This window comes from Propithecus coquereli, unplaced genomic scaffold (assembly GCF_000956105.1).
Source record: "Propithecus coquereli isolate 6110/MARCELLA unplaced genomic scaffold, Pcoq_1.0 Scaffold344, whole genome shotgun sequence".
NCBI classification, from domain to species: domain Eukaryota; kingdom Metazoa; phylum Chordata; class Mammalia; order Primates; family Indriidae; genus Propithecus; species Propithecus coquereli.
In genome coordinates this window covers 2,347,551-2,419,639 of record NW_012149108.1, presented here as the reverse complement: position 1 = coordinate 2,419,639, position 72,089 = coordinate 2,347,551, and positions in this window count along the sequence as shown.

Here is a 72,089-nt window from a genome sequence, read left to right as displayed (position 1 = left end):
CAGCTGTCCTATAAACCATACCAAACCAGAGGTGTGTTCCAAGTTGGTTGAAAATTTATTTAGTGCTTTTTTCCTAATACAATAACTGACAGATGGCCATTTTTTCAATTTATGTAAATATATACAACTCATTTAATTATAAATTTAGTAATTAATTTTCAAATGCTGAAGAAAAAATTCTACTTTGGAAAAATGATGCAAATTTATCCTTCAGTTGAATAATATCAATTGAGCAGTCAATAATTATAACACACCATATACACTGACTCTGTCTGTGCTTTCCTTGCATTTTGCCATTAATCACCACGACAGGATCTGTGCTGTAGATTATGGTTCTACTGCAGAAGAAAGGTTAGAAAGGCTAAGGAACTTGCTCAAAGTTAGAAAGATACGTGGCAAAGCCACTTTTTCTGGTCTATGTGCATCTAGAACTCTTAATTGCCACGTAGAACAATGTCTCCTTCTGCTGCAATAATCCTAGATAAATTGCGTTAGGTCCTAAGACTCTAACTTCTAAAAAGACAGAATTCTTGTCCTCAAGGAGCTTATGATCTAGAATGGTGCTATTTAATCTAGTGGCATACTGAACAACAGAAATATTGCTAGGGCAAATTGAGATACGTGGTTATGTATAAAATGCATACTCAATTTCAAAGACTCAGTATAAAAAATGCAATATAGCTCACTAATAGTTTTTATATTGATTAAATGTCAAAATTACAGTAGTTTAGATGTATTTGTTAAATAAGATATATTACTAATATTAATTCTATTTCTTTTCTCCTTAATGTGAATATTGGAAAATTTTAAATTACAGATGTGGCTTGGGTTATCTTTGGATTTGACAGGGCTAGTCTAGGAGATAAGTAGATAGGCATTTTGATGCAGTTTGATTATAGTTTAAAAGTTATGAACACAGGGGAAGGCCTGAAGTATCATGAACATTTCCTGAGAGAAGTTAAAGCTAAAGACGAATAGTTACTAGAGATATTGAGAAAAAAGGAAAAGATATTTCAGGAAGAGAAAATAAAGTGTTTCACTCCAAAAGTGAGAAATAGCCAAGCACACTCAGAGAACATCAAGACATTCAGTAAAGTGCAAAGAGTGGGAAGATAGAAGTGGCAAATGCCTCTAGGATTATAAAAGAATTTTCATTATAAAAAACTGAGAGCTACTTAGTATGGAGGAAATCGAATAAAACAAATTCTACACTTATCTGCATAAAGGAACTTTATCCTTCCAGTATATATTGGCCCTTTAGTCGCAGCCAACCCTAAACTCAGTAAGGAATGTTAGAACAAAACTACTAGTGGTTACATAGATTGGAATTTTTGGCTTTGTAATTCCCATCCTCTGCCTTTTATCAAAGATACTTCTTGAATCTAGTTCTCTTAAAACTATCTTCAAGTCACCCAAGAAAAATTATCTTCTTAAATTAGGCAAAAACAAAAACAAAAATGAAAACTTTAAAATTGAAACAGGTATAGATGCTAGAGTAGATATTGTATATAACTCTGAATGATTCTCTCTTGACTTCCATTTCAGTACTCTAGTTCCAAATTACTCATGGTCTGAGCACACCTATTTTTTTCCAATGAGGAGGCATGCTAATGTTCTTCTAAACTTGAGATTGGACAGCACAAGCCCCTCCCCTTTTTTTTCTTTTTTTCCAAAAGAGAATCAGAAAACATTGTGCTCCTGGAGTGGCTTCCAGGAGGATAGGACTAATTGAAGAATGTGAAAGTTTTATAAAGAGGAGTCTCAATAGAAATAGAAAGGGCAAAGGGTCAGAGAAAACAGGATCTACACGGTATGTATTATACTTTCTAAAATCTCCTAAAAGACTAAGTCATTCCCCTCTGGGTGTCCCCAAAGTACTTTGTTCTTGATTCTACCTTATTCACTCTTGTTGTATAACAATTCCTTTATAAATTTATGTTTTATCCATCACTGGACTGTGGGTTTCTTGAAATCTAGGGTCTTGCTACAGCCTCTGTATCCTCACGATTAGCAGAACCCCTGGAACATCCTAAGCAGTCCACAGGTGTTTATATGAGCACAAGAAAACATGAATGAATGAATGAAATCAGTCAATCAACTAGTATTTTAAAATCTTATCTCTCTCAACTTTCTAAGTGTCCTTGGGCAAGTAACTTAATTTTTCTGGGCCTTTTTTTGTTTTCTCACATATTATATGGCCTCAAAATTTCCTTCTAGGCTCAATATTCTGTGGTCCCATGCATCAGAATATAAATGTGGAATATAACCATGTGGAATATAAACTGTCAAGAGTCTCTCTCCTCTCTTCTATAGCTGGATTATTACAACAACAACAACAACAACAAAAGCTAAAACAATAGTAGTAGCAGCAATATACCTGTATGTCAAACTTAAAATATATTTAATAATAAAAATGTACCAGGTATTTTTTTCTCATATTTTTTTCAGAAGTCCATTCTTTATGAACAAAGAAATAGCTCATTCCCTTTGTTTTCAGTTTGCAAAAATATGTTTTATATATACATCCTTGAAGATATTTAGATATTTAAAAAATATACAGACAATGGAACCATGAAGTCACTAAAAAATGATCAACTTTTTTTATCAACTTTTATTTCAGAGATTCTCAAGGATTTTCACAAACTATGTAGGTGTATAGGCCATCTCTCTTCGTGTTTCAAACAATGCCTGGAACAGGAACACTCAATGCAAACTTTCTGATAATATGTGAAATAAAACAGGTTCACTTGAAATTACAGAGGGAGATTTCCCTAGACTGCATGCTTTCTAAATTAGTGTATATTTGTGGAGTCCCTGAATGAGAGTATATTCTATTTTCATTTATCCTTCCCCAAAGTTCCTACGGATAACTCTAACTAGCATTTATTCAAAATCAATTTCAGAAGAAATACGTTACTTACTATAAGACACAGCCTTGTGAAAAATATCTTAAGTCTCTCTTTTTTATATTGGCTGCTTCCATATTCAAAGCTGAAGTTATTTTATAAACTGCAATTAACTGGAAATGGTGATATAGTGGTTTAATACCTTTTATGAAATTGCCATACTTCTGACATATCACATATTTTCATACTCTGAAAAACTCTAGCATAATAAATTACTCTGGGAAGCATACTGCACCTATTTTTTTGCACAGTGGAAGTTCATATCAAATATATTTATTTATTCTCTGTACATTGACTGATTAGAATGCATGTAGATGCTGTGAAACAAAGATGAATATCAGAGCTTTCACCCTCAAGATTTCACAGTCTCATCTTTTTACACACACACACAGACATATGTAGACACACAGACATATGTAAACATACACAGATATACACATATATGTGCATAAATACAGGCATACACAGAATATTAAAATATAGATTTCAGGAAAATTGATAGAAATTGGTAGAAGGATAGGACACTTCATTAGTTGGAGTCCTTAGAGAAGCAGGGCATCAAGACAGCCTTAGGCATGTAAAAAATTTATTAGAGGAGATCAAGAGAAGACTGGGATATGCCTTCAGATCACGATGCACCTATGGAAGGAAAGGGAAAGAAGGAAACTTGGGGTAGGGAGTATCTCAGACTGCATCATAATTCCAGAAAAGTTCAGCCAGGGCAATGGTGAATGACCAAAGTCGTTCATTGGAGGAGTACTGTTTCCCACCAGAATGGGCCTGCCTTAGTTTCCCCAATGTGCTCTGCCATTGGCTGGGAACAACCCGCACAGAGCATGACCTCAACAGGAATACACTGGGGAATCCAAAGTGGCAGGAGCTGGGGCCATCAGTTCATCAAGCTCCTCAGACCAGGAGATGGGAGTGGCTTATTTTCATGCTGCCCCAGGTACTGAATCCATTATAGGAGATCAGGAATGTCTGCCTAAAAGAGATGTGGTATCTGATCTAAGACTTAAGAGTCAGGTAAAGATATGGTCAGATGAAGGCTGATGGGGCAAGGTATGCCAGCGAAAAAATATAGTTTGAATTAAATCATAGAGAAGGGCAAGAGCTGGTTATGGAGTCAATTATTAGCAGTTTGATATTGGTGAAGCACCAAATGTAAATAAAGCAGAAAGTGGTGAAAGATAAGGCTGGTGAGGTTAGGCAGAGGCCAAATAACAATGGATTTATATGGCACTGTAATTATCCAGTGGGTAATGGGGAGCCATTGAAAGGATTTAATCAAGGGATGTCATAATTATATATGAATTTTACTAAATCACTGTGGTAGCTGCTGATAAGAATAGACAAGAATAGAGAAATCTAGGTCCATTTGGAAACTGCTTTAGTAAGATGAGGGCCTGCATTAGAACAATTGCCATAGGAATAAAGAAAAGGAAAGGCTACATGACGTATTTAGGATGTAAAGTAAGATGTGATTGTGGGATATGAAAGAATTAGAAGTATTCAAGGATGACCTTCAGTGGTCTGCCTTAGTTGTCTGGGTGCGGGAAACCTCAAACAGAAATAAAGAAGGGATATCAGTGGGTTTATACAATGTGAGAAGATCTGTTGACTGAATACAGAACTTTTGGGAGCACCAATTTTCTTAGGTGGAGAGAAAGAAAGAGGTCACAGAGATTAAAAAACACACCATTAGAAAGACAAGAGGGGGCTTCAGACAAAGTATTAATATAATCACAGGATGGATAGAAACATCAGGATTCAAGAAGAAGTTCATTAACAACCTGATGTAGGGGTGATGTGTTAGAACTGTTGCTACTCACTGAAACAGGATTCCTACTTTTCACCTCTCACAAAAATCAACTCAAATGATTCTTAAAATAATGGTTATTTCAAAGGTTCTAGTACCTACTTCCTGGAAATATCCAGTGAGCTGGACCTAAACATAGATTTGTCTGCCAAAACCATTTTAGGCTCTGAATTAACAAAACAAATGATTCTTAAAATAATGCTGAACTGTGCAGACTGAAACAGGATCCCTACTTCTCTCTGCAAGACTGAAACAGGATCCACACTTTTCACCTCTCACAACAATCCCCACTTCTCACCTCTCACAAAACTCAACTCAAACAAAGGATTCTTAATTAATGGTTATTTCAAAGGTTCTCGTCCCTGCTTCTTGGCAGTACGCAGTCAGCTGGGCCTAAACATAGATCTTCTATGATCATTTTCAGCTCTGAGCTGATGAAACAAATGATTCCTGAAACAATGGTGAAAAGTGCTACAGTTCTTAAAATAATGGTGAAATAATGGGGAACACGATGTTGTAATAATTATTAAGACTGAAACAGGATTCACACTTTTCACCTCTCACAAAAATCCACACTTCTCACCTCTCACAAAAATCAACTCAAACAAATGATTCTTAAAATATTGTCTAATTTTTAGAATTTTGTAAGCCAGTTGTTAAGGGAAACCATGATTAATAATTAAATGATATAAAGTTTTGATAAAATAAATCATTTTAAAAACAGAAGTAATAAATACTCAAAATTCATCACTTCTTCATTATTTTACTACATTTATTACTATCTGTAATCTTGAGGTTATTTACATCTCTTGGTCTGAATGGTGGAAATACTATGTAATAGTGGGTATATCTCTTTCCAATTGCATGCTTAATAACATATTGGTAGCTTGAAATCAATCTCGATGGGAGTATTTACAGCATGGGAATTGGTAAATGCTTTTTCCTTGGAGAGTCATCTATTAATGGGTTTCTGGATATGGATAACCTGGGAAGCACAATATCGATATAGATGTATAAAGCAAAATTAGTTCATTAGATACAATAGATACAATCAATGCCTTAGGACATTAACACCTTGACTTTCATATGAGTTGTATTTAACTCAAGCCCAGGGCCTTGTGAAGCAAAACCCTGTAGTTGGTTCATAAAAATCTTCCTTATTGGCCGGGCGCGGTGGCTCACGCCTGTAATCCTAGCACTCTGGGAGGCTGAGGTGGGCCGATTGTTTGAGCTCAGGAGTTCGAAACCAGCCTGAGCAAGAGCAAGACTCCGTCTCTACTAAAAATACAAAGAAATTAATCGGACAACTAAAAAAATACATAGAAAAAATTAGCCGGGCATGGTGGCGCATGTCTGTAATCCCAGCTACTCGGGAGGCTGAGGCAGAAGGATCGCTTGAGCACAGGAGTTTGAGGTTGCTGTGAGCTAGGCTGATGCTACGGCACTCTAGCCCAGGCAACACAGTGAGACTCTGTCTCAAAAAAAAAAAAAAAAAAAAAGTCTTCCTTGTGGATGTTCTTACTGTTACAATTAATCTTTACAACTTAATTCTATAAACATGGATTGTGTTGCATATAACTCATGCACAGAAAACAATAAAAATAACAAATTAGAAAGGATTGTTTTGTTTTAAGAAAACACCATGGTCCCAGGGATAATTTTTTCTAGTGGGGTAGTCAATGTGTTAAGCTTTATTCTCTCAGAAATGGATTTAGTCCAGCTATAAGAGACTTATGTTTTATTTTTAGGCTCAAGGAAGTAAATCAATAGGAAAGGAGAAGATAAAACTATCCTAGAGCTGAGGATACCTGAAATATTATGGTTCTCTCATGGTTAAGGGTTCAAGAGCAGGCCCAGGTGAATGGTCTATCCTTGAGTAGAAGAAGAATCACTTTCTCTCCAGGCTGAAAAAGATATCAGATAGTATGGATCTAGAGAGCGTGGTAGGAGTGAGGGGTTACCAGAAAATTGTGGTAAATGGAATGTGAGGTCCTCGGGTATCCCTTTTGAAGTAGGGGGCTCAATCATTTTCTGGGACTACGTTAAACTGGATTAAAATGGTATCAGGTGTTGGTAAGCACAAGGAAAATGACCAGTGGGTGTTGCAAAGGGCCCAGCTGAGACTATCGACCTTAAGTGTCCATTACTGCCAGTCTGAACACCTGGACCCAACTGCTGAGGTGGGTATGGAGAAAGCAGCATGCTCCATGACTGTGGTTTCATGAATGAAAAGCAGCAGGATGACAGCGACAGAAGAGTGTTGAAGATACTGAAGGGAAAGGAGTTTAAATGATCACTCACAGGACCCAGACCAGGGAGGGGATGAAGGAAGGCCAGGAGGAGATTAAAAATCCATCAGAAGGGAGATGGTATTTGACCAAAGATTTGCCAAGAGGCCCTGGAGGCCCTGGATGACCAGGGACATTTCCTGGTGTGCAGACTCCCAGGGAGGACTTCGTTGTCCAGAGCAGTCAGAGCTCTAGTTAGGATAAAGGCTGCTCCTTTTTATGTAGGGGGCCTTTTAGGACCCTGTTTCAGAATGGATTAAAATATAGACTGAAGTAGCTCTGGTGAGAGGAAGAGGAGGGAAGGCTCTCTTGAGATAGATCATCATGAAGCTGGATTTCTAAGAGATCAAATACTGGCTCAAGAATTGCAGGAAGAACTTAGGGATGATGGATAAATGGTCTTTGTACGCTAAACCTTGCAGTGACATATGACGTGGCCCGACTTCAGACCGAGGAATGAACACAGAGACATAAAGACGCAGACACATGGCTGCAGCCCGTACAAAAAGACACAGACACCACAAGACAGTATGAGGCTGCAGCGAAAAGCTTTCGCTGAAGCTGTTTATTTATAATACAGGTTGTTTGGCAACTGTCCCACTGCAAGTTCTTTGTTCCCACACTGTCCCGACTCAACACGTCCCAGTTCCTTGTTGTTTCGTCTCCAGCAAACAGATGTTTGCGTCTCAATTCCCTAGCCCCTCCTGTTTGCAGAGAGAGGACGCTCTGGACTTGCATGCAAGGTCACAGACATATTCTTGAGAGAAATAACAAGGAAACTTTCCCAGACAAAGGTGTTCTCTACAGACATATGACCAAAAGCAATAATCTTTAACCTGTAGATATGCTGTTTAAATGCCAAATTGCAAAATCAACTAAGTGAAAATATAGACATACATATACAGATACACAGTTTTTCCCCATAACATGGTGACTCAGCATCATTTCAGAATCTTGGACTATAGTGGTCTTCTATGAGTTACTTTGACTCAGATGCACATTCCTCCTGGACCTGGAATGGGTCCTGGAATTGGAGGAAACAACATCATCAACTCTTTTGAAGCTGGTTGCTCCTTTACTCTGAAACCCAGCAGGTAGCATAGAGAATTCAGATCTGTATACCAGGCCTGATTCATGAATTAGAGTTTAAGTAACTCTTTTTTCTTCTCTAGGACTGTTTCCCTTCTGAAGATAAGAGATTGGGCTGGTGTGACTGTTTTAGGCAGGAATCCCATGCGTAGACCCAATAGGAGGCGGCATAGCTGGACCTCATATCTTAAACCTCTGCATGTGTGTGTGTGTGTTTATCTGGGGCCATGTTGTCTCTCTTCTCTGCCACTTCTTGTCTCTGCTTAATTTGTACCTTTTCCCTGCGAACTGGTTTTCTCCACTTAGTTATCAGTCCTAGAAAATGTCTACCACCTCTGCATCTGCCCTGGCCTTATGGCACCAGTTCCCACAATCTTTTATTTACATTTTTGTATTTCGATTCTAGTATTGAGGATGAAAAGAATCTAATTGACTTAGCTTGGATCAGGTGCCTACAAATCTGTGGAATGGTGGCCAGAACTCACTGATGCAAACTTACCATGAATGGAACAAAGAAAGGAGGCCCTTCCCAAGAAGGAGGCATGGTCTGGGCGTGCTTCTTAAACATCTCATAAAATGCCTTTAAGGCTATTTCATTTTCTGAATATATGAGTTTCTTTGCCTCTTCAAGCCTCTCAATAGTTTTAGCTAAGTTTCCACTATACTTGTAAGTACTTCTTAATGTGTTATTTCATAAAGCTATTCACTGTTTTCTTTCCCTGTCATAAGCTCCTGTCTCACTAGCATGTGTATTTCCATGTTGATGTCCTGTGTTTAGTGCAGGCTTAGCCTGGCACAGAGTTTGTGTAATAGGAATGTTGATTACTGCTTTCATGAGTCCCTCCTTCCCATGCAGGTTTCTAGAGACCCCTGGGACCCAACATAGACTTTCCCTGCCACAAACACCTTGATTTCAAAATACTTGGTTGGGTAACTATATTCACTACAACCACAACTACAAACCCATATCAATTGTATGTGAAGACTGAATACATGTCAAGAGATAGCCAGAGGAAGCCACAGAAAAAAAGCACATGAGAGAGTTAGAGACTTTGACTTCTATTCCAACGTTTACCTCTAATCATATAGCACTTCTTTCTGTACCTTTCTCTTTTATCCCATTAGACTGGCCCCACACCAAAAAATGTACATGGAGCTATTATAAAAAGAATTAGAGGGTGATCTGAAAGTGCAGAAGGAGAAGGGCCCATAAACCAGCTTGAGGTGTACAGGGGTAAGGAAAAGTAACCCAGAGGAAGGAGCCAGAAATCTCTATTTATCATACCTTATAAAATGAGCCCTTGCCCCTGAAGCTGGAGATAGAACAATCACAGAAACTCAATATTATTTTAGACATGTTTTCCCTGTGCCCGATTTTATAGCACATGGAGTCACCCCCTCCCCATCTTCCCACCTCCTCTGCCCCCACTAGAATTCCCTCACCGCCTGCTGGCTGCTTACATCAAATCCTGCTAGATGAAGTGGGGCAATCTCCCAATTACTCGGACTCCCCATGGGCAACTGCAGTGCAAGTTCAAACTTGCTTCTTGCTCTTTCCTTGATAAATTCTGACAGCGTGTCTGTTCTGTCCTCCCTTCGATAGCCATCTAATATTGATGGGTGGACCAGGTGTGCTTCCTGTGGTGCAAATAAACTGATGGTCTGAACTCCAAGTCCCTTTCAAGAGCATAATTCCACTATTATCTGGCTGGAAATGTAGAGCTGTCTCTCTTACATCATATATGAAATGTTCTGGTGTGAGGGTGCTATACATGTGCTGGTTCTTGAAAGACCCCCTGGCAAACTAGCTGGAGGCAAAAATGGTACCAAAATCTTCCTTGAAGACCTCTGCAATGCATCTGCTGAAACAGGATTAGAAATGCTTCCTCTAGTGGGTGTCAGCCAGGACAAGGATTGCTGTCCAAGGCACTGCACGAAAGTATGTGAGGCACTTTGGGGTGTCTTGATGAGAAAAAGGGATTGCTACTGGCATTTGGTGCCTAGGAAAGCCAGGAATGTATAGCATAGTTTCTCACAGTGAAGAATCGCACTGGAGAAAATGCCAGTATGGCCTTTGATCAGGCCTGGTCTCCTGGGGCATGCACAGCAATGCCCAAGACTCCCTTTCTTCCACCCCAAATCACTTTTCCTCACCAATCATGCTGACTAGGTCTCTAAGCCCACCGTGAATCTATGGTGTAAATCAGTGCTCTTCAAACCATTTGGTTTGCATAGCCTATTGAAGAATGATGAAAAATAGCTATACAACCCCTCATACATTTTTTAGTTGACATCTACAATTTTTCATCTTAAGTGTAAATAGTTGCAGGGGATGTAATTTACAGCACATTGTAAAAACTAACATTTAAATGTAAAACCATTACATCACTCTTCTAAGTATATTAGATGGAGTCTAAATACAAGGGTGATTTTAATACTCACTGTCATCCATTTTAAAAATACATGAACAAGCTCTTCTTTAACAATAAGGATCCTTACTTGTTACTCTTTGTCTTTGAACTTGTATTTCCAATTTGCTTCCTACGCAGAATTTTATCCTAATGTAATTTATTTGTTATGCCTGAAAGTCTTTTATTGATCAATCTATCAAACTTCCCTGAAACAAAAATACATATGTAAATTAGATTTTTTACATTCCTGGAGCATAAAACTCTAGGTGTTAATTTTTTTTCTAAATTGAGTTATTGTTACAGTCATTATTCATATGTTAATTAAAACTATATACATATATTTTTAACTTTAGTAAATATTAAAGATTAAAGTAAAATTTTATTGTAAATGCATCTCAGATAATTTTTTTTTACTTCATGTATCCATGGATGACTATTACTTAGAATTAAACAAGATTCAATATCTATTTTTATTTTTCTATTTGTTGTCTAAATGTAAGCACTGAGAAAACATTCACATATATAAGTGAATGAGAATGGACAGATTTTTTTGATAGACACTTTTCTCATTTTTTATTTTCTTCTGAATAATATCCCAAAGATCATAGTGTGATCTTTCATCAAAAATTATTTGTAATGATTCATCAGTTGACAGTTTTATTAGGTCCTTCTTCAGTGTCTTTGAAAGCAAAGAATGGGCAACGCCATTGCCAAAGGATTTATTACCCAGACTCTAGCCCTTCAATTTTGCAACTCTTCACCAATCTTTTCAGTTGTCCTCTGTTTGGAGCCCGGGAAAGTCTTCCTGCTGGAGCAATACACCCTAGGGAAGCGAGGGTGGGTAAGAGGTCCCCATTTTTTATGTGTAAAATATATATTTTCTCAAGAAAAGATAGAAAAAGAGTACTTATTCCATGAGAACAAGAGGATGGCACCTCTATTTACATGAATGAAGCACATTGCCAAGCCCAGTTCTCACAATGCGCTGCTCGTTGCAGACTATCTTTAAAGGAAGTGGTTATCTCAAAGGGATAAGTCAAAAGACGCAAGTTCCTTTGACTATGCCAATATTTGCAGAGATGAGACATTCCTCTCCCTCATGGTTTTTACAATGAAAGATATAACCAATAACCCCAATATTGGGAGTTGATGATGGAGGTTGTGTGGAAAACTCCCTCAGTCTGGCTACTGACATCACAGAGAGCTTTTTCCAAAATTAAGAGATATTAATATTATTATACTGAGGAACTAGCCAAATTAGGGTTCATAACTTTGAACCCCTATAGGAAGGAACTCTGTGCTTTCAGAAAGCTGCTATGTTGCCTGCACTTTCTTCCCAGAGAATTTTGTTGTTGTCAAGGTAACTTGAGGTCAAGGTAATTATTAAATTTATCTTTGTTTCCCAACTCTTAGCACATAGAAGGAGGTAGTAGACAATACATATTTATTGCATTAAATCAAATTAAGTGTAAATCATCTAATGGTTATTTAATATGCAAGGGTTTAAAACATACATATCTCAGGAATAGTAACAAGTATGTATTAATTTATTTAAACAAAATATTTGGTCTTAAATATGCCTTAGATCCTAGCTCTGGACTGTGCTAAGCTGTGTTAGGATTTAGGCACACGATGATAAATGAGACCACTTCCTTACCCTGAGGATTTTATTTTAGTGAGAGAGACAGAGAAATATACAACTACCCGAGTCCAATACCTAGCAGCAGAGAAACACATGAAGCATGTGTTAAATAGTAGTATAATTTTTGGATTTAAGAGCTGTAATCTAGTATTATTATATTCCAAACAGCTAATGAATGATCAGCACAAAGCATGTGCACAATGAATGTTGGATGAACAGGGCTATGATTTTTTTCCCCTTCTTTTCAAAACGTCAATCATAGTTCTCTCTTATCAAAGGGTTCCAGAAAAAAGAACAGAGGGAAGTAGGGAGAGAAGGAAATTAGAATATTCTTTGATCACTTTATCTAACTATCCAGCAAACCCCTTCCTTTTGGTGTTTTCCATTGCAAAGTTTAACTAAAACTCATCCTAGCAACATGTCAAATATCTTCCACCAATATTATCCTTTGCAATCCTTTTTGGTTCTAATACATTTCTTGGAAAATTGAAAAAAGGTCTGTTTCAGGAGAACATTTTAGTAGAAACTCTACTTGTGAGGAGCTTAAACCAATCATCACTGTACCCAGCCTACTGTCTGGGAGATGTTCAGGCATTGGGGAGATTTTACTTTGTTATTTTAGGAACTCTGCACATAAGTGATTTGCATGCAACTTCATGTTTGCCTAGAAGACCACGTCCAGATATAGCAAACAAGGGAAATATAATATTTCGCTAAATTTCTCATTAAACACCAGGGGTTTTGTTTCCTACCATTATTAATTACCCTGATATTTGTGAGCAAACAAGAGTTTTGTCTCTCTTACTTAATTGAAATTTTATTATAACCAAACAGAAGTATTAGAAATGACCATATATGTATGCACATACACAGCTACAGGCTTTTATTAATAAGTCATTTATTTGTTTAAGAAAGAGTGATTGAATTATTTCTAGGCAGAATGCACCATGCTGAGGAAAGGAAGCCTAGACTAGCTCCAGTTTAAGTCCTACTATATTTTGTGCTCTTTGTATTCATACACTATTCTGTTACATCCTCAGAGTTATTAGTGGGGTTTAATTATTATCTCCATTTTAAAAGTGAGGAATCACTCAGAGAGGTTAAATAACTTACCCAAGGTTACATAGTAAGTGGTAGAGCTAGAATTTAAACTGTAAAGTTGATTTAAATCAACTGTGAAACACAATTTTTAGCATAGGACCTGGCTACCTACAAACAGTATGCAAAGCTAAGTAATGTTCCTTGTCCACTCGTAGCTTCCTGTTAGTCTAAATCAGTGGTTCTAAACCTGGGGCAATTGTGTCCTCCCAGTGGGCATTTGGCATTGTTACAACTGGATATTGCTACTGGCATCTAGTGAGTAGAGGCCAGCAATGCTGCTAAATCTCTTACAGCACACAAGACGGGCCCTCACGACAAAGAATGGTCCAAAATGTCAGTAGTGTCAAGGGAGAAACCCCGGTATAAATGAGGATAGAGAATATCATATTAGCTAAAGTTCTTCTCTTTGCTAGCAATAAAAACTGCCAATCACTACTTCAAAAAAGTTTTTAAAGTAATTTATTAGAAAGTATTGAAGTATGTTACATCATTAAAAGAAGAGTTAAACAATCCAAGACTCAGGAGTGGATAGCTGTTCAGCAGTCTCAATAACAGGAATTCCTGGACTTCCCCCTCTAGAACGCTGTTATAAACATGTTTCACTCAGCTTCTAGAGCATTATTTCTCCCTCTAGGAAAAGAAGAAGTCAGATTAACTCAGTTTGGGTCAGGTGACTATGCCTGGGTACCCTGGTAGAGTAAGACCAGAATATCATTTGCACTGGAGACCATTGCTAGAAATGGCAGCCCCCCAAGATGCGTCCACTACCAATCTGTATTTGTTTTTTCCTGACATGAGTCAATAAGCAATAGGTCACTCGAGTGTCTTCTTTAGCTTCTGTTAACCAACGACCACGAGATCTGCAGAGGAAAAAGGGAGAATTTTATCTTCTATAAAAAAAACACTCTGCAGAGTGGGGAGGCCCAGCCTTTAGTACAAGTGAAAATCTGTTTTCTGAAGAACAAAGGGAGGGTCTGGCTTAAATAGGAAGGGTTCTAGCCCAGGTTCTCAATCAGGTCTGTTTATACAAATGAAGGATTCAAATTTGTTCAGTTCTGATTGGTCAGAATGGTTGAGCTCTGATTGGGTGGTTTCCAAACCCCAAACCAGAAGTCTCTGTCAGGTGTTCCTTTCTAATGGCGTGTGTGTATGTGTGAGGGAGGGTAGGGGAGAGATTGCAGCTGTAGTTTATCTTAGCACTGACAGTAGGAACTAGTTTGGCTTGATTGTAGAAAGGGAGGTCCTGTGACACTTTGCCAACATCTTTTTGAGAACACAGAGTATGTGACCTCTCCTTCACCGAGGCATGGCCACCTCATTCTGTCTTAACTTTGAGCACCTCAGTGAGTCATGGGGAGTCCATTTTGTCTGTCCGCTGGGGGCATACTTTAATACTTCTCAGTGTCAAAGATAAAATATGTAACTGTTGTTATTTTTTAAACCCTAGTATTGTTTTAGCTTCCAACTAGATGATCACTCAAGGCTGTAGAGAAGTTGGGACTTGAGTAGATCTTTAGATATGAAGCCATAATTTAGCTGCTTATGAGCATAAATATATTTGACATAGCTCTTTAGAAAATTAGGCCTTTGCTCATGGCCCTCGGCTTGTCTGCAAAGCCATAAATCTAATTCTCTCATGCCAGTCCTTAAGGTGCTACCATTTTAATTCAGGTTTATATTCAGCAAATATGTACAGAGCATCCATTATGTTTCTAATCACTATGTTAAATTATTCTTATCTATTATTTCACAATGATCCATTCAGGAGAGTGAGAAGTAACTTGCCCAGTTTCACATAGGTATTGAGTAAAGAAGCCAAGACTTGAACACAGATTTGCTGATTACACGCTCCCACCACCTTTCTGCCCCTTCAATTTTCAGTCATGTGACTTAAAGGTTGTTCTCCTGACGTCTTCAGGGCTTCCTTGCCCTCTGGTAGGGTTTGGCCAGTGAGAGACAACAAGAGGAAACAGGATGGTAAAGGGAGAGAGAGATTGAAGTATTTCTGTCCCCTTCCTCCTGATTTTCAGTAACGGCTTCTCCCACTATGACTACGGATGCTGCTGGGTAAAACCTCTTCCCTGGCTCTGGCTCTCAAAGGTCCGAGGGACTGACCTCCCTCCCTTCGACTTTTCAGACCTAATTGTGGGAAAATTTTCTTATTGTTACTTGTCCCTCTCCAGGTGACTCAACATTTTTAATTCTTCTCTTTTACCTTAAATATTTTTATGAAAATTGTCTCTTCATTAAATTTTCTTGCCTTAAACCTTTCTGAGTGGAATTCTAGCTGCTGCATTCTGGTTCTTTTTCTGATATATTCTGGTCCCTCCACAGCTGTAGGCAAGCTGTTCCCCTGCACTGACCGCCTCCCACTGGTCCTCTGAATGGGACCCCCACTCAAGTATCTCATTTCAAGTTCTCAGTGCCTTAGGCTGGGACTACAGCTTGGGAAATATGACTGACTGTTGTTAAGTTCTAGAATACCAATTCTTGAATTTTATCTGAGTATTTTAGAAATATTAGTGATGACTTAAAGTATATATTTTCATAAACTTATAATTGTGTTTATGTTGGCTGCTAGGAAACTCAGCAAAATTAATTATCAATTACAGTAATTCTATTTATTTTTAGAGGATTTTTATTACTTTCTATTTATTTTTATTACCATTTTAGCATGTACTGCGTGTATGTGTGTGTGTGCATATATATATATATATATATACACACACATTTCATGTGCTTTATAAGGAAAGGTAACTTATATGTTATTTATAAGAGAAAGCTTGGTGCAAAGGGAAAATACTGGAATTGGATTAGGTACTCGGTGTCAAGATGAAATTGTAGAGCTTCTTTAAAGTTAAGTTTTCTCTCCTGTGAAATGGGATTAATTTCTGAATTAAGCTAATTTGGGCAAAATTACTAAAATTTGAAATGGAATCACAAGTGTATCTTTTTAAATTTTTTTATTACATTTTGAATGATGTCAATAAGAGTGACATTGTTGATAATATTCTTACTTCTATTTAGTTAGTGGACAAGGTATGTTTTTGGAGATAAAGGTTAAAACCTTGCACTACTTGTTGGGCTGAAGGCTTCCCAAACGAAGCAAGGTAGAGGGGGTACCCAGGAACATCCACTGGGCAAGAGGGTGGAAGTAGAATGCTATGGTACCAGTATAGTCCCATACAGTGTAGGTGCCACATACATGTGTATTGAATTAACAAATGACTAGATGAAAGATAGGCATTAGGAATTCTTCAAAAAAAGAGTGAAAGTCCTCTGCATTGACATCTGTGGAAGTGTGTGTTAATTACTACCATAATGCTCAGTTATTTTTATGCAGCCAGAACTCAGAATTCATGACCATTGATAGACTCTGGGATGGAAGGATCTAATGGTGCCTCCTGGATGGCTGGGTTGTGGGTAAGGAAGGGAAAGTGGTAGGAATAAAGCCCAGCCGTTAGCTTGGGATTCAAGTCCAGCATTCCTTCTGTACTTGTGGAGATTGGCAAGAATAATGGACATTAGCCAGAGCATCAAAATGTATACCCAGACAGGGGCGTGTATGTGTGTGTGTGTGTGTTCATTTATAAAGAACCACTTCTTACTGGTTTTTCCACTTACCAACCTATAACCTTTGGAAGTGATAAATCTTTCTAAGTGGCAGCTCTTGTTTTTGATTTGATTTCTAATCTGAAAACAGAAATAATGATGATATTTAAAGAATTCTTGTGAGGAATGCACATGAAAATCCCTGCAATGTATTTAGAAATCTAAAAGTTGCTGTACTTGTGGTTGTTCTTCATAATAAGAATACAGTTTTCCAGGCCAGAGTTGTATGAGATTTAAGTCTGACCTAACACTAATCCCTAGAGTTACCCCCGACTTAATGACTCCTAAAAAATGAACGAAGGGACAGAGTAGTTTGACAAGGACTGAGATAGCCATGAGTCAGTCAAGCCAGCTGGAACCTGAAGGAATGGCCACAAGATGGAGACTGACACTGAGGACGTTAGACAACATCCTAAATGATGAGAAGAGCCACACCCATAGTCACCAGAAGAAGCTATTGATGTTGTGTGAGTTTTCCACAGACATAACTGCTTCACAAAGAAGAGTGAGGAGCCAGGGCAGGGAGTTTTCCTGTGGAAGGAAAAGCAAGCAGATATTTCCTTGGTGTCTATTGAGAAAAGGTAATTTAAAACATTTTGTACCTTAAAATAGACATGGCTACATTGTAGAATCTAGTGCCAATTTTTGAATAAACATCTAACAATACTATAACTATAAAGACATTTTTAATTTGGAGTTTGCCTCTTGAGGCTGTGGCTACGGAACCTCAAGTATAGACATCTCTGCCCCTTCAACATGGGATCCTTTCGAGGAAATGTTGCAGAAGCTGTGGTTCAAGAGCATAGGTTCTCTTGAATTTGGAATCAAGTACATTTACAAAGTGGATTATCTTGAACACATCCCTTAATCGCTACAAACCTGTCTGTTCAATGGGAGTGACAATGTCAACACAAGAATTGTGAGATTAAAGAATATAACTTTGGAAAGTCCCATGTGTCCGCTCCACAGTAGGTGCCACCGTAACGTCGGTTCTTCCCCTCTCCTTCCCACTTCTTTGTACTTTGTTATAAAACCAAGTGGAAACCAGTGATACTCGCCCTGTGTTTCTTTCTCAGCAGCAAATCCTTGGTTCCACTGCACTGTGTTCCACAGCTCAGTAGGCGAGCAGTGGAAGCAACAAAAAATTATGAAATGCAATCTGTCTCTTTAATAAAAATAGGAAAATTACGAACATAAACTTCATTCATAAAATACAGAAATAATTAGTTCACTGTAGTCCTCACAATATCCTGCTTCTCAAGTGCCTTAAACCAGGATGTTCCACTGAAACTCATGACATTTATTGATCTAATTTATAATTTTTTGTTGTTTACCAGAACCATAGATTATCAAGACTAGACAATATTAGCCCAGGAAGTCAGGATTCATTTAAAAGAAATACAAATTCCATTTATTCTCCACACATTATAGTTAAGCACCCAGTTTCCTTTCAAGTTCAAATCAAGGTACTACAAGATATTTACAGGTTGAAATTAATAAATGTGTGAAGTAAATAGGTGGAGTGAATACTACCTTGTTAGTTCAAAAAGAGAATTCTAATTAGAGCTCAAAAGAAGTGAATTGAGTGAGGGTAGCTAAGTGAGTGTGCTGCTTCATCTAGCAGGTAATCAAGTCAAGGAGCTCGTTAATCCCCACGATGTTGGCAGTTAAAAAAATACAAAAAAGGAGAGACAGAGCAATATGCTGGAAAGAATCAGGCACACCAGGGTTTCAATCCCACCTCCACCATGTAACTTGAGTGTGCAATTCACAGTTTCCTCGTTTATGAAGATGGGCATAATAATGCTCACTTACAGGGTTGTTAATACAGAATGACAGATATGAGACAGAGTGACACACTGTGCAAAATACCAGGCACAGTGCTTACACGTGGAATGTGTTCCATAAAGGCTGCTTTCTTTTTTTTCTTTATGTGTTGTAATAAGGGAAAATATATTGTCATTTTCCAACTTCTTTAAGCTATGAGATTCTCCTCTTCCCCCATTTTTTTCCATATGAGATCCCATGCAGTAGCTTATTACATAAAGACTTTTTAACTGCTTGACAAAATCTTATATATGTTTTTGTATATATACACACACATTCACAAATATGTTTTTAAAGATTACTGAATGATGAGTGAGAATGAGGAAGCTGAAAATATTAGCAATGTAAATGAAAAATGAGAAAACTTTTTGAGATGGGGAAATGCAATGTAGCTTGCTACAGCAGCAGGGCTGGCTCAGGCCGCTCTGGGAGCAGAGTGGTGGGGCGCAGTCAGGTGGAGAACTGCTGGGCCGGGCTTGCGGGGGAGTGGGGAGTGCAAACTCTACACTCTCACTCAGGAGGCACATAACTGCTCTGGGCCTTAGCTAATCACCTGAGAACTAGGTATACTGATATTTCCATTTTCCTATGCTATTATGTAATAATTCATTAACTATCAAAGTCCCGTATTTGTAGCATGTAAAAGTCTTTCTCAAACTGCTTCTCCTACCTTTCTGTTCCTAGGCTAGTGAGATTTCTAAATAGGATCTTTCATTAAGGAGCTAATATAACATGCCAGTACCCAGTCCTTAATAAAATCATTGTCAAAGAAATTGTATGTGCATGATTCCCTTAGTATTTTATATGATGATCTATCTTTATCAGGAATGTCAGAATTCAATCTTTTAATATCTTATCAGACTATGAAATACATTATACTATTTTCACTCCTAGAAATAGTCAACATTTAGATTTGGGGACCATCTGCTGCCCTGTCACATGTCACCAAGGGTGAGGCTGACAAGAGTGATGAACTGATAAGGTTTAAGGGAAAGATCAGAGCACTTTGATCTCTCTCTCTCTCTCTCTCATATCTTGATATCTCTTTCACTCTGACTTCATTTTCTGTCCTTTAAGACTAGTTTTGTAGAGTAAAAGAGAAATGTGTTGATGTAGAATGTCACAGAGCCAGACTTTTTTTAAAAATAAATTTTATATAACACATTCCCACCCCCTTAATAAAATGAGTATTGTATAAAGGGAAAAATGTTGGTAAAAAAAATACTAAAAACTAAGACTTAAAAACTGGGGCTTTAAGAAAATAAATTTACCGAGGAAAGGAAATGGTATAAACCTACTTAACATTCTAATGAAGATGATCTGGTCTTGAATTTTGGCCCGTCTGAAGCTGAAGACGAGTGGAATCAAGGCAGAGACCTGGCTAATATTTATTAGCATCCCATATATGTAGCACCAAAGTTCCATTTGGATTGCAAATTAAATGTTCTAAATAGTTCTGATGGTTCTCTAAACTGTATCAGTGTCTTGAACTATCTGCCTTTTCATTTTCCAAGTGGTTTACAGCAAAACTTTCTTTACATGATTAAAGAAGAAAGTCTTCCTAGGACAAAAAATAAAAATTAAAAAAAGCCAAGGTTGATGGTATAATTATAATCATAATAATAATAATAGCACTGCTTATTTTAAAAATGGCAGAGCTCTTCAAGAAGCAGCATGATGAATTCTGGCCCTTTGAGTCGTACAGATCTGGGTTTGAAATCCATCTCTAACACTTACTAGCTATGTGACCTTGGACAAGTTATTCAATGTTAGCTTCCTTTTACATAAAACAGGAATAAAAATTGTACTACTTTATTGTGTTATTTTAATAATTCAAAATGATTATATATATATTTCTGAACACTGGACAAAACAACTATTAGCATTGTTTGCCTTATTTTTACATTTTATAAAAACATAAATTAGAGAGGAGGTAACTTAGGCACTGAGATCTTGATTTATAAAATTAATAGGAAGTAAAATCAGGATGTGAATTCCATATTTTTTACTCAATCGCATTATCATTATTTATATCTCATCACAAATTGATGCACTATAATGCAGCTTCTCCAGCAACCTACACTTTGTCAATTATCACTTTTAATGACTCTTATAGTAGAAGGGCAGATTTGACTGCAGTTCTTGGGAACTCTTCATACAGTAAATGCTAGCCATTGTGTTATAACTTGGATCCAAAAATTTAATCACATAAAATATAGGATTGTACTGTCATGAAGTTATTGGGATGGCCAGAGTTAGCCAGTTGCTAAGAATATGAGTGAATGGGCAGTTGACATGGCCTGGAATTTTCTTTGTAGGGTACATTACTGTAAGGTTTCACTGTACAGTTAATCACTTTGGATAGAAAATAAAAGATGATGTGGTATAACCCTAAGGGTAATGATGATAGTAACTATGGCAAGGACAATGCTGCCATAAACTCTGATGAAAAGCAGTTTACCATGTGGCCTCATCCCTGAGGCATACATAGGAAGGCTACATTTCCCAGCTCCCCTTGCATATGCCTATATGACATCTGGCAGATGGGACATGGGTGGGATCAACTTCTAGAAGGTCTTAGAAAAACCCCATGAAAGTCTTCAGATCTCTTTCTACTTTCTCCAGTGGTCTTGCAATGGCATAGTGAGGATATGGATGCAACGAAGGTCCCTGAGTCACCACTCAGGGAACTGCTGTAAAGAAGAGACTGAACACACACCAAATGTACTGTGACTGAGAAACAACCATGTCTTGGGTGAAGCCAGTGAGATTTCTGAGTCAGTTTGTTTCCACAGCCTCGCCTAGCTTATCCTGGCTAATACAGTGACTAGCATTGAGCACTGACTTTGTATCAGACATTATATTGAGCACTCTATATATCTAATTTAATCTTTAAAACAGAAATATAAAATAGGCACGGAAATTTTTCAGCTGAGAAAAATGAAACTTAGAGCAGTTAGGTAATGTACCTGGGATCAAAAAAGCTGGAAATGGCTGAACTTGGATTTGAATTCATATCTGTGCCTCCAGAGCCTGCAGCTTGATAAATAGGTGATCTTTCCACGTATTTGATAAATAAACCATTGCTTTGTGAGTAGGAAATCTCGGTAGGCCAGTCTGCTAATCTGCTGATCATGAGCCCGTGGGCTGTGAGGTGCCTCTGAGGAGGAAGAGGAGGGTCGCAGGGCAGAGCATGGTGGTAGACTGCGCAGAGGCTGCCACGGTGGGAGTCCTGACGTGTGCAGCAGGCTGTTTTCAGGGAAAATGCTGTCTCCAGTGACGTTGCAGAAAACAATACTATTTGATCAATTTTATAAAACATTTCTGGGGGTGGGGAGAATCTCCTGCAGTAGGTAATTAAAGGAAGTAAGTATTGAGTTTGTGAATCAGAACCCAGAGTGTTTTCTTTCATATTTTCAATTAATGTGGAAGTTTATGTTTATTAAGCAGGAATTAGAGAAAATATTCCTTCCTTTATCATCACTGTGCCACGTTTCAGGAAGCTACTGCCAGTCTAATGGCAATGATTCCTTGTGGCTGTGTGAGTCACCTGGAGATATTTTTTTTTTTTTTCCCAAACTAGGATAACCAATGAAACACAAAGTATAAAATATGGGTTTGGGTCGCTAGAACTATTTTTTGTTGGTTTAGTTTTAGGCAAATGATTTTTTTTTGTTATGTGTGTTAGAGGGGAGGTGTCGTATAGAGTATAGACCACACATTTATTTTAAAAAGCTATATATATGTGTATGTGTGTATGTATGAGTTGTATGTAAATATACACATATAATTACACACATATTCTTATGTGAATACATGAATGTTTTTGTGTGCGTGTGTAGTAACTAATATAACTTTGAAAATACATTACCTCTGATGTGAAGAAAGAATTCAAAAAGCTTTCAGGAACAGATTTTTCTTACAAACTGCTAACACAAGATGCATAGCTTAGCACACTGTGAAAAGTTTTAAGAAGAATTTATGGCATCAGATGCTGAGTGAATAATCTTACGAATTTCACAATAAGTAGTTCTTTGAGCATTTAATAATTACTATCAGCTTGATACATGATTAGAACAAGATTTTAAAAATATAAACACTCAAATATATGGGTTATCTTTTCTTATAATACTAAATTTTAATAATTCCCATTCGATTTTGTTAAAAATGAACAAACATATACCGAATGCCTTCAGTGTGCCTGAGCATTCTGCCATTAGGGAAATTCAAAAGTGAATTATATAAGCACTCCTGCCCAAAAGGAATTTACAAGCTAGAGGGAAGACTAACTACCATTGCTATTCAATCTCCTTCTGTTTTCTCTCCTGTTTTTGTGGAAAAATGTTAGTTTCCCACCATGGTGCCTTGTGTGATGTCTTGCACCTTGTGTTCCAGCAATTTACTATCACTGACCTCTCCCTGTCAGGCCTCCAAAGAATGGGGATTCAAGTGTGTTTAGCTTATAACACCTCAGAAGAAAGATGTTAATTCACTTTCTTAAGGTTGCTAATTAGATATGGGATATTCTACTTTATCCTTCTATTGCAAAGGAGAACTGGCTCACTGCCTATTTTAAGCAGTTGTCTGTTCAGTCATTGTTGCTGCATCTTTTATCTTCAAGATCTGAAAAGTAAAGTTTGAAGAAAGCATCAATGTGTATGAATTTGTGTTTCAGGGTTAGGCTTTGAGTCAGCAGACCTGGTTGATTTGGCTGGTATCTTCCTGGCTCTGGACAGTGTGCAGACGACTGATACCTGCTCTCTCCTCTGGGGTTTAATCACAAGTATGCTGCCAGATTAAAGTGAATAATATATTAAAAAAAACATAAACAATAGCTATTAACATTCTTAATATCATTTATTATTTCTATATCACAGAAACTAATTCCTTTTGCTCTCAGAAATACTTAAATCTTATCTTAATGTTTTCTGAACTATTTAAAAGTATATACCAGATTTGAATTCCGTATTGATGGATTCAGGGTATAGTTTGCTTCATAGGTGAAAAGGGAAACCACTTAAATTATAAACGTGCTATTTTGTAGGATATTATAACTAACAACTCATTTCAAATCTTGAAGTATTTCTTCTCATAAAATTTACTTTTAATTAATGTTTTACAGATTACATATATAATACATTCGTTGATTCATACTTCTGCCATTTGATGGCCCTTTAAAAATAATTTATTTTTTTTGGTTTATTTATGATTTTTTTCCCTTTAATGTTTTTAAAAACAGACACATTTGTAAAAGGAGATGTATAGGATGTGTTTACACTAAGTTAGAACATCTCAAAGTGTGGTCTACAGATGCCTGAGGTTCCCTGTGACCGTCTCAGGGGGTTTATGGTATCAAAACTATTTTCATAATACTACTAAGAAATCATTTGCCTTTTAAACTGTGTTGACTTTTGTACTGATGGCACAAAATCAATGGTGGGTAAAATTGCTGCCCTTTAGCCTTAATCAGGGCAATGGCACCAATTTGTATGAGTGTCATTGAATTCTTCAGCACCACTTTCATTTTTTATTTAAAAAGTCAATTTCACTTCAAAATATCCTGGATAAAGTAATAAAAATTATCAATTTTATTAAATCTTGAACACAGAGGAAATATGTTTTTATTTCTACATGATGAAAATGGGTATTCACATAAAACAGTTCTGTTACATATAGAAATACAACGGTTGGCTTAGTAAGGAAAGCCGTGGTATGATTACTTGAGTTGTGAGCTGAACTGGCCACTTTTTCAAGGGATGTTATTTTTACTTGAAAGAATAATTGACAAAATTATGGTGATTTGGACTTAGTTATTTGGTAGACATTTTCTTGAAAATGAAGGAAGTGAACCTGTCATTTCAAGGAAAACAACTGATGGTATTTGTTGCCAATGACAAAGTTTAAGCTTCCAAGTGAAAATTAGAATTTTGGGAAACTCGTACCCACTACTATAAGCTTGACAGCCTCCCAATACTAAAAGATTTTTCTGTTGAGATCAGTGGTGATACTAGCAAACACAACAATTTTGTGATATTATATGAAGAAATCTGTCAACATGTGGAAGATCTGAACAACTCAATGAATCAATATTTTTCTAAATGCCTAATGCATAAAATAAAATCATGCATGGGTAAAAGATTCATCAAAGTGCAAAATAGACCAATGGATTTTAATGTAACACAAACAAATTCATTGACATGCTTTCAGATTCCACACTGCAAATACCGTTTAAGAAGCTGCACTTGTTAAGATTTGCTGCAGTACCAATTATCTGAAAAAGCTATTAAAATATTCCTCAATTTCCCAACTACATATATTTGTGAGGCTATATTTTCTTCATATATTTCAATGAAAACAGCATATCAACACAGACTGAATGCAGAAGCAGGTATGAGAATTCAGTTGTCTTCTATTGAGCCAAGCATTGAATATACATATAATACACATATTTTATATTTATATATGTATATACACACATATATATAAGAGAAAATGTTAAAGGCCACTCAGTATTTTTGGTTTGTTTTGGAAAACATATTCATCATACAATTATGTTATTTATTTTTATATAATAGGTTTATTATTATTTTAAAATGTATTAACAAATTATTTAAAATTTTCAGTTTTAATTTCTAACATAGCAAATATAAAAAATTATAATCCACGTGAACCATGGCTTTTTTGAGACCTCAATAAGTTTTAAGAGTGTAAAAGCATCCTAATACCACAAAGTCTGAGAACTGTTGATTTAGAGAACTTGGGAAAAAATGCAGACAAGGGATGAAGCTCATATACACCACAGCTCCACTGAGTGACCTGGTTGAGTTAGTATGTCTCAGTGTCCTTATCAATAAAATGGATATAACTACACTAAATAGCCATTAGATTGTTTTGCCACTTAAAAGACTTATTGGCATATAATAAATGTTAGCTATTATTAGTATGAATGAGGCTATAAATAGCAAAAACATAGACCCAGATTAATTACGGTGAAGTTTATTGCTGATAGTGTCTGTTTAAATGATTCCAACCACGATGACAGTTGCCTCCAGCACTGGACACATTAAAAGTACTTCCTGTATATTTTCCATAATCTTTTCAATCCTTTCATTTCCAAAGTCTACTCAGTCTCAAGACATAACTTTTTACTGGAGCCTTTACCTTAAGAGCTGACAGTGAATCTCTTTTCCCTGATCGATGGTTTCTACTTAATAATCTTGTATTTCTGCCTACTAATCCAGAGGTAAGCAGTGTCCTGGCTCCTTATGGGAAAGCACTATGCATCCCATATTGTTTGTATTCCAACACTTCTTACCACAGTGTAGGTACTCATTCAAAGTCTTTGAATTTGATTGAGGTTGCCGATGATATGAATTATTTCAGTAGAGCTATAACTGGTTAAAAACAATCCTGATAAGAACTACAGAGATAAATAAAAGGGGAGATTTGCACTCTTCCCTCATTCCCTCCATCCCATCTTCGCATTCAACAACCTGCCAGTCCATCTCAGAAGTATTCCCAGCATTAATATGGAAAACTTCATTTACTTAATTCTAAGATGTCAGCAACTATGTAATGCACCATCAATTTAACTACAGCTTAGAAGAGAGGAATAGGGAAAAACACTGAACATAAAGTAAACACGATTCTTATAAAATGGAGCCATAGTGGTATACATTTATCTGCACAATTACAAAAGCTACCCTTCTTTAGCACAACCGTGAAAGTTTTAGTCTAAACCTTCTTTGCATTGAGACTAAAGTCTTATGCATGAATTACTTTTAGCCACCAATTAGTGTGCATAATATCACAGTGACAACATTCTGCTTTCCATAATCTTTGTCATGAAGACTGCTTTGCCATATTTTAGGCTGATATAATAATTCTGAGACAAATTAAAAATAAAATCTGGGTTTTTCCACATTTGGCTGAACTTGACATTTTGAAATTTTCTGTAACTGGATTACATATTATGGGAAGTGAAATAGCTCCGTTTGCAAGTCAGCCAATGGCTTTTGACAGATAGATGTAATGTTCCTGAGTGGTAGTCCTTCATGATGCATAAATTGGTCACACTAACCTCTCCTAGGGCTGAAAATACCATTATCTAGTCCCAGAAATTTGACAATTTCTGTGGACTCTAATTGCAATGCCTGCTGTATGATAGACAGCCTTTGTCATACACAATAACTTTTCATTTCAATGGAATGTTGCAGTACTGTATAATCTTTTTGAAGACATTTTAAATGACAATTAGGGCTCCAAATTTAAGTCAAACTTTAATTTTGCGTAATGTTAACAATCAAAGTAACCCAACTCAGGTAACAGTAGTATGAACATAGATATGAGCACAGGTACGTGCACAGACAAAGACAAGTTATGTTGCCACGCGCTCCTCTGCCTCATGGATGTATTTTTTCTTTTTACGAAAATTATAAAGCATATTCCAATATCAAATAACTTAAAATGTAAAAATATGTTTCTTTAAATCAAGGAAACATGTGTATATATATGATATCTATCTGCTGTGTGTAAGTGTATATATACATATATCTTTATACAAACATACAAACATAGCATATACATATGTACAGTATACCTATACTATATATATACACACACACAGCATATATATAGCCTATATAGTCTATATAGCTTATATTATACTCTATTTAGTATATATGTGAACAATGGTTAGATGAGTTTGTTTGGGGTTGTATATAATTATTATCACTGCAGACTGTGAGTATGGAATGATTTTCTATAAAGCAACACAATCATAATAAAATCATTCCGAATGAGTAGGAATAATTGAGCTTTCTAAAAACATATATATGTTGCTTTTCTGACAAAACCTCTGATAGACTGTTTTGAGAATAAATATCCCTTAAGCACATGGCCTACAGTTAGGAGAAATCAAAGAAGGTTAAAGTATCTTGAAGGGTAAAGTATGACAAGTTTTCAGTTTTGTAGTCAGACTGCACAGAGGTGAGGGGTCTAGGAAATGGAAGGAAAAGTGAGATTTAGATGGAAAGAACAAAGCAAGGTAATGAGAAGTTGGAGTGCAAGGAGAAACTGGTACGAATTTCCCAAGGGCAGGTGTGCACAAAGGGCTTCACAAACAGGAACATCTAGTATGCAATTTTAAATTGTATGTTACGATGCATTATAACCCTCATAATTCCCTGTTGTTAACCCCTCCTCATTTGTGAGCAAGGCTTTTAGATAATTGACAAAAGTGATTGTGTTCCTTGTTCGAGTCAATAAAAACACTGAGTAAAGAGATACAAATACCATCTGGAAGGCAGAGTCAAAAGAGTTGGGGATTTCAACAGAAGTGTAAATATAAAGTAAGAAGTGACTAGAAAAACATGAGCATCCTGAAAAGCATGGAGCCAGTGGAGTGGGGAACTTTGCATTTTGCACTGAACTGGAGATGGAGCTTTAAGGAATTTTAATGTTTTTCCAACAGATATATAGCATACACGCAGTCAAGTGCACATTTCTAAAATATTCAGTTTGATGAGTTTTTACATATGTATATATTCATACAACCATCACCCAGATGAAAGCATCAAACACTTACAGCAGCTAGAAGGCTCTCTCTTGCCATTTCTCATTCAGTGACCTGTAAAAGGTAACCACTATCTTCTATCACTAAGGATAAGCTTTTTAAGGAATTTGACTTATTTTTTAAGTAATTTTATTTTAAATGCAATGGAACAAGCTGAACCCATCAAGATAAAGGATTTGAGGGCATCTATGTTGTTGTCATTTGTGACATATTAATAATACAATATATATGTACGGAGCATCTACTATTGGGTCATTATTTTCTCAAGCACTTTAGCTAACAAGCTATAGGCAGGTAGGAGGTAGATAGATAAATAGAGATAGAGTTATAGTTCAGTAAATTAAGGCACAAATATGTTTTATGAGAGGCCCAAAGTAACACAACTGGTAAATGATGGAGCCAAGATTCAAATTTAGATAATTCAATTTGAGCCATAGAACTTAACCAATAACGTCTCCCATAAATTGTCTGGTCCAATTGTTAGAGTTTTCAGATTTTAATTACTGACAGCATGGTTTACTAAGAATAGTCTACAGACCAGGATTTCAGCCCTGGCTCTGAAGTGCAAGGATAGAGTGGATGGTGACCAAGTAGCACCCTAGGTATCCACTGCTGGAGAAATCTGGATTTTGAATACAGGACCTTCTGATTCAGAAGCTCATGAGCTTTCTACAGAGGTTATTTGGTGAGTGGGTGTCACACAGGATAAAATTTTCTTTCACTATGATATCTCTAAAACAATCTACAAATTGGCTCACTTACCTAGATTTTTGCTCTACAAGACCTACAGTAAAATCAAAGGAAGTATTCATGTAGTAGAAAAGTATTTATGATGTTATCCTAGCTTTAGAGTCCAGAGACTTTAAAAAGGCAGGATGAAAAATCTTTGTGTACTCTGATGTCACCTTTACACACTCGAAGGCTAAATGGCATAATAATGGAGTAGACAGGACTTTTGTGTCTGAAAGTAATATTGTTATGGAAGGTTATGTTTAGGGAACTGCATAGGTCCCGTGCAGGGGTACATTGCTTCCTACCCAGGGCTCACATCCTATGGGTTATCTCAGTTTGACAGTCTGAGTGGATATTGTCACCATCTTCACCAAGCTCTTCAGGGACATGAATCTCCTTGATGCCTCTAAAGACAGCCTCTAAATTCTTTCCATTTTAACCCGTCTGGTTACTGCATGGAAACAAACACTGTTACCGACAGAATATAATCTTGGAGAAATGTCAGAGGTACCAATTTCTTACAAAGTTACCCCCAACCACCACCCTTGTTGCTTTGGCTTGGCCCCTGTTCTCACTAATAGCAAAGTCTTACAAGATAGACTTTGAGCCTTCTCTAATTTAAGATGATTCTGTCCCCAAGGAAGGTCATTCTCCCTTGCTCTAGGATTAAAATAAAATGGTAGAACAGAAATGGGTGAAAACATGAACCTAGTGACTTATTTCCTCAAAATGGGAGTTTCTACATCTGAAAACTTCTAGGCTCACTCAACAGGGGACTGTCTCCTTGGCCTTGTAGTTATTGAACAGAGCTTGATATGAGTAATCATCAGAATGGTAGATAGAGACACAAATCAGGATTCAGGTGGCTGGTGATAAAGTCTGAGCTCTGTTCTCTAAAAACTCTCATTGACTTAGTATCCCCTACGTGCCAGGTTCTAGAAGGTTACTATTTATCCTATATTATAGATAGGAAAATTGAGATACAAAAAGAGTACTTATCCAATGTCATACTGCTGGTAATACTCTTACCTAGTTTCAAACTCTCATCTGTCTAACATCAAAAGCCTGTGCTGTTTTCCTACACCATTCCATACTCCTTTTGATATACTATGTGGGTTCACTTCATTTAGGTCCTTAATTCAAAAAAATATTTATTGAGTAGCTATTATGTACTAACTGCCTTTCTAGATATTCGGTATAAAATAATAAACAAGATAGACATGAGGGTCATTGACCTCAAGTCAAGGGGGAGGATAGACATTGGCTAAATAATCACCCATGCAAGTCACTCACCAGTGACAAGAAGAGGTCCACTCAGCTATGGAAGTATGTAGCAGAGAAAAATGAGCCAGATTGGTCAGGGAAGGCTTCCTTGAAGGAATAACAGCTAGACTGATAGCTGAAGGATCAAAAGGCACTGGGGGAGAGGAACAGAAACACATTCCAAGGCAAGGGAACAGAATGTTCAAAGGCATTGTGGCAGAAGGGAGCACTGAAGTTACAAGACTCCAAAAGCCAAGTGTCGGGAAACAGAGGTTAAGGATTAACAGGGCTCAGCATAAGGTATGAGAGGGCCATGGGGTTAGTCTAGGTGAGGCTTCATAGGCCCTCACAAGAATTTCAGTCTCTACCCAAAGTGCAATGGGAAATCATTCAAATGTTTAATCATATTTAATGTGTTCCAAAAAGATCAAGGAACAGCCAGGAAAAACTTGAAGGAAAACAAAGATGAAGAACTTATATTACTAGATATGAAGACTTACTATAAAGTTAGAGTAATTAAGAGAGAATGACATTATTACAAGGATGGACAAACAAATTAATAAAACAGTCTAGAGAGCCCAGAATCAGATCTACACATTTGAAATCACTTATGACAAGAACAGCAATTCATTGCAGTGGGATAAGCACAGTGTTTTCTATAAATGTGAACGGTGTTGTATATTTTATACACACGTGGAAAAAAGAATTTCGGCCTTCTACCCCTCACCACGAGACAAACTGTACATCTAAATGTGAACAGTAAACCAGTAACAACGAAAAAAGTGGCTAGAAATAAATAATAATAATAAAAAAACACAGGAAAAAATCTTCATAACCTTGGAGTAGTCAAAATGTTTTTGAATAGAACATAAACACTGACCATGAGGAAAATGTTGATAAATCAAACTGTATTTGGATTAAGAACTTTGGCTCTTAAGATATTGAAAATGCAAGCCACAGAGTATAAGGAGTTATTTGTAATAGGTATATCTAAAAAAGGACTCATATCTAAAGCATATCAAATATTTGTATAAATCATTAAGAAAAATATAAACAATCTGATAGAAAAAGGAATAGTCGCTTTGCAAGGAATGCTTACCATTATTAGTTCATTAGAGAAAAGCAAAGAAAAACAAAACTGCAATGCCATTTTTGATTATTAGAATAGCCAGAATGAACAAGACAAATAGTACCAACTGTTGACAAAGATATAGAACAACTGAAAATGTTATACAGTGCTGGTGAGAGTGTAATTTCCTACAGCCCCTTTGTAAACTCTGTAAAAATGTGTGTGAATATTGACTAAAGCTGAACATATGCATACCTTGTGGCCCAATAATTCCACCCTGAGATAAATACCCAACAGAAATGCACACATACATCATCAAAAGACATATATGAGAATGTTCCTAGTAATATTATTTCTAATAGCCTCAAACTAGAAACTACCATGTGGTAAATTGTATTAAAGAAGCTAATTCTTTACCCCTTCCTCTGTCCACATACTTTACAATGTGACTCAGCAGTTCTGACCGACACCATGGTCAGTGTAGTTCCTCGCTTTTTGACTTTGGACTCTTTCATGTGGCATGCTTTGGCCAATGGGGTGTTAGGAGATATGATTTCATTAGAGACTTGAACAACATTGTGTGATTGGGCTTGTACTCTCATATATCTCTGCCATTGCCATGACAAGAAAATGTTCCACATAGCTCGAAGAATGAGAGACACAAGCAATATGTCACCGAGCAATCTACAGACACATGACTCAAGGCAAAATGACCCACCTGAGCCAAATATGGAGCTGACGTATTCCCCCAAGCAGCCCTGAAGTACCATTTTCATTAGTTCCGTAGAGTTAAGTCAAGTGTCCCTTTCGTCCAATTCTGTTCCTGGCTTCAGCTCAGTCTCTCTACCCTAGGCTATGAGAAGGTGCTACCACAAGACAAGAAGTATTGTATGCCTGGAAAATATGCATCAAGTCCTGTTCGAGTAGCAAGGTCACCCTCAGAAAACATCCCTGATTTTCAGGTTTCCGTAGGATCGAGTCCAGGCTTTTGTAAAGAAAAGATAACAGGTGTGGAGTCAGACAGTTATGTGGAAAAATCTCTGGAGTATCACTTATCAACTAACCTTGAGCAGATCTGATCACTGTTGTGAAGCTCAGTTTCTCATCATTTAAAATGAACACAATATTATCTAAGTTTTCGGGTGTTAGTGATCTGGTGGTCTAGGAGATCCTTGCCTTTCATCAAATAATGATTAAAATGCCTTCCACTTTCACAACCATCATCTAATTATTTCCTACAACTACCCTGAGATATAGACACTACGTTCTCCATAATTATCTTCATTTTATGCAGGAAAAAATGCAGAACAAAATATTTACACTTTATTTGTTAAGGCATTCAGGAATTGCAGGATGGTTGGAAGTCAGGAATCAGTTGGAAGATAATTTTATTAGTCCAAGTAAGAGAAAATTATGATGTAAACTAGAAAAATACAGGGAGGTGAACAGATTCAAAAGACATTTGTAATATAAAATTGGCTGAATTGGACGATTAATTGGAAATAAGGGTGGTGGGAAGTACAAGGACAGAGACTGTAGCTTGAGTACCTTTGTGTTTGGAGGAACCAATCACTGAACACCCAGGGGGAGGAGAGGTTTAGGGGGTGATAAGTTCATTTTTGAACAGGCTGAGTGGGAGGTAATTGTGGCATGTCCAGATGGAGATGTTTGAAAGGCAATTTGATAAGATCTCAATCTTAGGAGAGACATCTGGGCTAGAGTTATAGAGTTGGAAGTTATCCTTATTTAGTTGATAATTAAAGCCACTTCAGAAAATATACCATGTACTCCCCTTTAGTTGAATGTGTTTCAGTAAAGCACTTAACCCTTCTGAACACCAATGTCTTTATCTTTTAAATGAGAAAAATAACGTGACTTACCTTGCCAAAAAAATTCTGATAAGAATCCAATTACATAACAGGTGCAGAAGTAATATGTAGACTTTAAAATGCTACTTTAATGGAATAATTATTAGTTTCATTGTCATAAAGAGCTGGTTGGGGAGTACCTTTTAAGGGCCTGCTCAAGTCTCAGTATTCCACTGAGAATTCCTGGAAACTTTATAAAAATATTAGTTTGGGTGCTTGGAGCATTTTTTACAGCCAAATCAGGACAAAATAGATAAAGGCTTAAAAAATTAAGTGAATAAGTCATGTTAGCATCTAAGTAGAAACAAATATCGCAGACATACTCAGGCAGTTTATATTTATTTATTTTTGAGACAGAGTCTCCTTCTGTCCCCCAGGCTAGAGTGTTGTGGTGTTAGCCTACCTCACAGCAACTTCAAACTCCTGGGCTCAAGTGATCCTCTTGTCTTAGCCTCCAGAGTGGCTGGGACTACAGCTGCACACCCCAATGCCTGGCTAATTTTTCTAGTTTTGTTTGCCCTTGAAGGTTTTTTTTTTTTTTTCTATTTTTAGTAGAGATGGGGTCTTGCTCTTGCTCAGGCTGGTCTTGAACTCCTGACCTTTTTCTTTTATCTTTCCCAAGCTCTTACAGACAAAAAAGGCAATTTTTATTTCTAAAATGACTGTAGTTTCATGTTCATGTGATGATAAGAGAACTGAAATTGACTTTTTCTCCATCAATAACAAGACTGGTGATTAAACAGGAGAGATTCTCATTCTTGGACACCTTCCTTGTAAAATGTACTCTCAGGTAACTAAAGAAGTGGATTTGTTGTTAGGATTATTAGACAAGCCTCTTAACTAAGATATCTGCCCAAACTGAAGCTTTTCAATGTAGACTGGTTAGTTAAAGCCTTCTTTTTGACACTTATTAGAGAGAGAGATCAGTTGTAAATGAAGACTATTCCTATTTTGCCACAATAAATACATATCTTCAACATGAAAGAGGATCGTTCTGGGTTCTCTAGAACTGAGGGCATGTGTTCACTCATTTATATGTATGGTATCAGGTCATTCTAATACAACTTCAAAAGAAAAGAATGACTAAACACATACCTGTCTTACTCATCCTGTATATCTACTCCTTCAGAATATTATTCCAATAGATTCCAGACCTCACTGGAATCTTAAGATGCAGATTTTGTATCCATAACCTGGCTCCTTTTGTGCAGCTTATGTCATAATCCTTTCATATATGCAGGTAGTCACAGGGCTTGGGAAGTTAATTTCTTCCCTGAATTTAATTCAATTCTACCTATATGCACCAATTCCAGGACCTGCACTACTATTGCTGCTGCTGCTGCTGCTGTTGCTACTACTACTGCTATAACAAAAAAACCTATTATGATAAAAGTCTCAACTAACAGGATTGATAGGCATAAATGGAAAAGCAAAGGTTGCTTGGAGACCAGTGAATGGAGCTCTCTAATTGTGCAGAAGCTCTAATTGCTAGCTGCATAATCTTGACTAAAGTTATTTATTCTTTGTGAGCTCTAATTTCTTAATTTATAAAATGTCCGTGGTTACCATCACTACCATCATCATCCCATCATCATCATCATCATTGTCTCTGTTGCTGTCATTGTCATCATCATCACTGGTAAATCACAGAATTTTTACAAATTTAATGAGAGAATATGTGTACAATATAAATTTGATGCCTAAAACACAGAAGGTTGGATGGCTCCTTTTCCTTTATCGTGAAGTAAAGCCGGCCCCATTAAGACCATAGCTGAGAGCCTCAAAAATATGGCAGGAATCTTGGACAATATGCTAGGAATCTTGAGTTGTTCTTCAGGATGGGGAGAGGTATTTGAGTACTTTTGTGGTTATCATTGTTTGTTTCCCCCTCTCTTTTTTTTTTTTTTTTTGGAAAAGAAGTGAAAAAAATCAGTTTAAAAAAAAAAAGAAACAGCACATAAAACATATTTCCGTTATCTTGTGTAAGACCCAGTGATCAGATTGAAAGCTGCTTCTAGCTTCAGGCACCTTTGAAAGCAAGCTGTCTTCCCAGATCTGTCAGGAAATGTCACTAGTGCTGGTTTCATCTGTAGCCAGGACAGATCTAAGTTCCACCTGCCATGAGTTGAAATCACCTTTATTATCTGAGCTGTCCATCTGGTGAGCGTGTTGCATGTTTGTGTGCGTGTGTTTTCCCTTCCATCTCTCCTAGGCCATTTCCAATACTGAAGGTGAAGTAGGAACTGATAATGGAATGACCTTGAGGCCAAAAAAATGCAGCGTGAGTAACGTTCAATAAAATGGACTATGACAGGTATTTCATAAAAGAGGTTTGTGAACAGATGACTTTTTACAAAGAAAATAAACTAACATTGCTTTGTTGTTCAGGTGCCAAAGTGATTTGCTTTTCTATGCTCTAGCAGCTTCTGATTGACTTTTTCTTCTGTGAAAAATGAGGCAAAGGAGAAAAAAAGATTGCTCTGTGTGATTCATTCAATAAAAGGACAAACGATTAATTGTTATTTTTCTCATTTTGCTGCTTCTGTTAATGCTAATGGAGAGAACTTCAATTTGCTTAAGTTTCAAAAATAATAGCCATCATAATAAGAGTTAATATTTATTGAGCACTTATTATGTACCAGTCACATTACTATTTTGCACACATTATCTAATTCACATACTGACTCTGGGAGGAAACTGAGACAAAGGGATGTTCAACAATCAGACCAACATTAGTGGAATAAAGTTGAGACTCAAAAAATTGTGCTTTTAAATGTTACTTCTTTTTTTTAAATCCTCACTGTTCCCTGCCAGAGGTACTGTACCAGGTACTGGTAAAGAATATACAGGTGAATAAGAGAGAGATTCTAACCCTAAGAAAATAAACTGTCATAGGAAAATTACAACAAATGTGCAGGCATCAGAACGGTACAATATGGAGTGGGCAGAATGGGGACCACTGCAAACTGGAACATTTGCCAGTGTGAAGACAGTTATCAATATATAGATTAAACCAACTGGAGACAGAGGGGAATTAAAAACTAAAGTATCTCCATTTTCTGTTTTTTTTTTTCCAAGAGAAGCTAAAATACAGATTTTATGTAATCTTTTCCAACTTTAGAAGTAATTATATCAACAGATAGATATAGATGTAGATACAGATATAGCAAAGGACTATATGGGTCAAATTCTGGAGACAGATTAAGTGATTGGGCCTCTAGTAAACATGTGGAATAGAGAAAAGATTATGTACTTGAAATTTGACTAGTCTAGACTTTATTCTCACACCGCTGCTTATGGGCAAAGTCAGCGTCTCTGAGTTCCAGATTCCCCATCTGTAGAAAGTATAGAGAGTATTACCAAACCTGTTGCATTTATGTAGATGATTAAATGAGATGAAATATGTAAAGCTGCTAATACAAGTTTAGCACACAAGTTAACCTTAATTTGTTTTCTCTTTTACTGTCCACTCCAGAGGAAGATAGGCCCATAAAAACATAATATTATTTGGTTGGGAATATCTAGAATTGCTTGCAGAGAAAGTGGCATTTGAGATGGTCCTCAAAGGAGCAGTTTTATTTGAAAATGGAAGAAAAGTAATCCTTATGGAAAACAGTATGAGCAAAACCCAAATGCTAAGATTATTTAGTGAGTTTACATCTCTTATTTGAATGATACCTAGTTTGATTCAAGCTCTTGGCTAGACATTAGACTTGAAGCATATGTTGTGGCCATATTATAGAAGACCTTAAGTGCCAGAGTATAGAATATAATCATAATTAAAAATGCAATGAAGGAGTACTGATTTCTTTTTTTATATTATGGAGTCAAATGATCGAATTGACCTTAGGGATATTAATCTTGCAGTGCCATATGTAGTGGATATTAGGGAACGACAGCATTGGGAAGAACAGTCAGGAGATGACTCAATTGGTTCAGGATATGGTCAGTGAGCTACTTCTAAAGTTGGAAAAGATACATAAAATCTGTATTTTATCACATAGTATTTGGTGGAGGTTTGTTTTCTTTTTATGTGTGTACATATACACATGCTGAATTTGCTATAAAAATATATCTAGTAACCCGGTGACATTATTACCAGGCCTTTGGAGACTTTCTACATAGTCCTAACATTAAGCAATTCCTTCCAAATTCCATCAAAAAGCACATGAACCAGTGCCCCACAGGGCAGTTTAAATCCTGCCTCACTTCCCGGCTGCCCTCTGTTGATTTGGTTCAGGATATGGCCAGTGAGCTACAGCTGATGGAAATGGAGAAGGAAATGCATCTTGTCTGGTTGTTGAAGTTGCTGACTCTCTAGTCAGGGTTAAGGATTAAGAAATAGAAAAACTAAATTTGACTTCAGGCCTAGGAGGACATGGAAGTTAAGGAACTCTGGAACCCAGAAAGACTCAAATTTTTTTTTTTTTTTTTTTTTTGAGAGAGTCTCACTGTGTTGCCTGGGCTAGAGTGCCGTGGCATCAGCCTAGCTCACAGCAACCTCAAACTGCCGGGCTCAAGCAATCCTTCTGCCTCAGCCTCCCGAGTAGCTGGGACTACAGGCATGCGCCACTATGCCTGGCTAATTTTTTCTATATATATTTTTAGCTGTCCAATTAATTTCTTTCTATTTTTGGTAGAGACAGGGTCTCGCTCTTGCTCAGGCTGGTTTCGAACTCGTGAGCTCAAACAGTCCGCCTGCCTCGGCCTCCCAGAGTGCTAGGATTACAGGCGTGAGCCACCGCGCCCGGCCAAGACTCAAATTTTTATTGTATCATTTGCTGCCCATGTGACCTAGGGTAAGTTACACCATACTTTTAGTGCTAGTTTTTTCCTGAGCCAAATGAGAATAAAATATCTAGCTCCAATGTTGTTTCGAGAATTTGATGAGGTCATATGATTAACTAAGATAGACTTATCACAGTACAGTCTCTCAATAAATGTTAATTTCCAGTTTCCTGCTTTATACCCAACAGGATGCTCCTTGGAGCAGGATATAGTTTTCTTCCCCTATCACTTTTGCCTCCTCGGGGAAGCACCCAGCTGTGCTCCATTTGCCTTTTTCCAAATCAACAGAGGGCAACAGGAAACTGAGGCAAGATTTAAACTAACTCCACGTCATCAAGGAATAGAAGCCTTGCTTTTTGGAATGACTAAGTTCAATGTCCCTTTAAAAGCACCCAGGACTGTGTATATACTTAATCAATAATAAATTGATTTAAAAAATCACGTTTTCCTGGGGCTTTGGAGAATAACCACATAGAAAAGTGTACAGAAGTTCAAGAATCCAGAAATCCCCCCCAAAAATTAGATATCAGAATATTCCTATAACCTGTGTACCACTCAAGTAGAAAAGGAACCTTATGTAAAGCTTGTTCTATGACGTCTTATACTCTGGGCATAAGAATCCTGATTCTAAATTGTCCTTTGAGTAGCACCGGTTCATGTGCTTTTTTATAAAATCTGGAAGGAATTGTTTTATGTCAGGACTACATAAAAAGTCTCTAAAGGCCTGGTGATAATGTCACCAGGTGACTGGATGCATTTTATATCAAGTTCAGTATGTGTATATGTACACACATAAAAAGAAAAGAAATAGACTACCACCAAATACTATGTGATTTGTATCTTTACCCTCCCCCTCCTCACAAAGGAATTGGTGAATTTCATAGCCCAGAGTATCTAAGGGAAACGTTACTGTCTGGTGGTAGCTCAGAAGCCCTTCTTTTATTGCCCTGATTCTTAAAAGTCTCTGATCATTTACTACATCCTGCATCATCTCTAGTTGGATTTTCTTTACCAAAGATGATAAACTGATTGCAAAAGGTCTGAATTTCTCTATCTACAGTTGCTTGAGCTTTGGACTGGAGAGTCAAAATCCTTGGTGATTATATTTATAGTGCTGGCTACTCCTGTGGCTTACTTGTTCCAATTTTTTGTGTAATACTTGGAGTCAAGGAGAACCCTCCTCTAGTATGTGCTCTGCAGCGAGCCTCCTGCCTCTTGCTGGAATAGATCTGTCTCTTTGCAGTAGTCTAGTTGACAGGAAGGATGTTGGCATGAAGGAAAAAGAGGTCTATGCCAAGTGCTACCTACAAAATGCTTTCCCATTGTAAATAAGTGAATGGCTCTCGGATTAGTGGCAAGGTTAGTCAATCAGACATTCTCCCCCAAATACCCACTCAGGGATCTATTTCATGCCCACTTAGGCATGGGTTTTACTATGATTCTGTATAGACTTCAGAAACCCTATTGGCTTAAAAGAAGCAGGCAAACAAAAAGTGGTGCATTTGTGATTGCCGAGTATCTGCCATGGGACTGGCATATGGCTGCTGTCTCTCATCCATTCTCTTGCTTGCCAGTGAGGCCAGGCATGAAAAGAGCAGTCCTAGGAAAAGTTCTCATCTGATCAGACTCCCCTCTTGGAGGGCTGCTCTTCACATCTGTTCCTTTGGCCCGAGTCGTTGGCAGTGACCAAGGGATGAAAAATCTATTCATCCACATCAGGAGCCAAGAGGACAAGGAGAAAGCAGTCTTCCAAACAGAGCATACAGCCAACTGGCAGGAGGCTCTGCATATCCACTTCAGGATGCAAGTTATACCTGGCAGGTGAGCTATACCCAGGGCACTGCTAAAGCTAACATTTTTCTTTTAAAATTACGCTTAAACTTTTTTTTTTTTTTTTAGCATATGATGAGGGTACAGATGTTTAGGTTGCGTATGTTGCCTTTGCCCCCCCCCCCCAAGTCCGAGTTTCAAATTACTCTTAAACTTTTGAACAATGTTACAGAGGAGGCTACTTAAATAAAATGTTTCAGACAAACTTATGTTTGTGTTATTTATTATAAAAATAATAAAAGCTAAAATTGTTAGGTACTTGACATCTAACAACTGTGCTAAGCACTTCAATTATGGTATCCTGCTTAATCCTCACAACAATGAGGGCGTCACAACCATCATACTCATTTTTTAGATGAGAAAATAGACTTAAGAGGTTAAATGACTTGCCCATGTGTTTACTCTTAGACAATGTGTATGTTTTAAAATCTTTTCAACATTTTAGTAAATGTTGAAAGAGCTGTGGAATGATGCAGAAAGCTATGCAATAGTCAGAGAAGATGCTGGTTTGTCAGTTTTACTGATGAGGAAACTGAGGTTAAAAATATGTGAGTGAATGCCCCAGATTCCACTACTGTGACGTCTTAGAGCTGTAGTCACACCAAGTCTTCTGATTTTAAGTGTGTAGTACATCTGCTAGTACAGCTGGTGAAACTTTGAAAGCCTTTCTAAGATGAGAGGCAAAGAAGGTCCATGACCAGGCAGCAGGCATTAGAAGGGGAATGGGTTGATTTGGAGTCAATCAGACTTACCTCTATGAACCTGGGTATCTTCATCTGAATAAACAAATAAATAAAACAGGGATGAAAATACATATCTTATGAAGATCTCGTGAAGATCTCGTGCATCCAATGGATAGAACCTACTTTACATGCAAAACCCTAGCTGTAAAGAAGTATAGAAAAATGTAGATTCTGTCTTAGGTTTTAAAACTTTCCCAAGAAAAGAATTTGAGAGGGAGAATGAATGAACATCTATGAGCTGTAGGTGGGAAGGTTTATCAAAGTTCCTATCACTATTTCTGGTGTTTGATAGGTACTCACAAAATTGGAGGCTTTTCCCATGATTAATTGAAGTGAAAAAGAAAGCTGAAGAAGCCAGAAATACTATAAAAGAACTATTGTGACAAATCTTTTATTCTTTATTTTGTGCACTGATCAATAGGTGAAATGGTAGTGGGATTTTTGCCATAGATCTGTCCCTCCCAGAGCTCACATCTTTGTTGTGGAAGAATGGGATACGATTTTAATAATACCTTTCTCTCTCACTGTAAGAAACCACAAGATGGGTTCTCAGGCAGACAGACATGTTTTAACAAGTAGGGACCATTACTCAATGTATCATTTAAGATTAAGTATAGAAAATGGACACTACTCTAGATATTTTAAGCGAGAATGGATTTAATATAGGGAATCAGGCTTATAATTTGTGACATAGAAATAGAGTCTAACCTAGGTCTCTAAGAAAAACTTCCAAGAAAACAACTAGTCCATGGGGGAACAACTCTCCCCCAGTCTACCTCTGGAGTTGGACCATACCCAAGAACTTGCCAGCACTGCTTCCATTGCAGACACCAAAAGTATGGAGAAAGTAAACCCATGTATGTATACTAGGCAATGAGAGATAAGGTTCAAGAGGTGTCGGCCACCATGTTGCTATTACTTCTCCCAGCCGCACACAAAGATGAGCATGAGATGCCCCTGCAGAGAAACTTTATGTTTCCACATGTGCCTGCACAGACATACCTAAAAGATAGAGGAAAAATGCTTTCTGTCCCACTTATGCCTTCAGATTTCAGGCAAATGCATCTAATGGATAGAACCTACTTTACATGCAAAACCCTAGCTGTAAAGAAGTATAGAAAATGTAGATTCTGTCTTAGGTTTTAAAACTCTCCTAAGAAAAGAATTTGAGAGGGAGAATGAATGAACATCTACTAACTGTGGGCGAATGGTCTTTTCCTGGACCCATGACTTGCTTATGATGTTCACACGGAGGAGTCATCATATGACCTTGGGAAAGTGATTTCATATAACTAAACTTCAGGTTCTTCATTCCTAATGAGGAATTAGGATCTAGAGCTGTTATTGTGAGGATGACATGAGATTATGTATACATTCCTAAGATAGCGTTTGACGTATCACATTTTCTCGGTAAATGATAATTGTTTTTGTACAAAATGTAAAGTATATCGAGAATTTACCACAATACATTACAGATAGTAAATGCCTAGTAAAAAATTATGTGTTGAAAGTATGAATTGCATTAATTTGAGGGAAAATACTATTTTCCAGGATTTGTTCCAAATGTTTTACTTACCTTATTTAATATTCTATGAGTTAGGGCCTATTATAATTTTGCTTACGGAAAAGAACCATTCCTATGTGAAGAATACAGGAATCCAGCCATTTCCTGAAAATTGGAGACTTCTCATAGCATTTTTGAAAGACTCATATGGTAAATGAGCATGGGATTTTTGAATAAAAAACATTCAAATTGAATCTTGGGTGCTGCTGCTGTACCCACAAACTGCCCTGAGGAGAGAAGGTATCCTGCCTTTGTTAGAAGTTGTATGACAGATGGGATTCTGTGGTGCTTACCCTAATTGAGGATTCACTTTGAGCCTATCAAATAATTGAAAGAATTTAGAGAAAGTGTGCAATTGTCAAATAACAGGTAGATCTACATAACCACAAAAATCTCCAACATGTCTATTCATGGGAGCTTCCAGCAGCCAGCCCATCTACCTACACTTTGCTTAATCTGTAAATTGGGAGATTGATGAAGCCACTTACAGATTCATCGTCTAAGACCTAGAACTTTGATGGACTGAAGTCCATGAGAAACACTGAATTGGTATGCTCAATGTCAGGATTGAAGTACAGTACTTCCCCGTTATCTATGAGAGATAAGTTCCAAGACCCCCAGACCTCCAACATAGTCTGAAACCTCAGATGGTCCCAGATCCTATATATATTATGCCTTTTCAATCTGATAACCAGATGACTACTAAGTAACCAATGGGCAGGCAGTGTATACAGTGTGAACATGCTGGACAAAGAGATGATTCATGTGTCCTGGGCTGCACAGAGTGGAACAGGGCACAATTTAAAATTTATGAATTTTTATTTTCCTGTGTTTTTTATTTGTTTGTTTTTCTTTTTTTTTAGAGATAAGGTCTTACTATGTTGCCCAGGCTGGACTCCAACTCCTGGGATCATGTGATCCTCATGCCTCAGCTTTGCAAGTAGCTGGGACTATAGGTGGTGTGTGACAACTTGCCCAGCTGAATTGTTTATTTTCCATTTAATACTTTCAGACCACTGTTGACCGTGGGTAACTGAAACCGTGGATAAGGGGAGACTGCCCTAGTTGACATCTAATATATCTCTTTAACATAAGAATATGTAAATTCATATTCACACTCAGTAAATTCCAATCCATACCCAGATACCCACTTAATATATAACCCAGTCATGAATTTGTCCAATGTAGTGGAATCTCTGCTCTGTCAGCTCAACATGAACTAGGAAACAGTGTAGAGAAAGCAATAACTTTGGCATGATATGGACTTGAATTCAGTTCCTGCCTTAGGGACTTTCTTTTTTATTTTAGAATATGACCAATTTATCAGTAGATCCTTTTTTTAAAACCACTTTATTGATGTATTATTGACATACAAAAGATGTACATATTTAATATATACAGTTTGATAAGTTTGTAGATACATGTGCACCATGTAACCATCACCACAATCTATGCCCTAAACATATCCACCACCTCAGAGTTTTCTCCTGCCCTCTTTATTCGTTATTGTTATTATTTTTGTGATCAGAATACAACATAAGATCTATCCTCTTAGAAAATTTTAAGTAGACAATACAGTATTGTTAACTACAAGCATTATGCTGTATAATAGCTCTCTAGGACTTATTCATCTCATATAACTGAAACTGTACATTTGCACGAATACTTACCCATTTCCCCCCTACCCTGGACCCCTAGTAACCACCACCCTACCCTCTACTTCTATCATTTGACTATTTTAGATTCCTTATGTAAGTGGGATCATGTAGTGTCTGTCCTTCTGTGTCTGGCTTATTTCACTTTGAATAACGTCCTCCAGGTTCATTCACATTGTCATAAACGTCAGGATTTCCTTCTTTTAAGGCTGCATACTATTCCATAGTGTGTGTATACTATGTATTTTTAATCTACTCATCTGTCAATGGACATGTAGGTTGCTTCTATGTCTTGGCTCTTGTGGTAATGCTGTGATAGCCACGGGAGTGCAGATATCTCTTTGAGATCTGATTTCAATTTGTTGGATGTATATCTAGAAGTGGGATTGATAAATATTATAGTTTTGTTTTTAATTTTTTGAGGAACCTCCCTGCTATTTTCCACAGTGGCTGCACCAATTAATGTTACCACATTCAGTATTCCAAGATTCCCTTTTCTCCATATCCTAGCCAACACTGTTATATTTGATTTTTATTTTTCATAATAGCCATCCTAACAAGTGTGAAGTGATATCTTATTATGGATTCTATTTGCATTTCCCTGATGAGTAGCGATGTTGAGCATTTTTTTATATACTTATTGAATATTTGTATGTCTTCTTTGGAAAAATGTCTATTCAAATCCTTTGATCATATTTTAATCAGGTGTTTTTATTTTGTTTTGTTTTATTGCTCTTGGGTTGTGTGAGTTCCTTATATATTTTGGATATTAGCCCTTTGTTAGACATGGTTTGCAAATATTCTCTCCCATTCCATAGGTTGCTGTTTCATTTTGTAGATTGTTTCCTTTACTGTGTAGAAGCTTTTTAGTTTGTAGTAATCCCTCTTGTCTATTTTTGCTTTTGTTTCTTGTGCTTTTGGTATCATACTCAAGAAATCGTTGTCTAGGCCAATGTCAAGAAGTATTTCTCCTATGTTTTCTTCTAGCAGCTTTTTGGTTTCAGGTCTAACATTCATTGATTTTAAGTTTTTTATTCATTTTGTGTATAGTATGTGGAAAGGGTCCTATTTTATTATTTGGCATACAAATATTCAGTTTTCCCAACAGCATTTACTGAAGAAACTATCTTTTCCCACATTGTATATTCTTGGCACCGTCGTCAAAAATCAGTTGACCATACATGCATGAGTTTATTTCTGGGCTTTCTATTATATCCTATTCGGCTGTATGTCTGTGTTTATGCCGTACTGTTCTGTTTTTCTCCCAACTTTTTTGAGGTATAATTGACAAATAAAATTGGATATATTTAAACTATACAACATGATATTTTGATAGCCATATACATTGTGAAATGATCACAGTCAAGTTAGTTAACATGTACGTCACCTCACATAGTTACCATTTGTGTGTAGTGAAAACATTTAAGATCTGCTTTCTTACCAAATTTCAAGTATAAAATTACAATATTACTACCTGTAGTCACCATGCTATATATTAGATCTTTGGAATATATTCACCCTTCATAACTAAAGCTTTGTACTATTTGGCCAACATCTTCCTACTTTCTTCACCCCTCAACTACTAACATCCACCATTTTAGCTCTGCTTCTATGAGATAGACGTTTTTAGATTCCACATATAAGTAGATCATGTAGTATTTGTCTTCTGTGACTGGCTTATTTCACTTAGCATAATGTCTTCAAGGTTCATCCATGTTATCACAAATGACAGGACTTCCTTCTTTTTTAAAGCTGAATAATATTCCTTTGTGTATATATGCAAACCACATTTTCTTTATCCATTCAACCAATGGACACTGGGGTTGTTTCCATATCTTGTCTATTGTGAATAATGCTGTAATGAACATGGGAGTACAGATAGATTCCTATTCTTTTAGATATGTACCCAGAAGAGGTACACATGGTAGTTCTATTGTTAATTTTTAAAGAAATTCCATGCTGTTTTCTATAACGGCTGTACCAGTTTAGATTCCTACCGACAGTGTACAAGTGTTCTTTTTTTATCCACATCCTTATAACACTTGTTGTGTTTTGTCTTTTTGATAATAGCCATTCTAAAAGGTATAAAGTGATATCTCATTATGGTTTTGATTTATATTTCTCAGATGTTTAGTGATGTTGAAACATTTTTTCTAATACCTATTAACCATTTTATATCTTCTTTTGAGAACATCTCCTTATATTTTTGCCCATTTTTTACCGGGTTATTTTTTGTCTTATAATCAAGTTGTTTGAAATCCTTATGTATTTTAGATATTAACTCTTTATCAGATACATGGTTTGCAAATATTTCACCCCTTTTTGTAGGCTCTTTTCACTATGTGAATTGTTTCCTCTTCTGTGCAGAAGCTTTTTAGGTTAATGTGACCTCATTTGTCAATTTTTGCTTTTATTGCCTGTGATTTTCGGGTCATTTCCAAAAATCATTGACATTTGACATTTAGATTAATGTCACAAAGTTTTTCTCCATGTTTTCTTCTACTAGTTTTATAGTTTTCAGGGCTTAAGTCTTTAATCTACTTTAATGTTTGTGTACAGTGCAAGATAGAGTCCAATTTCATTGTTCTGCATGTGAATATACAGTTTTCCTAGCACCGTTTATTGAAAAGACTATCTTTCCCTCATTGTGTGTTCTTGGCACCTTTGTTAAGGATCACTTGATTGTAAATGTGTGACTTATTTCTGAGCTCTCTATTCTGTTCTATTGGTCTGTATGTTCTGTTTTTATGCCAGTGCCATGCTGTTTTGATTACTGTAACTATGTAGTATATTTTGAGTCCAGGTAATGTGATGCTTCCAGCTTTTTTCTTGCTAAAGATTACTTTGGCTCTTTGGGATCTTTTGTGGTTCCATATAAATTTTAGGATTTTTAAGATTGTGTTTACTATTTCTGTAAAAAATGTCTGTGGTATTTAAATAGGTGTTGCTTTGAATTTGTAAATTTTTTTAAGTAATATGAATAATTTAACAATATTAATTTTTCTTATCCATGAACACAGGATATCTTTCCATTTCTGTCTTCTCTAATTTTTTTCATCAATGTTTTACAACTTTCAGTGTATAGATCTTTTACCTCCTTGATTAAACTAATTCCTAAGTATTTTGTATACTATTATAAATGGGATTGATTTCTTAATTTCTTTTTTGGATACTTTGTTTTTAATGTATAGAAATACATCTGACTTTTGCACGTTGATTTTGTATCCTAAACTTTACTGGATCTAATAGCTTTTTGCTAGTGCTTTTAGGGTTTTCTATATAAAAGATATTATCTACAAACAAATATAATGTTACTTCTTCCTTTTCAATTTAGGCACCTTTTGTTTCCTTTTCTGGCCTAATAGATCTGGCTAATGGTTCTAATACTATAGTGAATAGAAGCTCTAAAAATTGACATCCTTTTCTTTTCCAGATCTTAAAGGAAAAGCTTTCGTTTTTTCACCATTGAGTATAATGTTAGTTGTGGGCTTTTCATATATGACCTTTATTGTGTTTAGCTAAGTTCCTTCTATAGATAATTTGTTGGGAATTCTTATTATAAAAGGGTATTACATTTTGACAAAATGATTTTTCTACATCTATTGAGATGTTCCGATGATTTTTATTCTTCATTCTGTTAATGTACTGTATGATATTGATAGATTTGCATATGTTGAAACATCTTTGCATCCCAGGGTATAAATCCCACTTGATTGTAGTGTATAATCCTTTTAATGTGCTGTGGAATTCTGTTTGCTAAAATTGTGTTGATAATTTTTGCATGTATGTTTGGCAGGGATATTAGCTTGTAGTTTTCTTTTTTGTGTGTTTTCTTTGTATGATTTTGATATCACAGTGCCGCCCTCATAAAAGTGAGTTTGGAAGTGTTCTCTTATTTTTAAGAAGAATTTAGGAAGAATTAGTACTAATACTGATTCTTGTTTAAGTGTTTGGTAGAATTTGCCTATGGAACCATCTGGTCTGGAGATTTACTTTGTTAGAATTTTTAAAATTACTGATTTAATATCCTTATATGTTATTCGTCTTTCAGGCTTTCTATTTCTTCTTGAGTTATTCTTGATAGATTGTAGCTTTCTGGAAATTTACCCATTTCTTCTAACTTTTCTAATTTGTTGTCATATAATTTTTAAATTTTTTTTTATTTCAACATATTACGGGGGTACAAAAAGCATAGAATAGCTTTTTCCATCCCTTCATTTTCAGCCTATGTGTGTCCTTGAATCTAAAGTGAGTCTCTTGTAGATAATACATAATTAGATTTTTTTTTATTTCAGCATATTATGGGGGTACAAATGTTTAGGTTACATATATTGCATTCGCCCTATCCAAGTCAGAGCTTCAAGCATGTCCATCCCTCAGACGGTGCTCACTGCACCCATTAGATGTGTACATGCCCATCTCCTCCTCCCCCCTTCCATCTGCCTGACACGAGATGAATGTTATTACTGTATGTGCACTTAAGTGTTGATCAATTAATTAGATATTTTTATCCATTCAGCTACTCTGTATTTTTCGATTGGGTATATTAACCCATTTACACTTACAATCATTATTGGTAGATAAGGTCTTACTATTGGCATTTTTTAAATTGTTTTCTATTATATTTTGTAGTTCTTATGTTCCTCTCCTCCTCTCTTATTATCTTTGAGATTTGATTATTTTTTGTAGTGATATACTTTTATTCTTTTCTCTTTATATTTTCTGTATCCAGTATAGATTTTGTCTGTGTGGTTATTAAGAGACTCGCATAAAACATCTTACAATTATAGAGTCTACTTTAAGTTGGTATCAACTTAATTTCAGTCACATATAAAAAATACACTTTAACTTCCTCCTTCCATGCTTTATGTTATGGATATCAGAATTTACTTTTTTTATATGTGAATCCACTAACAAATTTTTGTGGTTATTCATATTCTTAATACTTTCATCATTTAACTTTTATATTAAAGTTAAAATGATCAATGTACTGCCTTTATAGTATTATATTATTATATTATTTTGGCATTTTCTATATATTTACCTTTATCAATGAGATTTATATTTTCCTATGCTTTTTTGTTGTTACTTGGTATCCTTTCATTTCAACTTGAAGACCTCCCTTTGGCACTTCTTGTAAGGTAGATCAAGTGGTTATGAACTCCCTCAGTTTCTGTTTCCTTGGGAAAATTTTTATCTTTTCTTCATTTTTAAAAGACAGTGTGGTCAGGTATTAATATTTTGGTTTGCAATTTTTTCCCCCAACAATTTGAATATATCATCCCACTCTCTCCTAGTCTACAAGGTATTCTAGCTGAGGAGTCTGCTAATGGCCTTATTGAGGTTCTCTTTTATGTGACAAGTCATTTTTCTCTTGCTGCTTTCAAAATTCTCTCTTCAAATTTGACTTTTGACAATTTCATTATAATGTGCTTTAGTACATGCCCTTTTAGGTTCAACCTATTGTGATTCTTTGGGTTTCATGACTCTGGATATCCATTTCCCTCTCTAGATGTGGGACATTTTCAGCCATTGTTTTGTTAAGTAAATTTCCTTCCTTTTTCTCTTCATCTTCCTCTCCTTAAACTTTCATAATACATAAATTGGTTTGTTCGATGTTATCTCACAAGTCCTATAGGTTTTCTTCTGTCTTTTTCATTTTTATTTCTTTGTTATCCTCTGACTGGATAATTTCAAATGACCCGTCATTGAGTTTACTGCTTTTTCCTTCTACCTGAGACATTCCGCTGTTTAAGCTCTCTATTAAATTGTTCTGTTCAAACATTGTATTCTTCAGCTCCAAAATTTCTGTTTGGTGTTCTATTATAGTTTCTCTTTTTTGAACTTCTCATTTTGTTCATGTATTGTTTTACTGATGTCATTTATTTTTCTATCTATGCTCTCTAGTAACCTACTGATCTTCTTTAAGATAATTATTTTGAATTCTTTGTCAGGCAATTTGTAGAACTAAATTTCTGTAGGATCAGCTCTTGGAGCTTTATTTTGTTCCTTTGGTTGTGTCATATTTCCCTGATTCTTCATGATGTTTTGGACTTGCATTGGTGTCCTCACATTTGAAGAAGCAATCACCTCTTCTAGTCTTTGGAGATTACTTTTGGTAAGTAAAGCCCTTCACCAGTAAATGCAGCAGGAGATTCTGTGTGGGCCAGCTGGTAGGGTACTCAGGTGGGTCTACTGATGAGATCCAAGTCAAGGCCACTGGCAGCATCTGTAGGCTGGCTATTGAGATCTGTGTGCTTGTTATCGAAAGCTCCTGTCCCATTTCCTTTTGTTCTTAGCTACCTTTAGATGATCTAGCCATGCAGATTTCCTCAGTGTTCTGGGTGAGGTACAAAAAACACAGGTATCTCAGATAGGGCCCTGAAAGACTAGAGATGTTATATACTCACTTTACCCTCTCTTTTCCCCATTGCAGAATTTATGAGCCAAGGAATCTATCTTAGCACTATGTTGTGCCATCTTGGGAAAGGGGTGATATGGGTAAAATAAAAATGTTCGTTTTACTCTTTTCTGTTTCTTTTCTTATTTTTGCTCTCTACTGAAATTCTCTAATCTCTCCCTTGGATTCTAGAGCTCTCATAAAGTTATTCTTATTTGTGGGTGACTGGTTAAACTGGTATTTCTGTGGGGAGAAGAGGGCTTGGAATTGTTATGTTGCCATGTTGCTTGCCATTCATTCTGCTTTAGCCACTTCTTATCCCTGTGATCTAACATCTTGAATCTTTAATGCCCAATGCAAAATGGGAATACAAATCTCTTAGGCTGTTCTGAGGATTAGAGTTTTTAATGTGTATAAAATGAGTACAATGGTAATGAACGTGTAGTTAATAATATTGCTATTGTTATTTTTATCAACACAATACTGCAGTTTATTGAAATTCCCTTGCCCTGTTTCAGTTAAAATTGTATTTATTCCTTATTTAGTTAGATTCCTAGGTAAATGTCAGAAAATTCTGCTTCCAAGAGAATTTGAGTTTGTTTTTGTTTGGGAATGTTTAGTCTGGCAATGATGGGAAAGCAATGCTCAAATCAATTGGTATGTGCTATCCAGAATATAGGAGCTTCAATGAAAAGTTGAATTTGCATTCCCCAGAAATAGTATTAAACAGGATACAGCTTGGTATTTCATAATGGCAAAATATCCTACTTCAGTGATATTTTAAAATAGAGTGTGTAGTCCTATTTGAGATGTATCACCTCCTTAATTAAGTCCCTCACCTCCATCCATGGACTAGTCAAATAAGAATTAACATGTTCATCCAGCTCTCTGACATACACAAACATTTATATGGAGGGAGTATGTTCTAGTGGAAAGAAGACAAGAATTAGAATCAAGACTTAGAGTTTATCTTGGGTTCAACATGACCTTGAAAAGTTTTTGAACCTCTTTGAGCCAGTATCTTTCTCTGTGAAATGGTAATAAAATAAAACCTGGTTCATAAATTTTCTGTGAGAATTAAAAATCAGCCACTGTCTCTCAAAATTATGTGAGTTGTTGAAAGTATAGCTTCTGGGGTCAAACTGCCAGTGTTGGTTTCTAAACTCCACCATTGACCAACTGATTGACCTTGAGCAAGCTACTGAACCTCCCTGTAGTTACTCCTCATATTAAAAAATGGACAAGTTTTATGGCCCATAGGATAATAAAAGAATCATTTAGAGGATTAAATGAGATAATACACATTAGGCACTTACAGAACTTACAAAGTAAGTGGACAGTAAATATTAAGTGTTATTATGATACTTATATTTGTTAAACTATAAAGCATTTGATAAACTATGAAATGCTTTGTTAGTTTCATTATGGCCCTTTTCACATTGTGCTAAATGATGACTAGCCTCCATGGCTGTCATCCTCCCTAAGATGCAAGTTCCTTGAGGATACAGGCCATGACACATTCGTCTTTACCATGCCAGTACCCAACATGATAGCTTGCACAAAATGGAGACTCAGAAATGCTTAATAGAGGGATGAGTCATTCAGGGCTCACTTTAGGAAGAATTCAGAGGAAGTGAACTACACACTCATTGCATTTTGACATTCATTGTTGATGGTCTGTGATACATCAATCTTTGTGTCACATGCTATAAAAAGTATAAAGAATGAGTGCAACTCTATACTTGCCTTGAAAATTTCTATAGTCTAGTTGGAAACTATCAAAGAAACAGATCTTTAAAATGTGAGAAAGCTCAATGATATCTCAAGTTACTTTTCACACCTATTGTGGCCGTTTTGAAGCTAATATGTATGGCCCCAAGTGATGCTTGAATTTTTTCTTCCTTATAAAAGTAAACCAAGGCAGGGAGTCAAAACAGTCATTGCCTCTCATCTCTGTTAGCCATATATTTTCTGTATAATTTTTCATATAAAAATCAGCCTTCTTGGGATTAAATTCTCTATCTGTAAAATGATCTGTGATTTTACATCTTTAATGTTTATAAACTTTATTCTTCCAAATGAATTAACTTAAAAATCACAGAATAGTTTTAAAATGTGTTTTGCTATGATGTGTATTTAAGAAATAAATGTTAGCTCCTAATTCAGGCATTTTTTACTAAAACCCTTCAATTGTTTCACGTGGCACTCAGAATAAAACCCAAGTTTATCTTGGCCTACAAATTGCTACGTGATCTAACTCTTATTTTTCCCACTCTCCTTTCTATTCAGCTACAGTATCCTGGTTATTGTTTCCTCAAACCTCAAAAGCTCTGCCTAATTCTCTCTGCCTGGAAGGCTCTATCCCCAGATATCCACATGGCTCACATTTCCCTTCGAGATCCTTGCTCAAATGACAGACATCTTAAGATTTTCTTCCCTGACTACTTTATCTAAAATTGCTTGCCATTGTACCTTCTACATTGCTTTGTTTTTATTTATGAATCTTTTCTGTTCTGAATTTATTCATTCATGCATGCATGCATTTAACAAATCCATGTTGAGCTTCCTCTAATCTGTGTCTTGTTTGAAGAGTGGTCCTGAGGATACAATGACAAACAAATCAGACTCAGAAGCTGTCCTCAAAACTGAGTCTAGTAGGCAATATAAAAAAGGAAAAGGAATTATGGTTCAGTAATCTGAGTGCTAAAATGAGGGTGCATAAAGGAGTGCTATGGAGGCAATAGGGGAGCCACATAATCTGACTGAAGATTTGCAGAAGGCCTCCTGGACAGCGATGGCTAACCTGACACTGAGGTTGGGCACGAATTACCTAGGTGGAGAAAGATGGAAAGAAAACTGCCCAAGGCAGAAGGAAGACCAATTTAAATATTCAGAGGGAGAAAAGAGAATATTGGCACTATTGAAGAATTGAAGGATGTTCACTGTGTCTAGAATGTTGTGTTTTAAGGGGGAAATAAGTAAGGCAAAGCAAGAGGTTTCTGACAGCTTGAGATGCAGACAAAATGCAGGTCATAGACCCTATTAGGAAGTTTGACATGATTGCAGGGACAATGGAAATCATTGATGATTTTTAAGAAAGGAAGTGAATTGATAATATTTGCTTTTTTAAATTAAGATACTTTTAGTTATAGGATGTTAAATGGACTGGATGGTGTAATCCTCAATTAAAACTCTACTGTAATAGTGCTGGTGAGCAACAATGAAGACAAAGACTAGAAACATAGTAGTGAGAACAGAGAAAAGCAATAAGCCTGAGAGAGGGGGGCTCACGATGGCTATTTAGCAATGAGGCCCGAGAGAGATACAGGAATCAAACATGGCATCGACAGTGTTGGTGGAGACCACAGGAGTCATTTGCTAGGGTATAGAATGCCAGAAGACAAGTGAGTTTGGATGGAAAAATAATTATTCCTGTTTTATTACTTGTTCAAGACCTCCAAACGGAGGTGGATTAAATATATCCAGTTTCTTCTACCAGTTATAAATTATTACCTTTTTTATATTGATAATATACTTGCTTTGTATCTTGAATAAATCTTCCCCTGTGCATAGACTTGTAGCATCGATATGTTGAGTATTTGGTAATTTTCTTTTTTCCAGGGATCTCTGGTAAATAATTAGGCTATCTTGGAATGTACAACATTACAATTTAAACAGATTCACATATATTACACTAGCAGAACATTTAACCTGCTAAGCTTCAAGGATCTAATGGAAAACAAAATAAAATAGAGCTAACTGGACTTGGAGCTAGAAAAAATGAAAATAGGATACCCTTTAGTCACATATTAGCACTAAAATTAGGAGTAGTAGGATATGTACACAAAAACTGCCATGCATTGAAATAGCCTTGATAACTTACACATAGGTAATTCAAGGAGCTATCACCATTTCAAATATCTCACTCTATTTCCCAATAAGCACATTCATTCTTACCATCTTTATCATCATTATAGTTAACAATTGCTGAGAAAATGAGACAAGAACTAAGCATCATCTTAGTAAATCCTCAAAATAGTCTTACGAGTTAGGTTCTGTATCATGCCCATTTTACAGATGGGAAATCTAAGACCTGAAAAGTTTAAGTATACTGTGTAAGTTAAGTATACTATATAAAATAATAAGTAGTGACACCCAACTTTAAAACAAGGTCTGTCTATACAGTTTTGTATAAAAATTGTCATAGCCTGTGTAAATGTGATGCAGAGAAGCTGTTGTAGCTAATAATGTATAGCACTTCGCTGATTGCATAGTCTTTTCCATATATACTTAATCATTTAATTCTACCTGTGAAGCAGACATCTGTAAATTGGAAAGGAAACAGTGTCTATATCAGAGCATTGTTTTAAATAATAAATGAGCCTCTATATACAAGGCCTTAGAGTATTACATGACATAGTAAGTACCATGAGTGTGCTAGTTGATATTTATCATCATCATCATCATCATCATCATCCTTCTAAATTTTCATATGAACAAAGGAGGCAAGCAAAGAAACTTGCTCAAAATCACACAAACGATGATGATAGATTCAGGATTTGAACCTGTCCTAGCTAATCCTAGGGTTAAATTGTCTTTACACAGAGCTTCTTCATAAAGAATTTGCTTGCTAGGTGATACATAAATGCTTTATAGTCATCTCCAAATGATAAAATCCAAATTCTATTATTATGCTTTTTTGCTTTATTGATGATCACTACATTTCAGAGTTGTAAAATTGTATAAAATATATTTGGATATGTATCTGTTTTGCTGTGTACTTCAACTCCAATTAAGTGGTGTGTAACTCACCAAGTGATTTAAACACACACTTAGCACACACTCACACAGTTAGTAAAAATGTCCATTTATGAACCTGAGATGTAATTTACAGTGAAAGTTCACAGAGCTCTGAGCTTTGTGGGAAAGGGCAGGCATCTGTCTTATAATAATGGAATTCACAACACAGTATAGTACAGCTGTCATACATCTGTTAAAGGCCAAAAATTTATTATAGCAAATTAGAAATTATAGACATTCCCTTTAGATAAGTAATCCCTCAATAATATGAAACATCACTAGGAGAAAACTGTTAGATAAAGAACAATGATGGCAGATTACAGACAGTGATAGATCTTTGTGCTCGTGTAATACTGAATATTGTTTGAGGGTAATTTTATTACTTTGCTTTTTTTACTTAATAAATATTGCTTAGTGCTTGCTACATACCACACAGTATTCTATATAATGAAGACACCCAACACTCAGAGCCCTGGTCTTCATGGAGCTTACATCCTAGTGGTCACTAACCTACCTTATCACTTTACCTATTGTTGACATCCTTAAAATGGGAATAATACAATTAACCATATGGAGCCTTTGGAGAATAACTAAGAATGAGCATGTGTAAAGCCTGCATATATGCTTTTAAAGTCTTGTACAAGGGTAATATAGGTGTTTTCTTATCTGCAATAGGAAGAGAAACTTATTTTCCCAAGCTACCTCATAGGTTAATGATTGGGTTAAAATATATACATGACAACATTGCCACTAGATTCTTTATATTTGGTAGGTAACAAGTTGCAGATGTTATGATAGATACTTTAGAATGTTTCATTTAAGTCTTCCAACCTACCTATCAGTAGATGCTATCATCATTCCCATTTATTGGATGAGAAAACTACAGTTTAGAAGGTAAGTATCTGAGGTCAGTGAGAGAGCCAGACTTTGAACTCAGGGCTAATTCCATCTTTTGCTCTTGATTACTACATTACACTGACTTATGAAGAAGCAAAACCATTTTAAGATAGCGGTATTAATATAACTCACAGAAGTGACACTATAATATTTAATCTTTGTGGTAAGTGTTTTTAAAGCTGGATGTGTACAGAAGATTGAGAACAAAAATACACTGAGATAGAAGTAAAAACCCTATCTGTCTGTAAATCCCTTTGCTCTCCCTCGTTTATAATATAATTGTCCTGGATATTTTCACTACGTGCATTTAGAACCACATACAACAGTGTTATAACTTGCTTCAATCCTCAAATGTGATTTAGAAAACTCAAGAAGGAAAGCCTATTTACGTTTTTAATGATAATGTTCTTTATTTATCCTTAATGTTCAGAAGTTTTCTTTTTTTTAAGTTTACCATACTTTCTTTTTTCCAGAATATTGCAGGGGTACAAATGCTTTGGTTACATATATTGCCTTTGCACCGCCCTAGTCAGAGCTACGAGCTTGCCCAACACCCAGACATCATGCACCATGCCCATTTGGTGTGAATTTACCCATCCTCTCTCCCCACTCCCACCTGACCAATGCCCTATGAATGTTACTTCCATATGTGCACATATGTGTTGATTGATTAGTACCAATTTAATGGTGAGTACGTGTGGTGCTTGTTTTTCCATTCTTGTGATACTTCTCTTAAAAGAATGGGCTCTGGCTCCATCCAGGATAGTACAAGAGGTATTAGTTCATCATTTTTTATGGCTGAGTAGTACTCCATGGTATACATACACCACAGTTTATTAATCTACTCATGTATTGATGGGCACTTGGGTTGTTTCCATATCTTTGCAATTGTGAATTGTGCTGCTATAAACATTCTAGTGCAGATATATTTTTTTATAGAATGTCTTTTGTTCCTTTGGGTAGATGTCCAGTAATAGGATTGCTGGATCAAATGGTAGTTCTACTTGTAGCTCTTTGAGGTACCTCCATATTCCTTTCCACAGAGGTTGCACTAGTTTGCAGTCCTACTATCAGTGTCTGAGTGTTCCTATCTCCCTCTCTCTGCATCCACACCAACATTTATTGTTTTGGGACTTTTTGATAAAAGCCATTCTCACTGGAGTTAAGTGATATCTCACTGTGGTTTTGATTTGCATTTCCCTGGTGATTAGAGATGTTGAGCATTTTTTCATATGTTTGTTGGCCATTAGTCTACCTTCTTTTGAAAAGTTTCTGTTCATGTTCTTTGCCCACTTTTTAATGGGGTTGTTTGATTTTTTTCTTGTTGATTTTCCTGAGTTCTATATAGATTCTAGTTATCAGCCCTTTATTGGATGTGTAGCATGTGAATATTTTCTCCAATTGTGTAGGTTATCTGTTTGCTCTCATGATAGTTTCCTTGGCTGTGCAGAAGCTTTTTAATTTGATCAGGTCCCATTTATTTATTTTTATTGTTGCTGTGATTGCCTTTGGGGTCTTCTTTATAAATTCTTTCTTTAGGCCAATGTCTATAAGAGTTTTTCCAACATTTTCTTCTAGAATTCTTATGGTTTCATGCCTTACATTTAAGTCTGTTATCCACTGTGAGTTGAATTTTTTGAGAAGTGAGAGGTGTGGATCCTGTTTCAGTCTTCTACATGTGACAAAAGTTTTCTTTCTATTTAGAGAACCTTGACCTAGGTCTCATACCACATACAAAAATTCATTCAAAATGGATCATAGATCTAAATGTGAAAAATAAAACTGTAAAAACTTATAGGGGGAAAAAAACAGAAGAAAATTCCTGAGGTCTATGGCTAGTCAAAGTAGTTTTTAGATTTGCCAACAAAATATGACCTATAAAAGAAAAAAAATGATAAATTTGATTTCATCAAAATTAAAAAGCTTTACTCTGCAGCATATCCTGTCAAGAGGGTGAAATGACAAGCTACATAGTAGGAGAAAATATTTGCAAACCACCATCTAATACAGAAGTGGTTTTTAAAACTATTATTAAAGACTCTCAAAACTCAATAGTTAAAAATAAAATAATACAATTAGAAAATGAGCAAAATACATCATAAAGATTTCAAGAAAGAAGATACACAGATGACATAAGTACATAAGATGTTCAATATCATTAGCCATTAAGAAAATGCAAATTAAATCACAATGAGATATTACTATACACCTAGCAGAGTGACTAAAATAAAAAAAAAAATAGTGACAACACCAAATTCTGAAGAGGATGTAAAGAATTAGATCAGTCATACATTTCTGATGGGAATGGGAAGTGTACTCAGGAAAACAATTTGGCAATTTCTTTAGTGGAAAAAAAACCCTAAATACGTATCTATACTATGACCCAGCAATTTCATTCCAGGAGATTTATCCCAGAGAAATAAAAACTTACATTCACACAAAAACTTGTTCATATAGCAACATTATTCCTAATAGCCAAAATCTGGAAGCAATTTGGATGTCCCTCAATGGATAAATGGTTAAACAGACTATGGCACATCTATCCCATGAAATACAGCTCAGCAGTTAAAAGAAACAAAATACATAAGTAGGAGACATATGCAGCAACTTGCATGAACCTCTAGAGAATTATGCTGAGTGAAAATAACCAAACACACAGGTCACAAACTGTATGATTTTGTTTATATAGCATTCTTGAAATGAAAAATAATAGAAACACAGGACACATTAACATTAGTTTTTTCCAGTGCTTAAGAAGGGGCTGGCAGAAAGGATGTTGCTGTGGCTATAAGAGGGCCACTATACAAGGGATCCTTGTGGTCAAGGAAATGTTCTGTATCTTGACTGTATCAATGCTGATATTGTGGTTGTGATATGGTATTACAGCAATGAGATGCTACCACTAGGGAAAGTGGATGAAGGATACAGGGATCTCTTAGAATTGTTTCTTACAACTGAATGTGAATATACAATTATCTAAAAACAAAAGGTTGAATTTAGGAAAAATTACCCACCTAAAGTTACGATTACAAAGATTAACTATTTTTTATTTTTATTTTTATTTTATTTCAGCATATTATGGGAGTACAAATGTTTAGGTTACATATATTGCCTTTGCCCCACCCGAGTCAGAGCTTCAGATGTGTCCATCCCCCAGATGGTGAGCACTGCACCCATTAGGTGTGTATTAATTATTCTTCTAAAGTCACAGTATTAGGTGCATAGCTCTAAAAAATTGTAAGCAATTTTTATTTTCATTTAGTTTAATAAATCAATAAACGGACAAATGAAAAAACTAAGAATGTCCAGAAATATTTTCAAGATACAATGATTGTTCAAATGGGGTTTTAGCAAGATAGGGGCTTATATCATAAGAGTTGGTAAATGCTGTTAGGAGAACTGAGTCAGTTATTCACATTTGCTTCCTTCTGTTTTACACCATTCCATCAATGAAACAGTCATTTATTGAGCAGCTATTATATGTCAGGCCATCTGTTATGATGTGACATAAGAAACAGTCTTACTATGGGGGAACTTATTAATTTTTCAAGGTGTGTGTATATGTGCATGTGAGGAGGTAGGGGATATGTGTGTTTTCAGGGCTTTGGCAACATTAGTGAGCACAACAGACAAAAATCCCCACCCTAGTGGAATTTTCATCTAGTAACTATATCCACATCTTAATAGGAGAAGTATACAGGTAAAAAAAAATAAATTATAGCTTAGCAACAGATGCAGGTACAAGGGAATACCAAGGAAAGAGCTACCAACTCTAATGTTGGAAGCTGACCTGCACAGTATAGGTTCCTGAAGAAGGTGTCATCAGAGACAGACTTTGAAGGATGTGTAGGTAACCTAGAGAAGGAACATGCTTTGGGAGTAGACCAAATAGCAAGTGCAAAGTCACAGTTTGTGACAGAGTATACAAAGTCAGAGCAGGTGATCAAAGACAGAGCCAGAAGGGATACCAACAGGAGAATTAGAGGAGAGGAGAGAAAAGCAAAGTAATAAACCTAATATTGGAGGGCCTTGAAGGTCAACTAAAAGAAAGCATTTTAAATTGATTTAGAAGGCAATGCAGAGCCAATGGAGCAAGTGTGGCAGGAATTGGGCAGCCACTATCAAAAAAGCTATCAAAATGTTCGGGCATGATTTGTTCTTAATAAACCTGTAGTACTCTCAGCCTGTGATTCCACTGTCCTCGGAACGGTCATAGATTTTGTTGGTTGGTAATTTTCCATTAGCTTCCTAATTACTGATGCACTCCAAGAGACATTCTCTTAGACAGATACCTACCTGATTATGAGAGACTCCAGCTGATTTATGGTGTTTGTGAATGTCCTCTGCCTCTATTTCTGTCCCAGTGCATTAGGGACATTTTTTGAAAATCATAAGAAAAAATATTTGAAAACTTAGCATTTCCACTAGGTTCATTTCGGAAACATTTCATTTTTTCTTTTGGGTTAGGCTTTGTATTCATTTCAGGCCCCAGTGACCCGTGCTTTTGTAGATGCCTTTCAGCAAAGTTTCCTGAATGTTTGAGAACCTCACCCTGTGTGTGTGTGTGTGTGTGTGTGTGTGTGTGTGTGTGTGTGTGTGTGTGTGTGTTTAAGTTAAGTATACTGTTCCAAGGCCAGGTATGGTGGCTCACACCTGTAATCCTGGCAGTTTGGGAAGCCGAGGTGGGAGGATAGCTTGAGGCCAGAAGTTGTAGACCAGTCTGAGCAAGAGCGAGACTTAGTCTCTACTAAAAATAGAAAAGTTAGTGGGGCGTGGTGGCGTGTGCCTGTAGTCCCAGCTACTCAGGAGGCTGAGGCAGGAGAATTGCTTAAGCCCGGGAGTTTGAGGTTTCAGTGAGCTATGATGACGCCACTACACTCTAGCCTGGGTGACATGAGACCCTGTCTCAAAAAAAAAAAAATTAACTAGTTTCAAATTGTAGCCTTTTTTCATAAACCACTATAGTCCTCTGTCCATACATTATTCACGGGCAACTTTTGAGCACCAAGTGCTGGATTCTGTGTGATATGCTTGGATACCACAACAGAGAGTAAAGTCTTTATTTTCAAAAGGTCCACAATTCTGTGGAAAGAGAGACCAGAAATCTGATATGGTGTGTGCTATAATAGATATTCCTGCAACATGTTTTGTGAGCATAGACCTCGGCACTTTTCCAAGAAGGGGGGCATTAGGGAGATTGCTTTGGAGGAAGTGAAATCTCACCATTTTCCAGGTGATGAGGCAGGGAGCAGACATTCTAAGTGTTCTGGGCATGCTGCTGCAAAGGCAGAGAAGCCCAAGAGAGCTTGTTGTTTAGAAATCCACAAGAAGAAAGATATGGCTGAGATAGCTGAATTTGGGTATAAGGCGGAAATGATGAAAATAGGCTCAAGAGGGAGGTAAGGATGAAGTTCTCAAGATAATTACATTCCCCTCTAAGGAGTTTGGACTTTATCCAAAAAGACATGAGGGATGACCCTGGAAGGGAACTAGAAGATGGGGGCGTTGCGTGATAGGCAATTACTCCCACACCTCCACCCAGCCTCAGATCAACCTATATTCTATGCACAGCTCTCATCAGCAACCAAAGCTGGATCTCCCAGAAGACAAGGCCTCAGTCTCTTTATACTTCAGCACCAAGTACTTTTTTTAAACTAAACCTCAGCTTCCTTCCCAATGAGAGACTTCTGAACTCCTGCTGATTGTAGAGCCTGGGAGATTCTGAGCTGCTGATTGATTTGATTTCATTCCACTGTAGTGCATATAATTTCATGCTTCCAAGTGATAGAAATTTTCTGAAAATTCTCCAATCTCCTCAAATTACTTAGCTTTATGTATTTATTCCCAGCTTCATTGGACTCTAAATAACCCAGTTTGGGAGAAAATGCTTGGCATGTGAAGCTCTGGTCGTCAAGATTCAACAATTATTTTGATTAGCTCCCTCAGACTGTTAGAAATTGTCCCAATGGAAAGAAAAAAATTAAAGCTGGGGCATGTTATCAGATTGAAAAATACTGCTTTCTGGGGATGCCTATACATCCTTCTGCAAGGAAATGAGGGACTGATTCTTCTTAATAATAAAGAAAAATACATTTTGGGAGCAAAGTGGCAGAATGTCTCCACAGCATAGTCCGTTTGATTGATAGATAGATAGGTAGATAGATAGATAGACAGACAGACAGACTAGCTTTTTAATAAAATAATACATGTGTTAATAACATTTAAAAATAATTAAAATAAAGAATAAGAAAACACTTTACCAATTCATATTATTAATATTTTCAAGAACATCCTTTAAGAGATCTGTGTATATATAAACAACATTATAGAATTTTGTGTAAGTAGGACCACTTTTGCATGCTGGTTTTTAAATAAACTTTGTTATTTTAGAATAGTTTTGTATTTACTGAAAAAATGCAGATAATGCAGAGAGTTCCTATACACCCCACACCTAGTTTCTCTTATTATTAAAATCTTATTTTCAGTATGGTGTATTTGTTATAATTAATGAACCAATACTGATACATTATTATTAAATAAGTCCATACTTCATCCAGATTAACTTTGCCTGAGAGTGAATTTCTTTGTCTACTTAATGTCCTTTTTCTCTTCCAGAATCCCATCCAGGACACATTGCATTTACTTACCACATTTATTTAGGCTCCTCTTGGCTATGACAGTTTATCAAACTTGAGAAACCTTGACAGTTTTGAGGAATATTTTGTAGCATATACTTCAATAAGCATTTGTTTGATGTTTTCTCATGATTGGACTGAGTTATGGGTTTGGAGGAGGAAGCACAGAGGTGAATTGCTATTTTCATCACATCACTTCCAGAGTACATATTATCAATGTGACGTATCACTGTTGTTGCTACCGGATCACCCAGGTGAAATAGCATTTGTAGTTTCTCTATTATAAAGTTACTCTCCCTTCTGCCCCTTTCATATTATACTCTTTGAAAGGAAGTTGTATATGTAGCTCACGCTTCTAAGGAATGGGAAGTTTTGCTCCACTTGCTTTAGGGTAGGATATTTACGTAAATTATTGAAAGTTCTTTGACATAAGACATGCGTTTCTTCTTCCTCATTAATCTCTTATTTATTATTAGTAATAAGTATCAGTATGGGCTTATGGAAATTTATTTTACATTCTAGATTATTATCCAAAACTACACTATTTTTGTTCTGTTGCTCAGGTTGTTCCAGCTTTGGCTCTTGAGAATTCTGTCAGTTGGTTCCTGTTTCCTTTTGACTTACTCTACCTGTGTGTGTGTGTGTGTGTGTCTGTGTGTGCACAAGCGCGTGTGTGCACAGGTGATTGAGTACTTTCTTACTGTCTGGCTCCACAAGATGCTTCAGGTTCATTTTGTATATTTCCAGCCCCAGTCCTAGAATTGGTCATTTCTCCAAAGAGTCCTGGTTTCTTTTGCTGGAGAATAGTATTATAAACTATAATCTGAGCACTTGGTGTGCTTGTTGCTACTGGAGTGCCATTGCTTCTAAGCTCTTCTAGCTAACAGAGAAGGAAATATATGTGTGTATATTAACCTATGTATATACATACATATATAAATATTTTTGTATATAACTATCTGTATTGTCTATAAGTTGAACATGAGTTCATACTGATGCCTCCAACTCTGATTCATTGCCCTGTAGATCACTATAGACTCCTCCTTTTGCTTATCTGTAGCTCCCCACTCTAAAATGAGAAACCATTACCATCTGCAATGCATTTACTTAAATGTTCAATTCCAATAAACAAGTATACTTGTCTCAGAACTGTATTCATGTGAAATAACTTTATCAACTAGAAACAGTGCTTATGTACAACTTCATTTTGTTTTTTTTTGTTTTTTTTTTTTTTTTTTTTTTTTTTTGAGACAGAGTCTCACTCTGTTGCCTGGAGTAGAGTGCCATGGCGTCAGCCTAGCTCACAGCAACCTCAAACTCCTGGGCTCGAGCAATCCTACTGCCTCAGCCTCCTGAGTAGCTGGGACTACAGACATGCACCACCATGCCCGGCTAATTTTTTCTATGTAGATTTTTAGTTGTCCAAATAATTTCTTTCTATTTTTAGTAGAGACGGGGTCTCATTCTTGCTCAGGCTGATCTCAAACTCCTGACCTTGAGCGATCCACCCACCTCGGCCTCCCTGAGTGCTGGGATCACAGGCATGAGCCACCGTGCCCGGCCCATTTTTTTTTTATAATCTATTATTTCTTAAACAAAAACAAGTATGCTGAAGATGTCCTTTCAAGTCAATAAGTAAGTCAATAAATAGAGGCCTATAAAATTATTCTAATATATATGTACAGGCTATGTTGGGGTAGATTGTGTTATATCTTATAGGTCATTGTTAAACTTTTGACATTTTTTCCTAAATAAGTTGATGCGATGGTTAATTTTAGGTATCAACTTGACTGGATTAAGGAATACCTAGAGGACTAGTTAAGCATTGTTTTGGATGTGTCTGTATTTCTTCTGGTGTTTCCAGAAGAAATTGCATGTGGGTCTGAATGGACTAAGTGGGGAAGATCTGCCCTCAGTATGGGTGGGCACCATTCCATTGGCTTGGGACCCGGATAGGACAAGAACAAAGTAAAGGCAAATTGTGATACACACTTCTCCTCCTGCTTTTGGACATGAGGACCTCAGAGACTTTGGTCTTGGGACTCCAGGAATTATACCAGCAACCTTTACTCCCAGGTTCTCAGGCCTTTGGCCAGGGAGTGAAACTTTCACCATCGGCTTCCCTGGTTCTGAGGCTTTCAGGCTTGGACTAAGCCATCCTGTTGGCATCCCAGGGTCTCCAGCTTTCAGACAGTCTTTTATAGCACTTCTCACCTCCATAACTCTATGATCCAATAGATGATCCCTAATCCCTAATAAATCCCCTTCTATATATCTATCTATGTATCCCCCCCCATTTCCTATTGGTTTTGTCTCTCTGGAGAACTCTGACTAATACAAGTAAAATGACATTGTGAGAATGGGGCTCTACTAAAATGTTTAAGATCAATCTAGTTGTTATATTTAGAATAAACTTAACGAAGCCAAAGGAAGAAGCCAGAAGATGAGTAGGGGTCTACTGCCTCCAGCCAAGGGATGATGACAAGTTAGGCCTGGGTGGTAACAGTAAATTATTGAGAAGTGCCCATATTTTAAAGATTAAGCCAAAGAATTTGTTGATGGATTGACTGTGTGTACTAGAGAAATAGAAAAATCAAGGAGAACTTTGACCTTAGCTACTGGAAAGATAAGGATGACGGTTGCTGACATGCGGAAGCCTGCAGGAGAGGCAGGGCATTTTGTTTTGTTGTGATGGGGAGTGGTAATGATCTAGATGTAAGTTCGGGGCATGTTAATAGTAAGATACTATTTTCAACATTCGAGAAGAGATAACTGTTAACCAGTTGATGGCCATCAGGTAGAAGAGGTGAGGCCACAGTATTCAAACAATTTACTTTATTTACATTGACTGAGAATACACCAGTAAGCCAGTCAACAGGTCATCAGAGCCAGAATGTTCTCCACATTGCAGGGTCAATAATTCAGTTCCACCTTTTTCATCATAATATCATTTTCCCTTTGTGTAAAATCCATCCCAGTTTCTTTCCAGACTGTCTCTCAAGGTGGACATAATAAGACCACATGTTACTCAGAAGCACATCTTGTGATAGTATTATGATGAGGTGAAGCCCCATAACTGAAGCATCTGGGAATAGTACCAATACAACTCAGCCTCATTAGATTTGTTCATTTTGGCTGAATTCCGTCTCTTTTCTTGGCTCATCTAATTCTGTAAGATCCTCTTCTATTTTATTTTGTCTCTTTATCCCAATGTCACTGATTTTACAAATTCTTCTTTTATTAACTAACATGCAGATTTTGCTTCAGATCTATTTTGCCTAAACCATCCTTGATATGCAAGGATATAGAAGATTTTTATTTTAATGATCTATTTAATAGTTAGCATTATTAACTTTGTACATGCCATGTGACCTCTCTGGCCTCAGAGTTTTCATTTGTAAGATAGGATTGATGGCAACACCTTGCCTAACTACTAAGGGTGCTAATGCAATTAATATTTTATTTTGATATTTGCAGATGACTTTTATATCTGTCATCTGATTTTCACTCAAATTCTACATGGCAGATAAATCTCCTACTTAAAAGTAAGGAAACAATGACTGAGAGATTTAGAAACTAATACAGCCTATTCAGTTACTCAGTCAGCAATCATGTCTTCATGCACATTAATATACCAGGAGCTGGTATATTGATTCAAGGTGTCAGTGACAAAAAATAAGTAGCAGAAGTTCTCCCATTGCCATGTATACATATGGTAAAGAATACAGGTCCATATGCAACAAATTCAAATGCAATATGAAAAGCATCTAGCAGTCCACTTAAAAAATATTTTGTAAAGATTTAAGATACATGAAAAATTCCTTGCATTGGTCAAGTAGGAAATAATCAATAAATGTCAACCACTGCAAGTATCATTTGAGTAGGAGCATTTGAGGTAACTATAACTTATCCCAATTATCATTTATAGAGTATCTGCTATGTTCTATCAGTATTTTCAAACATTCTTTTAGTTAGAATTTTTTAATTGTAAGCAATAGACACTGAGAATCTGGCTTATGCAGGGAAGGGAAGAACTCATTATAAAGGACACAGAGCTATCTTGTGAAACCAGCTCAAGGGCAGGCAGGCAGCCAAGCTCACAGAAGAAGCAGAACCAGCAGAGGGGAACGTCATAAGGAACCCAGAGACTTTTCTCTACTATTGTGTCTCAGCTTCTTTCTGCACATCTGTGTCATTGTTTTATTTTTTGCATATTAACTTTCTTTGCTACTTGGTCCAGATTCTGGAAAACATTCTCTCTTTGCCTTTCTAATTTTAGTTTAGGTTTTTGTTGATGCTATTGTTCTATTATTTGTGTGTGTGTGTGTGTGTGTGTGTGTGTGTGTTTTGTTTTTTGTTTGTTTGTTATATCCCTCCCATTCAAAGATGAGTCCAGAATGAATTGACATATTACCGGCTGAATTCCAAACTCCTGATGAATGGCTCCTGGTTGGCCCAGTTTGGGATCTACCCAGCTGTATTCTCAGTACACATAGAGCTACTGACAATGTACCTCCACAAAAAGCTATTTCATAAAGACAGAGGGAACAATTTTCAGAGGAGACAGAGGCATCATTGTGAACTATGCATGTACCTGAAAAGGGTATATAGTATCTCCAGGCCCCAAGACCTCTGCAAGATAGAAGTATAGGAATCAATTTCATTTCACAAATATGCAAGATGAGAGTCTTGAATTAATTCATTCAACAAATATTTTTTGAGTGTCGACTGTATACCAGGCATAGAGCTAAGTTATGGGGAATGACAGTTTAACCTCACAAAGATTGCTTTCTATAAGAGACTGCAGTCATCAGGTAAATTATTATATAGCAAATATTTAATTTCAGTTTTAAAAAGTGATACAAAGAAGTTCAGGATCTATGAGAACAAATCATAGGGGAATGGACCTCTTCTAGAGGGGTTGTAGGGGCATGAGAGAATATTTCCCTACAGAAGTGAATATGAATTGAGCTCTAAAAGATAAGTAGCAACTAATTCATGGATGAGGGAATGGGTCAGGGAACTTTCCATATGAAGGGAACAGCATGTGAAGCTGGAAAAAGCAAGATGGCCAGTGTAGATAGTTTCCTAAAAAGGAGATAGGGAGAATGGCACACAATTAGGAGTCGAAGTAGGCAGGGACTAGATCATGCAAAAATATGAGCAGTTTAAAGAATTTGTTCTTTGTCTTAAGTGCAATAGAGAGCTACTTTTAAATTCTTTAAATGAAAAGAGTAACACAGTTGTTTTATGCTTTATAAAGTCGCTTGGGCTATAGTGTAGGAAATGAATTAAAGTAGGACAAGAGTGGATATGGAGAAAACAAGTTAGAGACTATTTTAGTGGCTATTTTATTTCCCATTCTTTAGAAAAAATGGGAGTGGATGAGGGGATGGTGGAAATGAGTAATAAGGGGATGGAAGAACATAGGTCGTCTTCTCTACTCCAATTTTACTTTGTGGAAATATTTAATTATAACAGGCTAAGGAAAAACTACTCAGATAAGGGAGCAATGGTTGAACTGGAACTTAAATCCATGTTGCCCAACTCTACTACCCCCGTAATATGCTGAACCAAAAAAAAAAAATAAAAAATAAAAATAAATTAAAAAAGTTTTACCCCATCCTATGTGGCCAGGACATGTTTGAGATAATATTCACTTTATCATTTATTATCACTGGATGACATAGAGCTAGCAAAAAGGCAAATTATATGGCAGCATAATGTTTAATAATAGCAAATCGAGAAGGAAAGAAAAATGACCTCCTGTTATAGAAAATGTTGAATTCAAATTCAAAAGACAAAATGTTTTGCATTGCCTCAATAGTCTCTTCTTTGCTGCTTTCTTTACCATGAAACATATGTATACATATATTCTTTATAAAAGAGATACTACTTTTTTTCCTACTCAAAGAGAACTTTCTTTTTAGCTTTTAAAAGAAAGGTACAGATGAAAGGCTGAGAAAAAAAAAATTATTTGCTAGCCTACAGAAAACCCAAGAACAGGCAGATGTGGAAACACGCAGTATATCTTTTATTTTGCAGCAATAGCCAAGGTTTTCATCTCTGCAGGGGTCTGTTCAGAAAATCTTCTGATCTTAAATGAAAGCTATCCAACTCCTGAACCCACTATCAAAGGAAAGCTGGCCAAGGTGAAACTGTACTCCCAAAAGACAAAGAAATGGAAATCCTTAGTTCCCCCAATACTAACCCTGCCCTTAGAAGGTGGTGATAGGTATTGGTTATGTGGCCTTGGGCAAATTACTTAAACTCTTGGTATCTTAGTTTCCTCGTCTATAAAATGAGGATAAAAATAGTATTTTCCTTACAGGGTTATGTTAAAAACATAATGGGCACCAAATAAATGATTGTTGAGCTGGGGAGAATATTATTTTTAAACTTCTGATTGTTTCACAGCTCAAAAAAATGATGGAGGGAAATAAGATATCTTAGAGATGAGCCATTGTCTCTAAGATGAATTCATGGGTCACATATAATTCATGGTCCATGTAATTCACCACACGCAATATGTCATAGCTCCAAGGAAAAAAATGATAATTGAGATGTGGTCACAAATTCCCCTCTTCCCATTCTCTCCTGACTCATTTCAATCAGATGTCCCTTTCCACCTTTTAATCAAAATAGATCCTGCCAGTGCTGCTGATAACTGCAGTCATGATAAACCCAAAGTTCACTCCTTTGCCCTCATCTTACTTGATCTGTCAGCAGCAGTTGACACAGGCCATTACTGTCTCCTCCTGGAAATGTTCCCTTCGCTGATCTCCTAGTACATCCTTCTCTCTGCTCCTCTCTTCTCTCGTCGTCTTCCTCACTGGCTCATCATCACTCCCTAGACCTCCAAAAGTGGGCATTTTTTAGGGCTTATGTTTTTCAGATTTATTCTACTTTCTGTCCATGGTTACTCCTGGCTGATGTCATATAGTAACATGGTTTTAAGTGTTATCTATGGCAGCACGTGGTTTTATATCTCTAGGTCAGGTCTTACATCTGCAGTCCAGACACATGCATTCAACTGCTTATTTGACACCGCCGCTTCTACAATTGGCTGACTGATATGCATCTCAAAACTAAGGGTCCCAGAGTTGAACCTCATATTCCTGCCACCCCATAAACTGGCTTATTCCACGATCTATGCCCCCTTAAAAAACGTCAACTCCATCCTTCCAGTAGCTCATACAAATTCTTTGGAGTCATCCTTGATTTCCTGCTCTCATACTCCACATATAATCCATCAGTTAATCCTGTTTTTTTTTTTTTTTTTTTTTGACAGAAAATGTATCCACTTCTCACCAGCCTTATCTCTACTACTCTGGACCAGGCGAATATAATCTTTTGCCTTGAATGATGGAAGAGTCTCTTAACCTGTGTTCCTGCTTCCCACCTTGCATCCTTCTTTCTATTCTCAACACAAGATAACAATCCCTTAAAATGTAAATTTGATCATGGCATTCCTCTCCCCAGATCTCTGCAATGCCTGTCAATTTCACTTGCAGTAGAAGTCTAAGGGCCCATGAGGCACTCGGTGCTCCAGTGTGTCTTACCCCTCCCTGTGTCCTCCTAATCTTTCCCTGCCCATTCTGCTCCAGCCACACTGGTCTCCTGGGGTTACCTCTGCCGCAAGGCACTGAGTTCTTTCTGCCTGAATTTTCCCCAAGCCTTCATATTACTAAATGCCACTTTGGCTTCAGACCTCTAAATCCCTCCATAAGGCCTTCTCTAACCACACTACCTAAAATAATACCTTCTCCTTAACCTGGCTTCCCCCTCCTTTATTTTCTCCACAGTATATTTTTACCATTCACGTACTGCATAGTCGTAGTCATCAGTGTGTTTTCTCCCATTTCTAGGATATAAGCTCCATGAGGGCTGGGACTTTGTTCATTATCTCTGCCTGTAGCCGATAGACCAATGCCTGCCATATGATAGAAATAGAAATATTTGTTAAGTAAATGAATGAGTTAAGGATGTTGCTTTTGCCATTATAGACCCCACAGGTTTTGTTCAATAAGTTCAACCAATATTTTTGAGCACCTAATCTTTGATTCAGGTTATTGGAGCTGGAGATGTCTAAATTAAAGAAACGTGACTTGTTCCCTCTGAGAGCTGACAGCGTGGTAGATGAAATGGATAAGTGTTGGCCTAGGTGCTCCTCTCTCTAACACCACTAAAAATGCAGAACCTAAGAAAGGGCTTATTGTAGGTAGCTTATTTTATGAAGTAACCCAGAGAAGAGGAGTAGAGTACTGGGAAATGAAAGAGGGAGGGAGTGGAAGCTAAGAGGAGTGTGTGTTATTAAGCTGGTTGCCCTGTGGGCAAATGCAGCTCAAATCCACTCTGCCCTTCTGAGAAGGGATATAGAAAGTATCTCAGAATTATGGACTGAGAAGCAGAAGGTACTGTCCATCCACAGCTCCGTGTCCCTCATTGTCTAAGGGTCACTCCACGGCATGTTAACCCCTCATGCCTCCAGGCATTACAGAAGCCCCTGGAGAAAGTGAGAGATACGCAGTACAGGTAAGCAGGAGGCTGCTGGCTTACACCTGAGTGACACTGGGCCACGACAATGGACTGGAGAGTGTCAGGTAAGGTAAGGTATATAACACAACAAGACAGGCGACAATACAGGAGGAGCTGTTATAAGTGCTTAAGATGAGTAAAAATAAAGTGCAGCAGTAGAAAAAGGCAAGAAGAAATTGATCACGACTTTGACCAAAAGGGAACCCTTTGGGGTGTTAGTATAATTTCAACAGGGCACTGAAAGATGGGTAGACATGAAATTATGCTTTGAACTTGTTTTCAGGACATTTTTATGAGTAGGAAAAGGCATAGAGGTTAGTAACACATTCATTTCAGTCATTTCAATTCAATTCATCTAAAAAGCAAACAGCCACAGTTCATCCTACGTCGGGCCTGGGGCATAGCAGAGGCTTAAAAAATGTTTGAGGAGTGATTATAGACCATAATAGGGCACAGACTGTGAAGGATAGAAAAGAAGAGTGAGAAGAAAAAAGAAGTCCCCACTTTCAATACATTTACAGTCCAGATGGGGAAATAAAATTTTTAATGTAATTTTACAAATATGATACTATTAAATAATTGTATAGTGCTTACTAATTCAATCTTTTTCTTCCCTGCTCCCTGGTTGTTTAGCTATTCAGTACAGTTTTAGGATGACCTTTCTGCAAAGTTGTTACGGCATTACACTAAAGTAGATTGTATGTGTCTTGTTTTCCTGGTTTTAATAGATATACACACTGAAGTCTGTCTTAGTCAGTTCAGGCTGCTGTAACAAATTACTATACACTGGGTGGCTTAAACAACAAACGTTTATTTCTCACTGTCCTGGGGACTGGAAGTCCTGATATCAAGGTGCTAGCATAGTTGGGTTCTGAAGAGAGTTCTCCTCTCCACTCTCATGGTGTAACAGTGTTGGCCTAGGGACCCCTCTTCCCACCACACAGAGAAAGAGACTTTCTGTATCTTTCTATTTTTATAAGGAAATTAATCCCATCATGGGATCTTCGCCCTCATGACCTTATATAAACCTAATCACCT